The sequence below is a fragment of the Cannabis sativa genome, chromosome 6 (genome assembly GCF_029168945.1).
Source record: "Cannabis sativa cultivar Pink pepper isolate KNU-18-1 chromosome 6, ASM2916894v1, whole genome shotgun sequence".
Lineage (NCBI taxonomy): Eukaryota > Viridiplantae > Streptophyta > Magnoliopsida > Rosales > Cannabaceae > Cannabis > Cannabis sativa.
This window is the reverse complement of record NC_083606.1, coordinates 10433678-10505766: the sequence shown is the minus strand read 5'-3', so window position 1 is coordinate 10505766 and position 72089 is coordinate 10433678. Positions and strand designations below refer to the sequence as shown.

Below are 72089 nucleotides of genomic sequence, written 5' to 3'. Positions count from 1 at the left end.
ATTAAATGATATATTAAATTTTGCATCAAGATTTATAACTATGCATTAGAACACCCTTGTAAAAGTTGATGCAAATCACAAAAATATTTTTTGTGCAAAATATAGATCAACTTTTACATTTTCGGTGTTCATCAAACCGTTCAAACCGCTCGCACTGCAAAAAAAAATACAGTTTGAAATTCTTTACGGTGCGGTTGCGGTTTAAATTTTTCCTAAACCGCGCGGTGCGGTTTGCGGTTTTGAATTATTAATATGCGGTTCAAACCGTACTGCACCACACATTATAAAAATACTAATTTTTATATTTATTTAGGTTCAATATGTGAATGTCTAATTCAAAACCCACTAATTATTGTATTATTGAAACTTTTTTTTTTTCATATTTATTTTCAAGTCTTATGGTATTTTGACAAGTGTTGCTCAAGTTTTGTTGTATTTGTGATAGTTGGTGATAGTCCAAACCGTAGAAGCCGCAAAAATCGCACCGCACCACACCGCACCAATTTTTGCGGTGCAGTTTCTGCGTTTTTTAGTTTTGCGGTGCGGGTGTGATTTGGGAAATTGGAAAAAGGATTATTTCACAAAAACATAAAAAACAACAAAAAAAATACAAAAATACAGTTTCACGAAATTTTAAATATTTTGACAATTTTTTTGATTTTATTTACAGAAAATACGATATTTTTATGTTGTAATCTTGTTAATTTGTTGTTGATTTTTTGTTATCTGTATGTTATTTTTTGTTGTTATTTTCATGTTACTTTTATGTAGTTTTCTTGTAAATTTTATGTTGTTTTCGTGTTATTTTTTGGAAAACCGTAAAAATGTAAAAAAAACATTCCTTGAACGTAAAAATGTAATTATTTTATAAAAAATGGTGCATTATGTAATTATTCCATTAAAAAAACTGCATGTGTTTTTTTTTTTTTTTTTGATTTAAGCGTTTATATATTACAACCATGCATAATCTGGGACTGGTTCCCTATATATTCTTTGGCAGATAATAAGTATAACCCATTAAAGATAGGTTAATAAGTATAATGCAAACATTTGATTAGTACTTAGAACTGCTTCCCAATATATTCTCTGGCAGATAATAAGCGAGAGTGCTCCTTGTGCCTGACACATTTACTTTGGGAAAATTGATGAGGTAAGTTGGAAAATGCTTTTTTTATCAATCAATTAATTAAATTTACTTTTAATTTTTATTTAATTGAAATATACCTCTTTTTATATGTATTGTACCTAAAATACCCTGATATAAAGGACTCACATAGAGAATATCTTGAAATGACAGGGGCAAAATTAGTACAATGTTTAAAAAAAGAGGTCAAAATGATAGAGTTTAAAAAAGAGGGTAAAAATAAAAGAAAACAATATAAAAAAAGTATAGAGTCTAATTTCCTCAAAATTGATTATAACAGCAGAAGTTAGTGGGGCGCCCATAAGAATATTTACTTAAAAAATATTTGATGATATAGATATATTTTTCAAAAAAATTTAATGAAAAATATAAAAAGTTACTTTTATTACAATCTTACCCCCTCCCCCCAACAAAGCATGGACGATATTTATATTTTTCTTATAATTTTATTTACCAAAATACATTTTACACACAATTTGCATACTAATTTGCATACTATGATGATGTCATATGTTAATATTGACACTCAACACATAATTAACCCTCTCCTTTGTTTATATATTTTTTAATTTATTAAGTTTCATTTTCATTTCTCAGTTATGGAATCTATTTGATTTTATTCCCCACTATCAAAATCATATTTTCTCTTAAAAAAATTTCTCTCCCCATGATCTCCAACTTCCATTAAAGCTATTGCCCACAATTTTTTTTTTATTTGTATAAAATTTTATATAAATGGCCCTCACTCATTCTTCATTTTCACCATTATTTTCTGTGAAAAAAACCCTGATTAAGAAGCACGTTTCAAAAAGATTTAAAGCTAAAAAAAATGAGTGTGAAATATTAATGAAACTATAATGATCATCTGTACTTGTCTTTTGTAGGTGAAATGTAGGAAACAATCAGATCAATCCCCCATTTGACTTTATAGAAGATGAAGTAATGTCTAAAACCTAGTTTTATGATCTATCAACACTTGTAAAAGAATTAATGATTATGTAAGTATTATATATGTATTTCTTCATGTCTTATTGTTGGGTTTTGTGCCTAAAATAAAACTCATTTCAATAGAATCAGATTTACTAATTAATATAAGATAAGAAATTACTTATATTACATGGTTCACATGATTTATTTCATGATTATGTTTAATGTATAAATTCTATTAGTCCAAAACATATATATGTTGGAAATTATTTTACCAGGATCTTAGATCTACTCACAAGTATGTTGATTAACACCCTAAATATGAACTTTCTAAAACGATAAATTAAACACATATAAAGTTTAAGAAACCTTACATTGGGTGCAGCGGAATAATATGACTCCTTCCGTTCAGATATCTAGCCCTTGATTCCTTTCTGTAGCAGAGCATTATCAATATCTGAACCTGGATCTCTTTCTCTGAATCTTTGATGCTGAAACTCCTTTGCTGATGATCTTTCTTCACGATCTTCCTCACTATGATTGAGGTGTCACTTGCTGTGTGTGGGCACTACTCATACACTAAGGATTTCGAAATTCAAGAGGGAAGAGAAAGAAGAAGTGGCAGCTAAAGATAGGGAGAGAGAAAGGCTCAGGTTTTTCTCTGAAAGAAAAATAGAAAATTTAAGTGTAATTTTCCTGAAGCCTTATTTATAGCATTCCACTAGGGTTAGGTTTGAATTATTTGGCATTAAAATAATGAAAATATCAGTTTAAATTTCCTACAAAAGTGGCAGGCCCTATACTAGTGGATTTGGGCCTCACTTTTTGCAATTTTGCAGTTTTACCTTTTCTGCATCTGATTTTCTCAAAAAAACGCAAATTTTCTAATTCAACCATTTAAATGTCAATTCTAACTATTTAATAACTATAAATAATTATTAAATAATATTGTCATTTATCATATTTATTAATTGAACCATACAAAGTATCATAATTAACAAATATGCCCCTATAAACTCTTTCTTTACAATTTCGCCCTTACTTAGTGAAAAATTCACAAATAGACATAGTCTAATTTGAGAATTATAATTGATTAATCAAAACCAATTACATGAGTCTTACAAGCAATATTATCTCAACTAGTGGGGACCATGGGTCTATATAACCGAGCTTCCAATAAGTAGATCAAGAATTTAGCACTAAAATTCACTAACTTATTAATTCTTCGTTGAATCCACGCATAGAACTTAGAATTGCACTCTCAGTATATAGAATGCTCTATATGTTCCACCATATAGACACATCATTAGTTATCCATTGTTATAATCCTAATGTGATCAATGATCCTCTATATGAATGATCTACACTGTAAAGGGATTAAATTACCGTTACACCCTACAATGTATTTATTCCTTAAAACACTTGACCCCGTATAAATGATATTTCAGCTAATGTGAAATGAGTACTCCACCATTTATGTTCGTTTGGTCAAGCTCGAAGGAGATCATCCTTTGCTTACTATTCGCCAGATAGAAGCTATAGATTTCATGTTTATGATAGCGCTCCCACTCAATTGCACTACCGTGTTCCCAAAATGTACGTATCACCCTGACCTAAAAGTAGGCTTAACTAACAAATCAAAGAACACGAATAGCCTTTCAAGATTGAGCCTAATCATATCAGGATTAAGATCATTTGATCTAGGATCAACTAGGCGATATTGACTTGAATAGATATTACGGTAAGTTTAATAAATCTAAGTCAAAGTTCAATATCGGTCCCTTCCGATGCATACTCCATGCATCCAACCTGAGCTTTACTTTAACCAATGCTCTGGAAAGAACATAGTATTTCTCCAAATACAAGTAAACTCTTATTGTAGATTATCATATCAGTAAAACCCTGTGTCTGATAAATCTAGGAAACTTTATTCACATAGTCATGTTTACTTTCCAATGTGTTGACGGCACAATAAACAGGATCAAGTATGTGAAAAAGGGTTTCAGATGAATTTATACATTATGTACATATAATCATGAAATAAATCATGTGAACCATGCAACATTAAATGTTATTTCTGATCTATATTAATAAGTAAATCTGATTATATTGAAATGAGTTTTATTTAGGGCATAAAACCCAACAAACTCCCACTTGCACTAATATAAAACAAAAAGTGCGTTTCAAATAATCTCAACACCTTGATATACAAATCAAGTGTAGTAGTAGTAAACTCCTCGTAATAGGATCTGAAAGGTTGAATTAACCACAACCTTTTCTCCACTATTACTCTTCCTTAATCACAAAATCATTGATAATGTGAAATTCCTCTCTATATGTCTACTCTCTTGGGATACTGGATTCTATACCTTTGGCAACTACTTTTGGTTAATCAGGAAATTAACACTAGTAGTTTAAGGCAATTTGGAATGGTGCCAAAGATGTATAGAACTTTCCTTAGACTGAATAAGTACCTTTCCTGCCGGCTTTAACATTCGGTCTCTCTGCGGTAGACCTAGAGACTTCGTATAGGTTTTTACACTTCTCCAAAATCACTATTCCACCCCTGCAGTAACCACCATCTTATCAGAAAGATTTACTAGCACAAAGGCAAATTTCGAAATCTGATATGGTGTAGTCTAAGAGTTTTAAACACACCCTTATAGACTAACATATAGTTCCTCTTCTTAATCTTAAAATTTACTTGATTGTCTTCCAATGTTCTTCTCCTGGATTAATCTGATACCTACTCATTACTCCCACTCAACAGCAGGTGTCTGGTCTAAGGCATACAAAAGCATATCCAAGACCTCTCACTGTTGATATAAGAAATTCTTTCATGGCTTTATCTTTTTTGGAATAGTTGAAACTTTTCCTTAGATAAATAAAATCTATACCTTAGAAGTTGTGAAGCTTCTATAGATTGCCATTAGAAAGAAAATGCTTCAGCATCTTACTAAAGTAAGTTGCTTGCATTAGAGTAAGTGATTACCAGGTATACCACAAGCCATAGGTTTAGATAAACTCAAACCTATAATACTAGGAACAGGAAGTTTTGTTAAGTCCATTGAATGGACTTATAAACGAAAATTTCCTTTTATGTCCCTGTAATAGAAAACTTTAGGTTACTCCATGTGAATGGATTAAACCATAGTTCTATTGGCTTTCTTCTTAGTTTCTTATCTTGACAATCCATTACTTATTTAAACTCACAATGGATTTTAATCACTAGTATCTCCCAAGTCATAAGAAGGTGAGTTCCTAGAAACTCTCCCACTACGACAAGGTACCGTGAATTATGTCTAAGAAAACTAAATGGTATTGACCTCTTCGGTTGTGACAAGACAACAGAGGCAGTGGGATCATCATATGTTATATAAGATGATAGAACACTTTTGGAATCAAGAAATAAATATCTCCTTTATTTGCTACTTGTTTTTCAGACTTAGTCATTTTCTTAGACAAGTAGTATTTGTTTGAACAAACATTTTCTTATCTATTGACAATGGGATGGTCCACCCCTAATCACTTAGAATAGCTAACAAACCATGGTTAAGAGTTCTAGCTTTTCTTAAGATTTTGATTAGGTCATCCATGAATCTAGTAATGATTTACATTAAGTACCCAACCATTACATCATTCTGAAATTGTATTACCATAGAAGGATTTAGGCAACGACTAGTAACTAATCATCAACATGCAACTCGAAATTTCTGGGGAGGTAAGTTTGGATATAATTCAAAAATCAATTTAATGATCTTTGAACTGCATATCTACTAACTATTTCTCCACCCCCATCAGTTCGCAAGATCTTTAACCACTGACCTTAATGGTTTTAACCATTGCTAGAAATTAATGAAATTTTTCAAACATTTCAAATTTCTTTGCTAAAAGGTATAATCTAGAGTGATCGTTTTAAGAATACAACGAAAAACTCATATCCGCCCCTGAATGTACATCCATCTGCGAATGAGATGAACTACTTTCAGTGGATATAGGCATATTAACTCTTTGCAGAGATTGATCTTGTCAAAACCACTATGAACAAGATACAAATGCCATAGATTAAGAAAAAATGTGGTTGTGTCGTTTTGATGACTTAGGTATAGTTACATCAAAGAGTTCTTAGAATACTGCAAGTGGATCCTGGTCATAGAATACCTAACTCATATTCCATACAGTTTTAATCCATTAATAAATGATGGATATTAAACACTTGAGAAAGTGTAACTGTATTGTATTCTGGAATTAGAAATATAAGAAAATTTCTGTTTGGATTCTAAAATTAAAGTCAAAGACTTAAATTCAACCAAATATAATGAGTAATTCTTTCTTGGATCAGCACTACTAATATAACTCTAAGTCTGATTTGCCCATACAAGTAGGAGATTTCTAAGATTGAGGATTTATATCAATTGGGAATAGAATTTCGGGATTATAATCATAAGCATCATTTAATTTCTTACGAGAAAATATAATGACATGAAATGATTTATAGACCATTCATCCAATGATATATTATGGAGCTAATTCGAAATGAATAAGCGAAGAGGAATTAGGATAATTTCGATTATAAATAAGAATCCAACGATGCTTCGATTAGCGAAAGTCAAAGTAATCTTATTTATACAATCTTCTTGTTTCATATCGTAAAATACTAGTCTAAGGTGTCATCAATTGATGAACAGCTAGATGTCGCATGTACAATATTTATCTTTCGAGATCTTACACTATTATGTATGTCTAATGGTGAAAATCCATTAGGGATTTATCTCATTAGAAAAACAAACATGTTAGACCAACAATGAAGATTCGAAATTAAACTACAACTTAATAACAGAAAATAACATGGTTCAATATAAATTCATACATAATTCAGAAATTATAAGCATATAACAAGTAGGAATGACAAGTGAAAATACTAAAACATACAATCCTAAATAATTTCCAAGGTTTTTCAACAAACTGATACAGTGTCCCGTTTAGGCGAGAGTCAAAGCATCATCCATTGAATAGAGTTGTCAGCTCATCTAAAATGATAACCATTCTAGCAACCTTTTATTCGATCAAGATTGGAATTCAGCGTTGTCCCGTTTAGGCGAGAGTCAAGGCAATTCTATCTTATGAGCTTCCACCATTGTTTCATAATTTGCAAGTCAAGTATGGTCGCCACCATTAGGGTGATCCATACCATACAAAACACTTACAAACTACTTATCATGCGAGGTTAAACGGTGCGAAATTGCTAATGAACGTTCCTCCATTAGGGAGGATTACTCACTAAAACAAACGCGGTGTAAAACCCACAATGGAGATCGAATGTCTCTTGATAATAAAGCTCATTATTTAAAAAGAGTTGTATTTTCTTTTATTCTCTTTATTTATTCTATTTATTTTAAATATATATTTATTTAATTAAAATTTCCAATTTAGAATGAAAAATTCTAAATATAAATTTTAATTTAATATTTATAAATTTTACTTAGATGGATATGAAAATAACATGAATTATTTCCATCTTAGTAATAATTTCCAATAAATATTTAGAAGAAAAAATATTTAAGTTGTTACAAAATTAATTTAAATTAATTTACAACTCAAATTTAATTTTCTATAAATATATATTGCATTTCGAAAAATTAAAGTATATAAGAATACAATTTTCGAAAAATGCATATTAAAATAAAAAATAAATCCTGGAAAAATTATTCTAATTTAATGTTGGCCCAAAATTAATTAATAAAATTAATTTACAACAAAAAATATAATTTTCCTATTTAATTAAATATATAAGAAAAATTTCAAATATTTAAGTATGATGATGAAAATCAACTTAAATATTAATTCTCTATTTAATTAAATACACTAGAAAAATACTTCAAGCAAAAATATCACCTATCTAGATTTTCCTTTGACTAATTAATTCTATTTCTAATAATATACTTTAATTCAATTTATTTTAAATTAATCAATAAATGAAAAAATCATTGATTTAAGTTGATCCAAGAATTAATTAAAATAATTAATTTACAACTTAATCTATTTTTCAAGATAAAATTCGAAATTCTAGCATTTAAGAAATGCAATTTCGAAAATTGATTAATAAAATAAAGAAAAAATATATTTTGAAAATTATTTAAATTTAGTTGAAAAATTAAATTTCAACTAAAAATAATTTTCTATTTAATTAAATGTCATGAAAAAGAAATATTTAAGTATGATGATAAAAATCAACTTAGATATTTAATTTTTAAATTAATTAAATGTATTAAATTCTAGAAATAAATAATTAAGTGTAGAGAAGGCTTAATTATTAATCTCTAGTTTAATACTAGGAAAAAATATACTTAAAATAAATTGTACCAAAATTAATTATTTAAATAATTAATTTCACAATGTATAATATTTTCCTATTTAATATTAGAAATAATAAGTAGTCTAGAAATAACTATCTAGAAAATATCTTATTTGACTAAGTATCTTTTCCACAAAATTTTAAAAAATATCTAATTTAAGTTGTATTAGAAAAAATCTAGAACTTAAATATTTTTCAAATTTAAATTTAATTAAATATCAAAAATTAAGTTGTAACCACTTAATTTGAAAATATTCCATTTTAAGTTAATATTCGAAAAGATATTAACTTAAAAAATATCTAAAGAATCTTAATAACCAATGCCTAAAATTCCTCAACTTAATTTTGAAATTTTGAATTCAAAAGATATTCAGATTTAAGTTGGTTAGTTGAAGATAACTAAATATCAACTTAAATAGGAATATTTAATGAAAAATTTAAATTAAGTTCCAGAAAGAATCTAGATGGTTATAATTCTATATTTAATTAAATACAAGAAAATACATATAGTTTAGCTTAGAATAAAAAATAATTCTTTAAACTATATTTTTCTTAAATTAATTTCAAAATAAATGAAATTAATTATGTTGCTAATCAATTTTAATTAGGTTAAACTAGTGTAATTAACCTAGTACAGTCATTCAAATCAGGCAAATGGGCCTTCACAATTGGGGTGGTTTGTGTGAGGGGGTGCTGGGTTCAGTATGTCATACCCACTTTTATGGCTCCCAACTCTCACACAAGGCCCAAAAGAGAGGAATTTAACCTTAATGAGAACAACTGTTATTAATTGAATAGGCCCAAAAACTAAATGGGCCTAAATAAATTCTATCAAAAACTATGATAATTTATTTTAGCAACATTAACCTATATGCATCTATAATAAAATTAAACACATAGGCTCACACAGGCACACTTTGGATGGGTCCTATCATGTTGCTAGGTCATACACAGATGAAAGAAGATTGTAAATATACCTGTTACAAATTATTATCTTGACCAAGGGAGCCATCAGATCATTAGATCTGGCAAAAGGTAACCATGGCTATTTGCAATCAAGTAATAATAGGTTTTGAAAACTTACAAACAAGCTAAAACCACATACTCCTGCAACAAGGTTAGCTGGATAGTTGGATGTAGGATTTATTTAATTTTAAATTAAATAATTAATTTCGAAAATAATTAAAAAATTTCGAAAATTTTAAAAAAAATTTGAAAAAATTCAAAAATTAAAAAAAATAAAAAAAATTTAAAATTAAACCTACAATTTTTGAAAAATTAGGTTTCAACCAACCTAAATATCATTTCAAAAATTTGTTAACTACTTTTAAATTTTAAATGTTATTTTATAAATAAAATTAAATAAAAAATTAGAAAAGATAAATAAATATCTTTTTCAAATTTTAAATGTAATTTAAATAAATAAAATAACAAAATTTAAAAAATTAGCAAAATATCTTATATCTATTTAAAATTACATGATTATAAATATCTTATTTTAAATTTAAATATGGTCAAAATATCTAAAAAGATTTAATTAAAAAATCTTAAAAGATAAGATATTTTTAAAATATCTTAAAAGATAAGATATTTTTAAAATATCTTAAAAGATATTATAAATATCTTAAAAGATAAGATATTTTTAAATATCTTAAAAGATATTATAAATATCTTAAAAGATATTATAAGTATCTTAAAATATCTGACCTTAAATTTAAAAAAAATATAATCAAATTTAAAAATAAGATAGATTTTTTAAGCAAAAAGATAAATACTAATTCTATTCAAATTCAAATTACACTAATATCTTGAATTAAATTAAAAAAAATTTAAATTAATTCAAAATGATAATTAGAATTGAATTAGGAATAGTAATAGTATATATACAAAACCATACAAAAAATTGGAAGCTAATTCCATGAAAAAGTATGAAAAATTGAAGAAAAAAGGAAAAAAATCGAAACTGTACGGACAGTTCTGCGATCGCAGGAAACTATGAGCACAGCCCCGATTTTGTCAAATCTTCAAAAAATCATAACTAATTCAAATAAAATCCAAATTGAGTTCAATAAAAGGCTAACTTGTTTAATTTTTTCCATACTATCCAATAAAAATAATTCCAGAGATAAAATCACAATTATTTTTCACGAAAATTTCACAAACATCAATCAATCATCAAATAACACTCAATACAACATGATACCATCCAAAGAACATACAAACAATCGTTTTAAAGTCCAAATTTCTTGCAAGTAAATCAATTACCATGGCTCTGAGGCCAGTTGTTGGAAATTATTTTACCAGGATCTTAGATCTACTCACAAGTATGTTGATTAACACCCTAAATATGAACTTTCTAAAACGATAAATTAAACACATATAAAGTTTAAGAAACCTTACATTGGGTGCAGCGGAATAATATGACTCCTTCCGTTCAGATATCTAGCCTTTGATTCCTTTACGCGCAGAGCATTATCAATATACGAACTGGATCTCTTTCTCTGAATCTTTGATGCTGAAACTCCTTTGCTGATGATCTTTCTTCACGATCTTCCTCACTATGATTGAGGTATCACTTGCTGTGTGTGGGCACTACTCATACACTAAGGATTTCGAAATTCAAGAGGGAAGAGAAAGAAGAAGTGGCAGCTAAAGATAGGGAGAGAGAAAGGCTCAGGTTTTTCTCTGAAAGAAAAATAGAAAATTTAAGTGTAATTTTCCTGAAGCCTTCACTATCTATTTATAGCATTCCACTAGGGTTAGGTTTGAATTATTTGGCATTAAAATAATGAAAATATCAGTTTAAATTTCCTACAAAAGTGGTAGGCCCTATACTAGTGGATTTGGGCCTCACTTTTTGCAATTTTGCAGTTTTACCTTTTCTGCATCTGATTTTCTCAAAAAACGTCAATTTTCTAGTTCAACCATTTAAATGTCAATTCTAACTATTTAATAACTATAAATAATTATTAAATAATATTGTCATTTATCATATTTATTAATTGAACCATACAAAGTATCATAATTAACAAATATGCCACTATAAACTCTTTCTTTACAATTTCGCCCTTACTTAGTGAAAAATTCACAAATAGACATAGTCTAATTTGAGAATTATAATTGATTAATCAAAACCAATTACATGAGTCTTACAAGCAATATTATCTCAACTAGTGGGGGGACCATGGGTCTATATAACCGAGCTTCCAATAAGTAGATCAAGAATTTAGCACTAAAATTCACTAACTTATTAATTCTTCGTTGAATCCACGCATAGAACTTAGAATTGCACTCTCAGTATATAGAATGCTCTATATGTTCCACCATATAGACACATCATTAGTTATCCATTGTTATAATCCTAATGTGATCAATGATCCTCTATATGAATGATCTACACTGTAAAGGGATTAAATTACCGTTACACCCTACAATGTATTTATTCCTTAAAATACTTGACCCCGTATAAATGATATTTCAGCTAATGTGAAATGAGTACTCCACCATTTATGTTCGTTTGGTCAAGCTCGAAGGAGATCATCCTTTGCTTACTATTCGCCAGATAGAAGCTATAGATTTCATGTTTATGATAGCGCTCCCACTCAATTGCACTACCGTGTTCCCAAAATGTACGTATCACCCTGACCTAAAAGTAGGCTTAACTAACAAATCAAAGAACACGAATAGCCTTTCAAGATTGAGCCTAATCATATCAGGATTAAGATCATTTGATCTAGGATCAACTAGGCGATATTGACTTGAATAGATATTACGGTAAGTTTAATAAATCTAAGTCAAAGTTCAATATCGGTCTCTTGAGAAGATTTTCTTTGTCAGCTGGTGAATTTTTCCTGTAGTTCTTTTTCAAGAACTTTGCATAGTTTCTTGTTAACAGGGCAACAGTTTCATCTGTAATGCCATTTAAGTCTTCCAGAACAGGTTTCTTGTTTTCTTGGTGAATAAGTGCAATGCCAACATCTGATTTTTCTTTCACCATCTCCTTTTGTTTCTTGGTTTTCTTCCACCTAGACAGTGATAGCTCATAGTTTTGTAATGACCCGATGAGTTCGTCAAGATCGAGTTCCTCAATGTTTCTCATTTCTTCGATAGAGGTAACTTTGGACATGAATCTTCTGGGGAGGACACCAAGCACCTTTCGAACCAGTTTCGAGTTAGAGTAAGTTTTCCCCAGAGCATATGATTCATTAGAGATGTCACAAAGTTTTGCATGGAATTCAGCCACAGACTCATCCTCCTCCATGGTGAGATTTTCGAAAGCCTTTGCCAAGGCACGCAGCCTTGATTTCTTGACAGCATCAGTTCCCTCGTTCTTAATCTTTAGCTTCTCCCATGCTTCCTTAGCAATTTCACAATTGACTATAACCTTCAACTGGTTAGTGGAGACAGCATTAAACAAGGCATGAAGAGCCTTTGAGTTGAAATTCGCTATTTCCATTTCAACAGTGGTCCATTGACTCATGGGTTTGGGTATGACGATTTCATTCTCCATCATCGTTGGTTTCCACCACCCTTCTTCTATGGACATCCAAACTCTTTCATCAACAGCTCTCAAAAAGGCACGCATCTTGGTTTTCCAGTATGGATAATTGGCTCCTTCCAGCATAGGAGGTCTCGAGGTGGAACCTCCTTCTCTAAACATTTCCATCCTGCACACAGAAGTGGTAAACAGACACACAAATGTTCTGTAGTTCTTTGAGAGAGAACTCAGAGGAGGTTAGTTGCGACAGAATCGATCGTCAAGGTTGATTCAAGAATCAACGATCAAGAATTATACAGTAGTAGGATCTAACACAAATTTTTATAAAATTTCAAGCTCTGATACCAATTGAAAGTGCAACTAGTAGATTTTAATGATTCAAGTTACCAAGTTGTACATCTTTAGATTGATCGATTTCAAGATATGAGTTATGAACAAGAATTAAACTTTAAGCTGTAAATCACACATCAATTTACAAGCTTCATCTGCACTGAGAACACATCTCAGCCGACTAGTGCTTGGGTTCCCCGAACCAGGGTAAATTAATCCACTATTTATCAAAGGTTCATATTACAATTTCCAATTCTCTCTAAAGGAATCAAATACAACCTTTACAGCAAATAGTAATGAATTACCAACGACAATCAAGAACACTGATTGTTAATGCACAATCCTCAGGCAAAGAATCGAGCTCCTCTTCAACATGTCTTCAATCTGAAATCCCTTCAGATCTGATGATGAAGATGACACTGAAATCCCTTCAGTTTGAACTCAACAATTCCAGATTCAGATCATTCCGCCATTGATGAACACTCTCAAGCTCCAAGATCTAACCTGTAATCACAACCACAAGAAACAAGATACGACTATCTCTCTAAAAACAACCGAAATAAGCTACGAACGATTTAATGGATAACCCTTTACTAACAGAAACTGACTATATATATATCCACAAAATAAGTCCAGCTGGCACTAACTAACACTTAAATGAGACTCTCGTAAACAAACGTTAGTGCAGATATAACAGACTAAAAGTCCAGATACGACTAGACATTGAACAGAACAAACACTGTCACAAAATAATAACACTAACATTCTCCCCCTTGACAGGTTATGTTCAATGACTAACACACAAAACTAAAGACCAGAAAATATTAATAAACCAGATATAAAAGTTTTTAGGAATATAAACAAAGCCACTACAAAAGCAAAACGAATTACATATATCTCCCCCTTCATTGAATATGATCCGTAGGTTCTGTCGTGCCGGACTCCCACAGGGAAGGTGGTCCTGTCGACACAAAGGGTGTTGCAGTGTCAGCTGGAGGATCTAGATCGAGTTGTCGAACTAGTGACGGGATCCAAGGGCGAAGGCTCCCCCTGCATATGTGCATTATTCCCAGATGTGTCTGATGATGCGCCAAACGAATCACGATGAAACTCAGGCAGAGAGATGTCAGGCAGAGAATCCCCAGGAAAATGGTGCAAAAGAGTGGACTTGATAGAGCAAACCATTTGATACATTGAGGCCTCAAAGGCAAGCTGACGCTTTTGATCCTTCTTATAGCGTTTGGCAAAAGATTGAAACTCAGTAAACATTTGTACCTGCCAGCTGGAATCCGAGAGTCCTTTGAACATAGGAGACTTGCCTTTACTCACTGTGGTTCTTGAGGGAGTGGTTGAAGAAGGCTTCCTGTTGACCACCGAGAGAAAGCTCTTACTGAGAACCGGATTCTGAACTTCATAATCATGCGTTGTGAGTGGAGGGTGAGCATCCATAAGAACTCGTTGTACTAAACTTGGAAATGGGAGCTTGTTACGAGTGCCAGTGGATTCAGAGGCTTCCAGTACCCGTTCAAAAATGAGCGAGGGCAGATCAATGGACACATTAGTGCCTACATCATACAAGAACTTGCCAATCTCAAGTGTAACAGCAGACAAATGAGAATTAGGAAACCAATTGTACAAGGCTACTCGATGAAGAACCCTATAGAATGGAGTCAAGTGAGTGACCAGAATTTCCTGTTTGTCCCAAGTATAGTCATCCCTGCCAGTTAGCACTCGACCCATCAAAGATTGATCTGGATTGAAGTGTTTCCCATATGATGGATTCCTGATGGACTCAACTTGCAATAAGGACGCAATAGTGGAAGGACCAAAAGGAACTCTATGACCCCTAACAAAGGCACTCACACACCCTGGATGACCCTCAACAATAACAGTTCTATCTAGATTGGCATAGAATTCTCGAACTAATATGGGATGGGGAGCAGACAAGTTAGTGACCGTGTTGACCCATTTCCTAAGTTTTAAAAACTCATGCAGTTCAGGGAAAATCATCTAATATGACCACTTGTTCGAACCAAAGCTCACGACTGCCAAACCACCGTTGATAGACAGAGGCTTTAGAGGCATCAACAAAGCATTGTACTGTTGCTGGGTCGACAGTTGAGATAGGTACTTTGGGAAGTTTGGACTTTTTAGAACCTCTAGACGACCGTTTGGGAGATGACTCTGTAGAGGCAACTGGAGTGGGTTTTTTCTTGGATTTCTTTTCAGGTGGATGATACGTGGTGTCAGCAGAGGATTTTCTTTTGGGTTGAACACGTTCACTGGTTCGGGTAGGAATAGAGACCTTAGATGGAGGACGAGGAGGGCCTATAGGTTTCGAGGGAGACTGGTGACTCGACGAAGAACGAGTGACTCGTTTGGACACAGGTGGGGAAGGAGATGAAAGTGAAGGACGAACCTTTTTAGAGATAGGAGGAGCCTTACCTAGAAACGTACGAGGTTTCTGACTGACCGGAGGTGAGGGATGAGACAGGGTTGACTCTGAACTCGGGAAATGTGCAGAACCACCAACCTCCGACTGGTAGAGGACAATGTCACGACAGGGATTAGGCAATCCAGACGCGACTGTAGGAGTCACTGGAGGATCATCAGTCGACTCCATGGATGGAACAACCATAGCAACAGGGGTTACTGCAATGGGTGTGATATTCTCCATGATAGAGAGGAAAGAATTTGGATGAGGCAGAGCTTAGGGTTTCGGAGAGGAAAGTGAAGAAGTGAGACTGATCACTTTCCGTAGGCCTTAAGTATAGGCACCCTGACACAACTGACCAGGCAAAAAAATGATGATGATTTTTTTTAAAATTTGATTTTTGCCAAAGAAACCGTACGCGCCCAAATTGAATATTTACTACCACATCATACGGCACACTAAACGAAACAAACCAACGTCATCAGGCAATGAGTGTATCAAAGAAACCAGAATTGTGACAAATATACCAACAATATTTGCATTTAGCCCACACTTAGACAAAACAGAAAAATAACAAAAAAAAACTTCAAGATACTCAACTTTTAAGAAAAAAAAAATTATATCAGCTGATCAATGAAAAGTGTTTCTGAGAACACACGTACTGCACATCTTGAGCAACAGATCATTCCCCTTCCCCAACGACAATGGAACTTACGAGAGCACTACACATAGAATCTCCATTCGTGTGTGAACAGTGATCTCATGTGGTCCAAGAAGAGTGAAATTCAGCTGGACCACTCTCGCAACAAAGCAACAACTGATAGTAGGAGAATAACAATTTTTGTATTGTTTGTTTTTATGAAGCCTTTTTTTTTTTATATCACTCTGGCTTTTGCTTTAGTACCCAGACATGGCTTTCACTCTCTTCCAGAGATGTAGCCGTCCTTTTTGAGTACCAAGAACTAATAGAGAAGGAGCATACTACTTATTAGAACAACGTGTATGAGAGCTCTTCCCATTGCATCTGAAAGAGGTAGCCTTTTTGACTGGGGAAGATTCAAGTGTAGTAACAATCAAAGTAGTATATAGTAGATGGGGAAGGACAGAAGAACCATTGCTGAAGAACTGTGACATACACGCATACTCATAGGCAAAATAGATTGATCAGATGACACTAAGAACAGTTTAGATTGTACAGAGACCAATACATGTTCTTAAATGAGTAAAAGTTTGAGTATCTAAAGCTTTAGTGAACAAATCTGCTAATTGATTTGTTGTGGGCACATGAGATATTGACACCATATTTGACTCAACTAGTTCTCGGATAAAGTGGTACCTGATGTCGATATGTTTGGTCCGAGAGTGCTGCACAGGGTTTTTAGAGATGTTTATGGCGCTTGTACTGTCACAAAAGATGGTCAGTGTGTGTTGAGGATACCCATAATCAGTAAGCATTTTATTCAGCCATATCAATTGAGTGCACGTGCCGCAATATATTCTGCTTCTGCAGTGGAAAGGGAGATGGACTGCTGTTTTTTGCTATACCACGAGACTAGGTTATTCCCAATGTAAAAGCAACCCCCTGAAGTGCTTTTCCGGTTGCTTTTCCTATCATCTATACATCCTGCCCAATCAGAGTCACTATATCCGACCAAAGAGGTATTCGTGTCACAACTATACCAAAGACCATAGTTAACTGTCCCAGCTAGATATTTGAAAATTCTTTTGACTGCAGAGAGATGAGACTGTTTAGGATTAGCTTGATACCTGGCACATAAACCTACACTAAAGGATATATCAGGACGACTTGCTGTGAGATACAGTAAGCCACCTATCATACTTCTGTATAGAGTGGGGTCTACAGGGTCACCAGACTCATCTCGTGACAATTTGGACGTGGTGCCTATTGGTGTGTGTGCATGCTTGACCTGAGAGAATCCAAACTTATCTAACATAGACTTGACATATTTAGACTGTGAAATGAATGTGCCATGATCTAGTTGTTTTATTTGGAGTCCTAGAAAGAAAGTAAGGTCACCTATTAAACTCATTTCAAACTCATTAGTCATTAAAGTGACAAATGTTTGGACTTCATTATCACAAGTTGAGCCAAAAATGATATCATCCACATATATTTGGGCAACAAAAATTCCTTTGTCAATATGTTTAATGAATAGAGTGCTATCTGCAGTACCTCGAGTGAAGCCATGAGAGATGAGAAATGAGGTGAGTCTATCATACCACTCACGTGGGGCCTGTTTCAGTCAGGCTTTATTAAGCTTGTACACATGGTGTGGATGATGTGGATCTTCAAACCCCTGTGGTTGTTTGACATAGACTTCCTCTTGAATTACCCCATTGAGAAATGCAGTCTTGACGTCCATTTGAAAGAGTTTGATCTTCAAAAAGCATGCAATGATAAGAAGTAGCCGAATGGATTCTAATCGAGCCACGGGTGCAAATGTTTCATCAAAGTCGATGCCTTCGACCTGACTATATCCTTGAGCCACAAGTCGTGCTTTATTTCGAGTCACTGTCCCAAATTCATCAGACTTGTTTTTAAACAACCATTTTGTCCCTATAACATTTGCACCATCTGGTCGAGGGACCATTATCCAGACACCCAGTCTCTTGAAATTTCCCATTTCATCCTGCATGGCAGCCAACCAGAACTCATCTAACAATGCATCTCGAACACTTTTCGGCTCAATCTGTGACAGATAGCAGGCAAAGGCTAACAAATTCTGCAGTTTACGTCTAGTGACCATGGTATCATTCAGATTTCCTATGACAGTGGCCTGAGGATGAGCTTTCTCAACCTAGGATGGGGGCCCGTTTTTATGGACTTTGACTTGTTGGGGTTCGTTGGTCAGGGCACTATCAACTTCATTTCCTCTTCCTGGACCACTGGCACTGGCTCGATTGTCACCTGATATGCCTGATGCTGTATTTAGAGACTCTGTAGAAGTGTCAGGGTACACTTGAGGCTGTCTAGTGAGGACTGGTCTAGAGCCTGAGAGAACAGGAGAGTCATCTTCGATCCACACTTCTTCATGTCCTTCTAAATCATCAAATTTCACATTCATTGATTCAACTACAGAGAGAGTCCGTTTGTTGAATACTCTGTAAGCCCGACTGTTGGTGGAGTACCCCAGAAATGTTCCTTCATCACTCCTGGGATCAAACTTGGTCAAGTGATCCCGATCGTTCAGGACATAACACGTACATCCGAAAATATGCATGTGGCTCACGTTAGGTGGTCTTCCTTTCCATAGCTCATAGGCAGTTTGAGAGGTACCAGTGCGAAGATGAACTCTATTGCACACGTAGCAGGCAGTATTGACAGCTTCAGCCCAAAATCGTTTTGAAATATCTTTGGCCTGCATCATGACCCGAGCCATTTCCTGTAGAGTTCTGTTTTTTCGTTCAACAACTCCATTCTGCTGAGGAGTTTTTGGGGCTGAAAACTCGTGGTGAATTCCCATGCCATTACAGAACTCTGAGAATATGGAATTTTCGAACTCTTTTCCATGGTCACTTCTTAGTCGAAAAACTTTTCCAACTTTGGAGTCTTTCTCAGTTTGCAATCTCAGTATCAAGGCAGAGAATGATCCAAATGTGTCAGACTTGTCTCTAAGAAATTCAACCCAGGTAAACCGAGAGTAGTCATCCACCAAGACCATTACATATCTTTTCCCACTGATACTTTCATTCTGCATTGGCCCCATTAAGTCAACATGCATTAGTTCCAACACACGAGAGGTGAGAAGTCTATTAATTGTGGGATGAGATGCCTTATGCTGTTTTCCAAGCTGACATGGACCACATACTCTCTCCTTGGAAACTTTCATGTCAGGAATTCCCTTTACAGCTTGAAGCTTCACCAATCTTTGGAGATCTCTGTAGTTCAAGTGTCCCAGCCTGTAGTGCCATAAGTCAGGTTTGTCCAAGAAGATCCTGTTGCACACTATGGTATTGCATACAACATAGCACTGGTCTACAGTTCTGTTTCCTGTTAAGACAACACACCCATCAGATGAAACTAAACATTGAGTTTTAGTGAAACTTACAGAGAGATTGTCGTCACACAATTGACCGATGCTGATGAGATTTGCTTTGAGTCCTCTCACATATAAGACATTAGTCAGTTGAGCTGCTCCATTCACATTTACATCACCTCTCCCAGCAATCTGTCCTTTGTTGCCATCCCCAAAAGTGACAGATCCCCCTTTTTCATCTTTGAAGTTAACTAGCAATTTCTTATTTCCAGTCATGTGACGCGAACATCCACTGTCGAAGTACCACTGACCTTCAACAAAGGCAGACAGAGATAGCTTTGCAACCAAACCAACATCAGGATTTAGTTTGGACTTTATTTTCCATTCTCGACGAGGTTTGCGTCCATGTGACTTATTTGGTGGAGGGAAACTATTTGGTCGATTGATCATGGCTTTCAAGTAGTTCTGCAATTTGTAACACTTAGGTCGAATGTGACCTCTCCTATTACAAAAATGACATGTAGGAATGAAATTGTCATTCTGTGGGAGGTTGTCAGCATCAGTCCTCCTTCCTTCAAATTTGAGTTTGATGGGTCCAGTTGGAACCTGTCTCCTCTCAGACGAGTCAGATTCGTTAATGGTGATTGAGGTGTCAGGAGACCCATCTTCCTTCTTTGATGAATTGACATTGGAGGGTAAGGAATGCTCAACAGACAAGTCATTCCCTTGCTTATATAGCATCTTATATCCTAATGAAGTTCGATCACCATAGGGCTTCTGAAGCTGTAGGGTTTGATTGATGGCAGCAGTGCCTGGGGGAATGAACTGTAAAGCTTGCTTGGTTCGGATTAGATCAGCTGTGAGTTTGTAGATCTCATTCTCCTTTTCATCAAGAAGTCGGTTGAGATTTTTGACAGAGTCTTCTAACTTTCCTTTTTCAGTCTCCACTTGCTCTAGGGAGTTCTTTAGGGCACGAATCTGTTTAGTCATGTACTCCCATTGTGCAAACATTTCCTCATAAGCATGTTGACGACTGTCTTTGTACGCTTCGATGAGGTGGAGGCCGCATCATCTTCGCATTCAAGCTGGATTACGACTTTGGGCCATGAATGCAAGTACCTGCTTTTCCTCATCTGATCCTTCACTGGCTGTGGAGTTCTTTTCCTCATCACTATCACTCCAAGTTGCTGCAAGGGCCTTTTTCTTTTTTAGTGTGTTGGCACACTCGGCCTGAATATGACCATATCCATCACATTCTCTGCACTTAATCCCTCGCCCCTTTTGATCAGTTGAGGCTTGTCCTGGTTTGAAATTTACTCCTTTGTTTCTCTTGAGAAGATTTTCTTTGTCAGTTGGTGAATTTTTCCTGTAGTTCTTTTTCAAGAACTTTGCATAGTTTCTTGTTAACAGGGCAACAATTTCATCTGTAATGCCATTTAAGTCTTCCAGAACAGGTTTCTTGTTTTCTTGGTGAATAAGTGCAATGCCAACATCTGATTTTTCTTTCACCACCTCCTTTTGTTTCTTGGTTTTCTTCCACCTAGACAGTGATAGCTCATAGTTTTGTAATGACCCGATGAGTTCGTCAAGATCGAGTTCCTCAATGTTTCTCATTTCTTCGATAGAGGTAACTTTGGACATGAATCTTCTGGGGAGGACACCAAGCACTTTTCGAACCAGTTTCGAGTTAGAGTAAGTTTTCCCCAGAGTATATGATTCATTAGAGATGTCACAAAGTTTTGCATGGAATTCAGCCACAGACTCATCCTCCTCCATGGTGAGATTTTCGAAAGCCTTTGCCAAGGCACGCAGCCTTGATTTCTTGACAGCATCAGTTCCCTCGTTCTTAATCTTTAGCTTCTCCCATGCTTCCTTAGCAATTTCACAATTGGCTATAACCTTCAACTGGTTAGTGGAGACAGCATTAAACAAGGCATGAAGAGCCTTTGAGTTGAAATTCGCTCTTTCCATTTCAACAGTGGTCCATTGACTCATGGGTTTGGGTATGACGATTTCATTCTCCATCATCGTTGGTTTCCACCACCCTTCTTCTATGGACATCCAAACTCTTTCATCAACAGCTCTCAAGAAGGCACGCATCTTGGTTTTCCAGTATGGATAATTGGCTCCTTCCAGCATAGGAGGTCTCGAGGTGGAACCTCCTTCTCTAAACATTTCCATCCTGCACACAGAAGTGGTAAACAAACACACAAATGTTCTGTAGTTCTTTGAGAGAGAACTCAGAGGAGGTTAGTTGCGACAAAATCGATCGTCAAGGTTGATTCAAGAATCAACGATCAAGAATTATACAGTAGTAGGATCTAACACAAATTTTTATAAAATTTCAAGCTCTGATACCAATTGAAAGTGCAACTAGTAGATTTTAATGATTCAAGTTACCAAGTTGTACATCTTTAGATTGATCGATTTCAAGATATGAGTTATGAACAAGAATTAAACTTTAAGCTGTAAATCACACATCAATTTACAAGCTTCATCTGCACTGAGAACACATCTCAGCCGACTAGTGCTTGGGTTCCCCGAACCAGGGTAAATTCATCCACTATTTATCAAAGGTTCATATTACAATTTCCAATTCTCTCTAAAGGAATCAAATACAACCTTTACAGCAAATAGTAATGAATTACCAACGACAATCAAGAACACTGATTGTTAATGCACAATCCCTTGTGCAGCAACTGAGCTCCTCTTCAACATGTCTTCAATCTGAAATCCCTTCAGATCTGATGATGAAGATGACACTGAAATCCCTTCAGTTTGAACTCAACAATTCCAGATTCAGATCATTCCGCCATTGATGAACACTCTCAAGCTCCAAGATCTAACCTGTAATCACAACCACAAGAAACAAGATACGACTATCTCTCTAAAAACAACCGAAATAACTGTCTGAACGATTTAATGGATAACCCTTTACTAACAGAAACTGACTATATATATATCCACAAAATAAGTCCAGCTGGCACTAACTAACACTTAAATGAGACTCTCGTAAACAAACGTTAGTGCAGATATAACAGACTAAAAGTCCAGATACGACTAGACATTGAACAGAACAAACACTGTCACAAAATAATAACACTAACAAGGGCAATCTCTTATCATAATTTGTACTCACCCATGATAGGATAACCTGCAAGTAAACCCATACAAGCAACAAAAAAAAAATATATCCTGCAGTGCTATGCTCACACCAGCGGCAACCTATTTTATAAGTGTTATTCTCACACAAACAGTCAAAAGGCTTATCACTATCACACACTAATAACATTAGCATAAAACAACAATCCACCATAGAATAAAACATGTAAATACAATCCCATAATACAATTGTACATGATGGAAAATTAACTAAATAATGCTTTTACTATTTCCTTAACCTTGTTCTTATATGGTATTTGAGTATATGTTGCAAAATTAAGTTAAGAAAAGGCTTTTATTATTACCTTAATGTTGTTCTTATTATGCTAGTTTAATGTTACATGAAAGGGTATAGGGAATAATTAGTAATTGTTAGTATTGTCTAGTTAGTATAAATATGTAATACTATTACACAAATGGGTAATGAATGAATGAATGAAATGAGAGAAAATTAGGATTATTCCTATTGGAGTTTGGCACTGATTTGAAGAGTGCAATTCGATACAATTGGTAATTATCATTGGTGCTTTCATTGAGAGAATCTCAGAGAGAGATTTCAGTGAGAGATCAGCACTATGACTGATGAAGAGCTTGTTGAATTCGTTAGATCCATGATGAGTTCTATGGAACTGCGTATGGAGCAACGTTTCAAGGCTCAATTAAAGGAATTAGATGCCATATTTGAACGCCACTGCCCATCGACAAAGGCACTATTGGATTCCTCATCTCAACCCGATTCTCCAGAGGTCGATAACCACATTGATGCCCCTATTGAATCAATGAGAAGCAAGATGGATTTGGATGATCCTAAGGAAGCTTTAGACATCGCTGTCGATATGGATATCATTCGAGATGGCAGCAAAGCACAACCAAAGTTGAATCGCAGTTCGCCGGAGGTAGAGGAAAAGTTCTCTGCTCGAATGGAGATTGAGGATTCAAGAATCTCGCCAGCTCTTGATCGGGCGATCCGATCATCTTGCGTGTACGTAGAAGAAGGTGATGCTAGTGGAGTGTTTGCAGATCGTAAAATGGAGCTACGTGAGATTGTGTTTGGTGTTAATGGTGATTCACCATGGGAATCGATTCACACGCCGCTGAAAGATCAGAGGAGGATCTTTGATCGAGGACGACGAGCAAAGTTGATCGACGATGGACTGAGCAGGGCAGTTACTGGCGGGCGGAGAGAGGCATGTTCGTGCCGGATTGCAAAATTACATTAGAGAGAGTGTGGATGAAGCTTCAAATTGTTGAGAATACATGGAGGTCACGACTCCAAGGATAGTGGTTGTTGTTTTAAAAAAAAAAACAAAAGAAGACGAAGGAGAAGTAGAAGAGCAGCGCGTAATTAGTGACATGAGACTCTCTTTGCCCTATGAATCTTGGGCTTGGACTGGGGCTGAGAATTTAGTAGAAAATTAGAAAGAAATGGGCTGAATATTAAAAGAATATTTGGGCTGTAATTAGTTTTTAATTTTTATATTTGTGCTTGTTTTTAGTTGTTTTTTTTTCTACCACCTTGCGGACAAGGTGATTTTGAATGGTTGGGGAGTGTTACATGAAAGGGTATAGGGACTAATTAGTAATTGTCAGTATTGTCTAGTTAGTATAAATATGTAATACTATTACACAAATGGGTAATGAATGAATGAAATGAGAGAAAATTAGGATTATTCCTACTGAAGTTTGGCACTGACTCAGTGCAATTGGATACAATTGGTAATTGTATCATTTAAATTGTACGAGTGTTATTTTTTTATAAAAGGTGAAAACGATTCTCTACTTATTGGTGGAAAATTTCTTAATCCAGGGGAATCTTGAGACCAGCAGTTAGCATGAATGTAATATTAGAGGAATACAAGGGAGTCATAATATGTCTAGGCGCCAAAGCAGACATGCTTCCTGAGCTTGTTGGAAGGATTCCTCTAAGGACATGTAGAGGTGTTGCGCACTTGAAGCTGTCTATGATATTGGGTAAAATTATTTTATGCTTTTCTATCATTCAATATTGTTAGATATTAGATGTATATTACCTGTAAAAGAATTAGATATTTAGTAGATATTTAGTAGATATTTAGTCTCCTAGCTTTGTATATAAATATGTATTATTCTATGAAATCGATACACAATTTGAATCACTATTTTCTACATGGTATCAGAGCATTGTGATTCAAAATTCGAAATTCGAAATTAGGGTTCTTAAAAAAAAAAAAAAATTAGGGTTTGAGTTTAGGGTTGTTTTTCGGAAACCCTATTTGGAGTGCGAATTTATTCTCACCGCCCACTCAGCCGTGTTGCCCAGCCGCCAATCTACGAAACCCCAAAGTCCGGTCGCCAGATTCCTCGCGCGTGGGGCTCACGTGCCGCCTGAAGTTTCTGCACGTCTTCCCACGCACCGACGCGTGGAGGCGCGTGTGACGGCGCCTTCGACGGCGTTCTTTTGCCGATTCTTTACTGGGTTCTTCTAAGCCCACTCGCATCTGTTCTAGGTTGTAATTCGGTATTTGTTTGTCTTCTTCGTGTTTGGGTGTTCATTCTTTGGTGTTCTTTTGTTCTTTTTCCCTGTCCTTTGTTTTTGCTTTTGAGATTATGGCAAAGATAAGATTAGATTCAAAATCAGTTGTTGTTTCTGATGTTGTTCCCGTGATGTCTAAAATCACGGACCATAAGTTGATTGGTTCGAATTATTTGGAATGGAGTAAGACGATTCGACTGTATTTGAGGAGTATTGACAAAGATGATCACTTGACTGACGATCCTCCTGAAGAAACAAACGATTCAAGGAAAATATGGCTCCGTGAGGATGCTCGCTTGTTCCTTCAAATTCGAAATTCTATCGATAATGAGGTAATTAGTTTGATTAATCATTGTGAATTGGTTAAAGAAATAATCGATTGCTTGGAGTTTTTGTATTCTGGCAAAGATAACATATCTCGCATATATGATGTTTGCAAAGCTTTTTATCGCGCGGAGAAACAAGATAAGTCTCTTATGAATTATTTTATGGCTTTCAAGAAAACGTATGAAGAACTTAATGTGCTATTACCCTTTAGTCCTGATGTAAAAGTTCAACAGCGCCAATGAGAACAGATGGCTATTATGAGTTTTCTTGCAGGACTCTCATCTGAATTTGACTCTGCAAAGTCACAAGTTCTCTCTGGTTCTGATGTCTCCTCTTTACAAGATGTGTTTACTCGTGTTCTTCGCACAGAGACTACCTCTTCAACTCCTCTTAATAGCGCCTTGGTGAGTCGTAATAATTCTGCACCGGAAAGAAACTCTACTCCAAGTGGATTTAAAGGAGGTAATTCACAAGGACCTGATAACCGCACACCAAATTCTGGGAGCATCATGTGCAATTATTGTAAGAAACCAGGCCACACCAAGTTTGACTGTAGGAAGTTACAGTTTAAGAATCGACAAAAACACTCTGCCAATATTGCAAGCATTAGTGATGCATTTGACAAATCGGTCCTTATTTCTGCTGATGAATTCGCCAAGTTCTCAAGGTATCAGGAAACACTTAAGTCTTCATCTTCTTCTGTCACTGCAATTGCTGATTCAGGTAACTCTAATGCATGCCTTCTTTCCAAATCCTCAAAATGGGTCATTGATTCTGGTGCCACAGATCATATGACAGGTAATTCCCGTCTCTTTTCCACTTTTCAGTCTCACAGTCCCACTTCTGTTGTCACCTTAGCTGATGGGTCAACAGCTTCTGTTCTTGGATCTGGCACTATTGTTCCTACACCTACGCTATCTTTGTCATCAGTCTTACACTTACCAGATTTGTCCTTTAATTTGCTTTCTGTTAGTCAACTCACTCGTAATTTAAATTGTTGCATCTCATTCTTTCCTGATCATTGTTTGTTTCAGGATCTTATGACGAAGAAGATTATTGGTAAAGGACATGAATCTGGTGGCTTGTATGTTCTTGACCCACTTCCGCCAACCTCTATTACTTGTTCGAGTGTTGCTTCCGCTTTTGAGGGTCATTGTTGTTTAGGTCATCCATCCCTTCCTTTGCTTAAGAAACTCTGTCCCCAATATAGTAGTTTATCTTCATTAGATTGCGAGTCATGTCAGTTTGCCAAACATCATCGTGTTAGTTTGAGTCCTCGCGTCAATAAACGTGCTAGTATTCCCTTTGAGTTAGTTCATTCTAATGTTTGGGGTCTTTCTCCTATTTTGTCTCAACCTGGATTCAGGTATTTTGTTACTTTTGTGGATGATTATTCTCGTGTAACTTGGTTATATTTAATGAAAAATCGTTCTGAGTTGTTTTCTATATTCTGTGCTTTTTGTGCTGAGATTCAAACTCAATTTAATGTATCTATTCGTACTTTGAGAAGTGATAATGCCAAAGAGTACACGTCTGCTCAATTTCAATCTTATATGACCTCTAATGGCATGCTTCATGAAACTTCTTGTGTTGATACGACACCTCAAAATGGTGTTGCAGAACGTAAAAACAGACATCTTCTTGAAACTGCACGTGCTCTCTTGTTTCAAATGAAAGTGCCTAAACCTTTTTGGGTCGATGCAGTTTCCACGGCATGCTTTCTTATTAATCGCATGCCATCCTCTGTTCTTAATGGTGAAATTCCATTTAAAGTTCTTTTTCCTAATAAGTCATTATTTCCAGTTGCTCCGCGAGTATTTGGCAGTGTTTGTTTTGCTCGCGTTGTCCGCCCATCTGTCACCAAATTAGACCATAAGGCACTAAAGTGTGTCTTTCTTGGTTATTCTCGTCTTCAGAAAGGGTATAAGTGTTATTGTCCTGATCTCAACAAATATCTTGTTTCTATTGATGTTACCTTTGTAAAAAATACACCTTATTTTTCATCTTCCACTACTTCTACTAGTCAGGAGGAGGATGATGATTTGTTGGTTTATTCTGTCACATCCTCTGCGCCTGATACATGTTCTGGCGGGTCTCTTGTTCCTTCACCTGCCTCGGTCGTCACCCCCACAATGTCTACACCTCCACCACCTCCACCACCTCTACCACCTCCACCACTCCCTCGGCCTCCTATAGTGTACACCAGGCGCCCCCCTCCTCCACCTCCTGTTTCATGTCCTGCACCTGCATCTTCGTCATCAGATCCGGAAATCCCAAATGATCTTCCCATTGCACTACGTAAAGGTAAACGCCAATGTACTTTTCCTATTTCTTCTTTTGTGTCTTATAATCATCTCTCCTCTTCTTCTTGCTCTTTTATTGTTTCTCTTGATTCTATCACTATTCCTAAAACTGTTTGTGAAGCGATGTCTCATCCTGGTTGGCTTGCTGCAATGATAGAAGATATGAATGCTTTGGTTGCGAATGGTACTTGGGTCTTGGTTGATTTACCTTCCGTAAAACAGGCCATCGGGTGCAAATGGGTGTTTACGGTTAAATGCAATCCAGACGGCACAATTGCTCGCTTAAAGGCCCGTCTTGTTGCCAAGGGTTATGCTCAAACCTATGGAGTGGACTATTGTGATACTTTTTCTCCTGTTGCTAAACTCACATCTGTTCGACTGTTCATTTCCCTGGCAGCTATTCATCATTGGCCTTTGCATCAGCTTAATATTAAAAATGCTTTTCTTCATGGAGATCTTGAGGAAGAAGTATATATGGAGCAACCTCCTGGGTTTGTTGCTCAGGGGGAGTTAGGGCGAGTTTGTCATCTTCGCAAATGTTTATATGGATTGAAACAAAGCCCTCGTGCTTGGTTTGGTAAATTTAGTCAGGCTGTTGAGAAGTTTGGTTTATTGAAAAGTAAGTCAGATCATTCTGTGTTTTATAAAAGATCAACTGCTGGTATCATTTTGTTAGTGGTGTACGTTGATGACATCGTTATTACTGGAAACGATACTGAAGGTGTCTCATCCCTTAAGTCTTTCATTCACACCCAGTTCAACACGAAAGATTTAGGGGAGCTCAAGTATTTCTTGGGGATTGAAGTTACTCGGAGTAAACAAGGTATTTTTCTGTCTCAAGGAAAGTATGTACTTGATTTGCTAACTGAGACAGGAAAATTGGGAGCAAAACCTTGTAATGCTCCAATGAATCCAGCTGTGCATCTTACACGTGATGGGAAACCATTTGAAGATCCTGAGAAATATCGCAGGTTAGTTGGAAAGTTGAATTATTTAACTGTGACTCGTCCAGATATTGCATTCCTGGTTAGTGTTATCAGTCAGTTCATGTCTTCTCCAACAATTCATCATTGGACAGCATTAGAGAAAATTTTATGTTACTTGAAAGGAGCACCAGGACGAGGTATAGTTTACAAGGATCATGGACATACCCAGATTGAGTGTTTTTCTGATGCAGATTGGGCAGGCTCCAAAGTAGATAGACGATCCACTTCAGGATATTGTGTATTTGTTGGGGGCAATCTGGTCTCTTGGAAGAGTACGAAACAAAATGTTGTATCTAGATCCAATGCTGAATCAGAATATAGAGCTATGGCCCAGTCTGTGTGTGAGGTAATATGGATTTATCAGCTTTTGAATGAATTCGGGTTTAAGACTTCTATTCCAGCAAAATTATGGTGTGATAATCAAGCTGCTCTTCATATTGCCTCAAATCCCGTATTCCACGAGCGAACTAAGCACATTGAGATTGATTGTCATTTTGTTCGTGAGAAGATTCAACAAGGTCTGATCTCCACAGGATATGTGAAGACCGAAGAACACTAGGAGATATTTTTACAAAGGCTTTGAATGGGGTGCGGGTTGATTATCTTTGTAACAAGCTGGGCATGATTAACATCTATGCTCCAGCTTGAGGGGGAGTGTTAGATATTAGATGTATATTAGCTGTAAAATAATTAGATATTTAGTAGATATTTAGTCTCCTAGCTTTGTATATAAATATATATTATTTTATGAAATCGATACACAATTTGAATCACTATTTTCTACAGATATCAAGTTATCTGATAGATTGTCTTTCCCCTTTCCATTTTCTACACCCAAACTTGACTGCTTGGACTGCATAGAGGGTGTAGTGTTAATGATTGTACTTCCCAAGTGTTTGAGATCAATTCAAGCACTCGGACTTTTCTTATGTTTATCATGTTACCACGGTTTACCTCCACCTTAAGTGGGGCTCCCTAATAAACTTGGGAAGAGGTCAGTCTAAACAATTGACCTTTGTTGTCCTTTTCAAAAAAATAAAAATTCAAGCACTCGAACTTAAAAGCTTAAAATCTTATACTGTAACATAGATGGCATTTGGTATGTCAATACTTCCAATTCTTAAGTGTTTATTTCCCCAAAAATTTCACCTTTCAGAGAAGAGTATCCAGAGGCTGGCCCTTCCATACTTTCAGATGCTTGGCTAGCTATCCAGGGGCCTCGAAGTTTGTACATGGGCTCTACATGGGAATGGAAATCAAGAAACTCTTCTCCAAATGTCTCTGCATCAGAATCCTCTCAAGCCTTGGATGAACTTTTGCCCAAGGCATGTGCCATTTATCCAGATTTAAATAAGTGGAGTTTCGCTGGAGCTCGGGCTGGTCTGAGGGCAATGCCACCACTCACTGCCCATGGCTCACTTCCACTTCTGGGTTGTGTCGATGACATTGTCGGTGAGAGTAAGGGCTGCAAATATTGGCTGTTTGCAGGGCTTGGTGCCAGGGGATTGCTGTACCATGCTTGGCTTGGGAAACTGATGGCACAGGCTGTGCTTGCATGTAATGAACAATTAATCCCATCTGAATTAACCTCATGGCGTAAGGGAACTCAATAATTAGTTAATGTAGTTCTATTTTTCAATATAAAAGTTATTATTATTTTCAGAGCAGACTTAACACTTAAAATTTTATTGAGATGAAGGTAATAACACCCAATATGAAGACCAGTATTATTCTCTTTCATCATGCTAATATTATTTAGTTATTGTTTGTGCCATGTTAATATGGTAACATTACGATGGCACTTTGATAATAATAAGAATTATCCATTACAATAAATTGTTATCAAACGTAAGAGAAGTAGAAGAAAAGGAGAAGAGAGAGAAAAATATGAATTAACTCTGGAAATGTATTCTTGTAAAAAAAAAATAATCTGAAGTGACATGCTTATCAAATGTGTATTTTTTTTTTTTGGGCCAATTAGGTTTTTTTGTTCATTTGGACTTTGTCATGTACCAAATCATGTCTTCTGAATTTTTCTGGCAGTTAAAAATTCTCCATAAACTATTGAGATTATTGGATTTAAGGATTTTTGTCCAATTTTATTCAATTAAACTAATTCGGTGATTGTTCATGAATTAAATCATGCTCTTCGGACTTTGATATCTACTAAATTATGCTTCTCGAAATTTTGACACGTGCCAAATCATGCCTCCTGAATTTTTATCCATGTTAGCTTTTTCTTAGTAAAATTAGATAAAAGTCCTTAAATCCAACAATCTCAATAGTTTAGGGGCAATTTTTAACGGTCTTCAAAGTTCAGGGAGCATGATTTGGTACATGTCAAAGTTCGGAGAACAAAAATCCTAAGGGAAATTTTAGTAATTATGCATTTATTGGACCAATTTTTTTTTTTTTTTTTTTTTTTTTTTTTTTTTCTAAACCTAAACTATTCAATATTGATAGAATATGTCATTTTTTCCTAAAACCCCAATCTACCCCTCTCATTTGAACAACTCTCTCTCTCTCTCTCTCTCTCTCTCACACACACACACACACACACACACACACACACACTCTCTCTCTCTTTCCCCCTTCTCATTCTCTCGCTCTCTGTAAACACGCACACAGAGGAGTACACAATCGATCGACCCACAACCCACCACCTACAACCTTGAAACCTTCTCTCCACAACCATCATGACCACATACCCAAGGACCCACGAACCCAATGACCACCGCGGACCGAACGACTTCTTCATCAACCACGATTTCACCATCGACAATGTTGTCAAAAGAATAAATTATATGATTAATGTTTATTATTTATGAGTAGATGTTAGATTTAGGATCAAAAATGGCCAGATTTGAGTTTTGGACAAAAAACTAGTTTTTTTGTTTGGCCCGATGGTGGTCCGATAGTGGTCTGATGTCATCTTGTTGTTAAAATGAGTAAAGGTTGAAGACGAAGGTCCGATGGTAGTCCGATGATATGGTCCGATGGGGTCTGATGGTGGTCGATGGTGGCCCGATGCCTTCCTGACGAGCTTAATAAATGGAGCTTAACATCTATAAATGTAGATATGGTCTGATGGTGGTCCGATAGTGGTTCGATGGTAGTCCGATGGTGCTCCGATGGTCACTTGATGCTATTTTTTTTTTTTTTTTTTTTTTTATGTACAAAAACATAAAAAAAATAAAAAAAAATAAGTCGGGCCACTATTGGACCCCATCGAACTACCATCAATATAGAAGAAAAGAGAGAAGTATATAATGGGTATGAATATAAAGTGTCTATTTTTTTTAATTTTAGTAAGCTTGTGTTCAAAGATTTAATATACACCGAATGTATGTATATAAATTCAAATTTCCCTAAAAAGCTTTTTTTTTTTCTTTCTAAACTCACCCTTTTATTTATCTTTTTATAATTTATCTTTGGGAATATACTTATTTAGTACCTTGTGTTTTTATGAAAAACATATTTGGTACTCTGTGGTTTTAATAATACTTAATTAGTACCTAATATTTTTAAATTGTATATATTTGGTACCCTAAAGTAAAGTTTAATCAATACAATTTTATCAATTTAACCAAACAATTCTCAGTTATATGTAATCAAATAATTAAATTTTAATTCGGTATTAATGAAATTTTAAATTGTTGATTGTATTGATAAAATTTTATTAAAAAAATTTGAATTTAGGGTACCAAATAGGTATGATTTTAAAATAAAAGATACTAAATAAGTATTATTAAAAATACATGATACCAAACTTGTATTTAAATAAAACACAGAGTACCAAATGTGTAGACACCCTTTATCTTTTATATAAAAAGAGTAATAGATATTTGTTTTCTTTCTTCAGCTTAAAGTCAATTGTGAAGATCATTTTTCCACAAACTAGTCTTTACAAAGCCTACATTTGGTTTAATTTGCCAAGTTTTTATTTTCTTAGAGTAATTTGCCCATCTATTTACATTGTTTCCAACAAAAATTATTTCAACTTGATTCCCTATTCAAATTATTTCCAATAATGATAACTAACTCGTTTGTCTTTGTTATTTTTTACTGTTATACAATACCACTTCATACGTGTATGATAGTCAATTTATTTATTTTAATTTTATTCACTTTCATTACTTAACCAATTAGAATACAATAAAATAAGAAGAACCCTATAAATATATACATCATAAGTTTTAATATTTTTTTTTAAAAAAAAAACTAATTAATTAAAATTATTTTTATATTTAATCAATATATTAAAATTATAAATTATTTTAATTTTGGTTAAAAAAATAATAATTATCTGATTCTGAACTTCTTTTAAAAGTTTTAAAACAGATATATAAATTAAAAAGATATATTTTATTACTTCAAAAAAAAAATCTATATTTTAAATTCAGAAAAGTTAATATTTTGATATTTATACAACGAAAAAATAATATTTATTTAAAAATATATATCTATTGATTTTAAATTTTAAATATATGAAATAATTTCAATTATTATTTCTTTCCCATATAATATCTTGTTTACAAATTGGTGATAAGTGTATATGTGCGGATAATGTGTACAAGTGTAGCCCCATTATATATGGTTCAATATTTGAGTTATCCTACGTTTAGTTGCATGTGGGACATTATCCCACAATATTGATTACTGTATTAATTCTAAATTGGTTTTGTTTGAATCAATCAACCACTTTAAAATCGTTCAATAAGATCAAATATTTAGATAAGAAAAGGACAAGAGAAAAAACCAAGCTTACCTTTGTTTTCTTTTCCATACCTAACCTTTGGAGATCCTTCATCTTCTTTACTATCTTAGTTATGTTCTTACATCTGCCAAGTTTGACAAGCTACAGCTTTCTTTCTCATTTCAAGTTATTTCTTCAATATTCACTGAAAAAGCTCTCTGCTTATTTTACAGGTACCTTTTACTTCTTCCCTATATATACACACACATATATTTCTTTTTAATAATTTTGTACTGAAATAATTTGTTGATAAGTAGGGGAATTATATTGTAAAGCCAAGAAGAAAAATGGCTGAGTCGTTCTTAACACCAGTTATTCAGAGTTTGATTTGTCTACTTAAAGAAGAAGTTAGATCCTTGAAGGGTGTCCATAATGAAGTCGAAAGCCTTAAGAAAGAACTAGAGATCATTCAGTCTCTTTTCAAAGACACAGATGAGAGGGAGTTAACCAGTAATGCTGTGAAAATCTGGATGAAACAGCTCAGAGAACAAGCTGATCATATAGAGGATGTTGTTGATGAATATCGATGGCATCTAGCACAAGGTGCAACTGACAAGAGTGGATTCATTGGATTTTTCTGCAAAATAGGTGGTCGAATCAAAGCTTTGAAGTCCCGTTATCCTTTAGCTTCGCATATTAAAGACATTAACCGATCTTTACGAAGAATCAAAGATGCGGGCCAAGGATTCGCCTTGGGTCATTCTCTACAGAGAGTACAAGGTTCAACTAGCGAAAATTCGTGCACAGAAGAGCAAGACACACGACTTGGTTCTCATTTTGTTGAGCAAGATGACGAATACTTGGATGTTCCTTTGGCTCAGAAGAAACTGAAAAGCTCTTTGGTGGAAGGAATGTCTGCACGTATGATTATATCAGTGGTTGGCCAAGGAGGAATTGGCAAGACTACTCTTGTTAAGAAAGTCTATGATGAGGTGAAACACAAATTTGATTGCCGTGCTTGGATCACTGTGTCCAAATCGTATGACTTGATGATTTCATTGAAGAACACGATGAAACAGATTGGCCTAAGAGCTGAATCCACATCTTTAGATTATGATACAATGATCCAAGAATTAATTACACCGCTCCGGCAACATCTGGAGACAAAAAGGTATGTAATTATTTTTGATGATGTTTGGGATAGAGGTTTTTGGGAAAAGATGAAACATGCTTTGCCTAGTAGTGATAATGGAAGTAGGGTTATTATCACAACACGAAATGAAAATGTTTCCCCAAGTGATGATGCTATTCAAAGGTTGGAAACTTGGTCTCATAATATGGCTTTTGAGCTATTTTGTAAAAAGGCATTTAGACAGGAGTTTAAGGGTTGTTGCCCTGAAGAGTTAGTGAAATTATCTCATGTGATTCTCAAAAAATGTCAAGGCTTGCCCCTTGCAATAGGGGCCATAGCTGGTTTACTATCGAGAAAAAAGAAAATCCAATCTGAATGGAAAAAAGTTCTTCATGATATTGATTTTGAGCTCAATACAAATCCTCAACTCGTAAGAATTTTTGAAATTCTCTCTCTTAGTTATCTTGATTTGCCTTACCACCTCAAATCTTGCTTAATGTATTTTGCCATTTTTCCCGAAGATTATTTGATTCAGAAACTCAAATTGTGTCAATTATGGATTTCTGAGGGTTTTGTTCAAGCAAGGGAAGGAAAATCATTAGAGGAAGAAGCCGAAGGATACTTGAATGAGCTTGCGGAGAGAAGTTTAGTTTCGATTGAGATGATGGGTGGAAGAGTGAGAGGGTGCAAGGTTCATGATTTGATGCACGAGTTCATCCTATTAAAGGTAAAGGATTTATGTTTTTGTCAAATTTTGACAACTAAGAAATCGGAATTTGAGGAAAACAAACCTCGTCGCTTGTCAATCCATGGAAGCATACCAAAATCTGTTATAAAAACAATTCAACAATGCACAACCATTCGCTCAATCTTTCTTCAGAACTTTAATGACGATGACCAATGGAGTGGTAAAGATTTTTTGGTTGCTTTGTTTAAAAGTTTAAAGCTTTTGAAAGTGTTGGCCATAAACGATGAAACTCTTGATTATGTTCCCAAGGAAGTGGGTACATTGTTCCACCTGAGGTTGTTAGATTTGAGCTTTTCAAAAATTAAAGCTCTTCCTGAGTCCATTGGTAAGCTACATAATCTACAACACTTGAATCTCAAGGATACCCAGGTTGATAAGCTTCCAAAATCCTTAGGCAAGCTTCACAATCTACTTACTTTGAATCTCCACAATACCCTCTTACATGAGCTACCAAAGGAGATAAATAAGCTTTGCAATCTTAAAAGTCTTTTTGCTTCGCGTATGAAGGACTTACCTGGGAGGTCAGGTGATTTGTTTGGGGTGAAGATACAAGAAGGATTTGGTAATTTGGAGAATTTAGAAGAGCTAAAAGTTGTTGAATTGCATCAAGACGTGGTTGGTTTCACAAAGGAATTGGAGAATTTGAGCAAGTTGAAGAGTTTGGGTGTGACGAATGTGACTAAAGAATCTTCTAGAGCTGTTTGTGGTGTTGTAGCCAAGAAGTTGAGTCACCTTAAATATTTGAATTTGGATACTAATGATGCTGAGGAGTTCCTAGATTTGGAACCAATTTCATCATCTCCTCCTCCTTTGTTGGAGGTGCTTCAGTTGTCTGGTCTATTAAACAAGTTTCCTCATTGGGTTTCACATCTCACTAATTTAGAGGCATTCATTTTATATGGCTCAAAATCGACAGTGAATCCACTTAAATATCTGAAAGACTTGCCTAATCTAATAAGTCTTCGATTGCGTGACAATTCATATGAAGGAGACCAACTACACTTTGAAGAAGGATGTTTTCCAAAGCTCAACGAGTTGCACTTAATATGTTTGCCAAATTTGAAGTTGATGAAGATAGATAGAGGAGCATTGCCTCTTCTTACAACATTGTACATAAATTCTTGCCCATTAATGGAGGGGCTTCCCTCTGGTATTCAATATCTACCAAAGCTAAAAGAATTTATTAGCCGGAGCATGTCAATGGATTTTATGGATCAAATGAAGCCAAGTGAAGGTCCTGATTACTCCAAAATTCAGCATTTGCCAATATTGAACATTAAATGAATAATTTAATTGTGCCATTAGAGGAGATATATAGTACCACTAGGTTTTTGCGGCAAAGTGTTTGTTGTAATGAACAGAATGATGAAACAAATATCTCCCTTAATTTTTATGTTATTCTCTCTGTAACTATTATTGTTTGTAAGGTTTCTTTAAAAGGTCAAAAGAATTTTCAACTCATTGAAAGGAAGTTTCTGAATTCAGGAGAATCTTGAGACCAGCCAGCCAGCAGTCAGTATGAAAAAACTTGGTTTTTGATGCTATTATGTTTAGGGTATGAATCATAAATCTCATGCCGTTACTTAAATTGAACATTCTCTCTTTGCTTTGCATGACAATTAGAGACACTTTTCTTAGCATCTTAAAATTTAGCAAAAGAATTATATTTGACTCGCTGATTTAGAAGGTAATTTCTCTCTTTTGTTATTATAAATTATAATTCATGATACAAAAAAAGAGTTTTGATAGAGCTGGGGATGATTGACCATTCACAAGTGAATTGTTTACTAAGTTATTTTTATTACCTCTAAAGTTTTGATTAACTCTATTTATGTTGGAAAAAGCTAATCTAAAGGCGATATGGGGTAGTGAGATTCAAATTTGAAGGAGACATGGTTTTGGCAGATAGTGTTGTTGTATGTATTGATGAGTTTGACAAAATGAGACCAGACTAGAGGACATAGATATAGGTTAGCAATTCTCCATATTATTCAAATGTTTACCCTACAATAACGAAAATTGTACACTACAATTATTATAGCTAGCTAGTTGTTTATGTCATCTAGCTGTTACACACTCAGCTAGTTGTTTCTTTGCCCACCAACTCTTAAAAAACGTTGACTGTGGGATCAACTTTAGAAAAGAAAAAAGAGAAAAATCCAAGCCTTCATTTCCTTTTCTCCTTCTGGATATCCATAATCTTCTTTACTATCTTATTTTTCTTTTCTTTGCCAAGTTTGAGTTATTTCTTCAATATTCACTGATAAAGGACTATTCACTCTGCTTATTCTACAGGTAACTATTTTCTTTTTCTTCAAATAGTTCTTTCATTTATTTAATTTTCACAATTTTGTGCTGAAATAATTCTTTAATAATAAGAGGAATTATTTTTCTGCTGCTCTTTCAAAGGGGAGTTATGTTATAAATCAAAGAAGAAAATGGCTGAGACGTTCTTGACTCCAGTTATCGAGAGCTTGATTCAGCTACTTAAAGACGAAGTTAAGTCCTTAAAGAGTGTCCATAAAGAAGTAGAAAGCTTAAAGAAAGAACTAGAGATCATTCAATCTCTTTTCAAAGACACAGATGAAAGGGAACTAACCAGTAATGCTGTGAAAGTCTGGTTGAAACAGCTCAGAGAACAAGCTGATCGTATAGAGGATGTTGTTGATGAATACAGATGGCATTTGGCGCAGGGCACTGCTGACAAGAGTGGTTTCATTGGCTTTTTTTACAACATAGGTGGCCGAATCAAAGCTTTGAAGTCCCGTTATCCTTTGTCTTCACATATTCAAGACATTAACTTATCTTTACGGAGAATCAAAGATACAGGCCAAGGATTCGCCTTGGGTCACTCTCTACAGAGAGTACAAGGGTCAACTAGTGAAAATTCGTGCATAAAAGAGCAAGACACACGACTTGGTTCTCATTTTGTTGGGCAATATGATGAATACTTGGATGTTCCTTTGGCTCAGAAGAAACTGAAAAGCTCTTTGGTGGAAGGAATGTCTGCACGTATGATTATATCAGTGGTAGGCCAAGGAGGAATTGGCAAGACTACTCTTGTTAAGAAAGTCTATGATGAGGTGAAACACAAATTTGATTGCCATGCTTGGATCACTGTGTCTAAATCGTATGACTTGATGATTTCATTGAAGAACACGATGAAACAGATTGGCCTAACAGTTGAATCTACATCTTTAGACTATGATACGATGATCCAAGATTTAATTACACCGCTATGGCAAAATTTGGAGACAAAAAGGTATGTGATTATTTTTGATGATGTTTGGGATAGAGGTTTTTGGGAAAAGATGAAATATGCTTTGCCTAGTAATGATAATGGAAGTAGGGTTATTATCACAACACGAAATGAAACAGTAGCCCCCTGCGACGATATCCAAAGGTTGGAAATTTGGTCTCATAAAATGGCTTTTGAGCTATTTTCTAAAAAAGCATTTAGACACGAGTTTAATGGTTGTTGTCCTGAAGAGTTAGTAAAATTATCTTACGAGATTCTCAAAAAATGTCAAGGCTTGCCACTTGCAATAGGGGCCATAGCTGGTTTACTATCGAGAAAAAAGAAGGTTCAATCTGAATGGAAAAAAGTTCTTGATGATATTAATTTTGAGTTCAAAACGAATCCTCAACTCGTAGGAATTTTTGAAATTCTCTCTCTCAGCTATGTTGATTTGCCTTTCCACCTCAAATCTTGCTTATTGTATTTTGGAATTTTTCCAGAAGATTATTCACTTCCGAAAGGAAGATTATGTCACCTATGGATTTCTGAGGGTTTTGTTAAAGTAAGAGAAGGAAAATCATTAAAAGAAGAAGCTGAAAGATACTTGAATGAGCTTGCCGAGAGAAGTTTAGTTTCGATTGAGATGAGGCGTGGAAGAGGGAAAGGGTGCAAAGTTCATGATTTGATGCATGAGTTCATCCTATTAAAGGTAAAGGATTTATGTTTTTGTCAAATTTTGAACAAAAACAAATTGGAATTTGAGGAAAACAAACCTCGCCGCTTGTCAATCCACAGAAGCATACCAAAAACTGTTATAAAAACAATTCAACAATGCACAACCGTTCGCTCGATCTTTCTTAAGAACTTCAATGACGATGAGCAGTGGAATGGTAAGTATTTTTTGATGGCTTTGTTTCAAAATCTAAAGCTTCTGAAAGTGTTGGTCATTGACGATGCAACTCTTGATTATCTTCCCAAGGAAATAGAAAAATTGTTCCACCTGAGGTTGTTGGATTTGAGCTTTTCAAAAATTAAAGTTCTTCCAGAGTCCATTGGTAAGCTACATAATCTACAATGCTTGAATCTCAAGGGTACCCAAATAGATAAGCTTCCGAAATCCATCGGTAAGCTTCAGTATCTACGTACTTTGAATCTCTGGAATACCCTCGTGCATGAGCTGCCAATGGAGATAAATAAGCTTTGCAATCTTCATAATCTTTTTGTTTGTCGTATGAAGGACTTACCTGAGAGGCCAGGTGATTTGTTTGGGGTGAAGATACAAGAAGGATTTGGTAATTTGGAGAATCTAGAAATGCTAGAATTTGTTGAATTGCAACATGACATAGTTGGTTTCACAAAGGAATTGGAGAATTTGAGCAAGTTGAAGAATTTGGGTGTGACTAATGTGACTAAAGAATCTTCTAAAGCTATTTGTGCTGTTGTAGCGAAGAAGTTGAGTCACCTTGAATATTTGTATTTGTATACTAAAGATGCTGATGAGTTTCTAGATTTGGAACCAATTTCATCATCTCCTCCTCTTTTGTTGGAGTCAATTGAATTGTCTGGTCGATTAAACAAGTTCCCGCATTGGGTGTCAGATCTCACCAATTTAGAGTCGTTCATTTTATGTAGTTCAAAATTGACAGTGAATCCACTTAAATATCTGAAAGACTTGCCCAATCTAATGTGGCTTCGATTGTATGATAATTCATATGAAGGAGAGGAACTACACTTTGAGGAAGGTGGTTTTCCAAAGCTCAATGAGCTCTGCTTAATAAATTTGCCAGAGTTGAAGATGATGAAGATAGATAGAGGAACATTGCCTCTTCTTACAGCACTGATCATTAGTTCTTGCCCACTAATGGAGCAGCTTCCATCTGGTGTTCAATATCTAACAAAGCTAAAAAGCTTTTCTAGCAGGAACATGTCTGTGGATTTTATAAATGGAGTGCATCGAAATGAGGGCCCAGATTACTACAAAATTCAGAATTTGTCAATATTGGATATTAAATGAAATTTGTTCATTAAACTGAGCATTTTTGTTGTTTTCTTTTATGCGTCCTGGGTGTTAATTTTGTTTTGTAATTTTTGGTTTTCCATGTATTTTAATAATATATACTAAATAAGGTTTGAATTTGATTGTTTTAGATTTGGGTGACATTTGCATAAATAAATTATTTGTATATTTTTCTTGCCTTCCCATAAGCAAGAAAGAGATATCAAAGTATACTAACATTTTCCTGCAAAAAAAGAACAAAATTACAGTAACATTTGAAGAGTCAAAACATATGGGTTTTATTTATTATTTACTATTATTAGATCTATGTTTTGAGATTCCCATTTACTAGTTTTATTTTAGGTTAGGTTATAGTTATTTTAGGTTGTAGTGACATTAGTTTTGTTCCCATACTATAGAGATATTTTTTTTATGACTTATGAGTGCACAAATTACCTATTATGTAGGTGTCTATATCAAATTAAGTCTTCCTTCTTTAAATTACTTTTTTTTTTATTAAAAAATAAATAAATAAATAAAATATTGACAAAAAAAACTAAAATAAAAGTGAGACTTGAATGTTGCTTTTATTGCTTCCTTAATTGTTCCATCACCGTATGTAATCAGGGGCGGACCCACATAAAGGCGAGGTGGGACAGTCGCTTATCCTGAAAAAAAAAATTGAAAAAAAAATATACATGCATTTTAATTAGTTACAACATATATTTATAAATAAAAGTGATATTTATACACATAAAATAAGTGTAAAGTCATTTCATACATGTAAAGGAGGTTATGAGTTCTAATCCCAATAAAATCATGTTTACTTTAATATTTTTATTTTACTATTTAATACTAAAATATAAATTTCTATTAATTTTTAACATGTTATGCAAGGTAGAAAAAAAAAAAAAAATACACCCCTCACTTATAAAAAAAAAGTGTGGCCCCACCTCAATTTAAATTTTGGGTCCGCCACTGTCTGCAATCACAGTCTTCGGTGCCACACTCGCCATTGCTGTGATGAAAGCTTTTTTTGCCCAAATGTAGTATTGTTTTTATAATTCTTTTATGCCTATGCTAAAATTCTTTTGTTATAGTAAGCAAAGTCTTCAAGTGGCAGTAAAACAATCTCAAATCACTTTTTCCAATTAGATAACTTCAAAAATTAGATTATTGTTTTTTAATATGTCTCATCTAATAATTTATTAGAAATATAAAATAATAATATTGTGAATATAAATATAAAATTTAATAATAAATTAAGAATAATATGTAAATCATTTAATACAAATAATCAAGCTAACTAAAATTAAATAATAAAATAAGTAATTTTTTTATAAAATAAACTATATTTTATTTTTACATCACTATCACTTATTTGCATGAGTAGGGATACTTGCTATAAGAGAAATGTTAAAGGGCACCAGTAGTGTCTAGCACCTCCTATGTTAATATTATTATTGGTCTAATTAAGTATTAGGTCCTACATAATTTAATATAATAGTTTTTAGCGAGTATAGCTAGCCAATCGCAACGCAACATGTCAAGAAAGTGCTAAGCACGACTGATACCTATTAGCAATGCTCTTGTTATCACTATCAAGTAATAATTGTTTTGAAGTAGTTAATGTAAACGGCTGAAACTTGTGGATACGGGATACATCATTTTTCTTGGCATCTTTAATATCCACGAAAGAAAAAGTGATAAAGCTTATTCTTCCACAACCAAGTCTTCATTGACTTACAACACTTATCTAATCTTCCTTATTTTCTTCTCTGATTCTTCATCATCTTTTCTTTGATCAACCAACTTCTCATTTTCTAAACCCGAAAATTTTGGGTGCAACTATGTCACTCTTTCTTCAATAATCACTGCCAGACATAGTGTTTCCTCTGCATATTCTCCAAGTATTAATTCTTTCCCAAATATTCTTTCATAAGTAATTCTTGTATATTCAGCAAAAATAAAATAATCTCTGTATGCCATAACAATTGGTTATTAGGAGTCATTTTGTATTTGTCTTTCGAAGGGAGCTATATTGAAAAGCGAGGAAGAAAAATGGCTGAGACGTTCTTGACTCCGATCATTCATAGCTTGATTGATCTACTTAAAGACGAAATTGGATCCATAAAGGGTATCCGTAAAAAAGTTGAAAGCCTAAAGAGAGAACTGGATATCATCCAGGCTCTTCTCAAAGATGCAGATGCAAAGACAAACAGAGAAGATTTGATCAGTGATGCTATGAAAGTTTGGATGAAGCAACTAAGAGAAGAAGCTGATCATATAAACGATGTCATTGATGAATACCGGTGGCATGTGGCGCAGAGTACCACCAAGAAGTGTGGATTCAATGGTTTTTTATGCCCAATCAAAGCTTTGAAGTCACGTTATACTATATCTTCTCAGATTGAAGACATCATCCAATCTTTGCGACAAATCAAAGATGTGGGTCAAGGATTTGGTTTGAGTCAATCTCTACAGGGTTTGCAAGGTTCAGGTGACAAAACTTCGTGGACAGAAGAGCATGGTGATCGATTTGGTGCTCATTTTGTTGAGGAAGATGAAGAATATGTGGATATTCCTTTGTTTCAGGGACAACTAAAAAGCTTTTTGTTGGAAGGAGAGTCTCAGCGGATGATTATTTCACTGGTAGGACAAGGAGGGATTGGCAAAACTACTCTTGCTAAGAAAGTGTACAATGAGGTGAAGCACAAATTTGAGTTCCATGCTTGGATCACTGTGTCACAATCCTATGATATGAAGATTTTATTGAAGGACATGATGGGGCAGTTTGGACTAAAAGCTGAATGCAGTATTTTAGGTCATGATATGATGATCCAAGGGCTAATTACACCACTCAGGCAACATTTGGAGACAAAAAGGTATGTAGTTATTTTTGATGATGTTTGGGATACAAACTTTTGGGAAAAGATGAAATATGCTTTGCCTGGTAATGATAATGGAAGCAGGGTTATTATCACAACTCGCAATGAAGTAGTAGCCCCATGTGATTTTGTCCAAAAGTTGGAAACTTGGTCTCATGATATGGCTTATGAGTTGTTTTGTAAAAAGACACTTTGTCCTGTAGAGCTGGAGAAATTATCTCATAAGATTATCCAAAAATGTCAAGGCTTGCCACTTGCAATAAGGGCTATTGCTGGTTTATTATCAAGAAAAAATGTCCAATTTGAGTGGCAAAAAGTTCTTGATAATATCGATTTTGAATTCAAAACAAATCCTCAACTCACAAGAATTTTTAAAATTCTTTCCCTTAGTTATCATGATTTGCCTTACCACCTTAAACCTTGCTTATTGTATTTTGGTATTTTTCCCGAAGATTATTTGATTGAGAAAGAAAGACTGTGTGGATTATGGATTTATGAGGGTTTTGTTCAAGCAAGAGAAGGCAAAACAGTTGAGGAAGAAGCTGAAGGATACTTGAATGAGCTTGTTGAAAGAAATTTAGTTTCGCTTGAGTTTTTATATGGAACAGTGAAAGGTTGCAAGGTGCATGATTTGATGCATGAGTTCATCATATCAAAGGTCAATGATTTATGCTTTTGTCAAATTCTGAGCCAAAAAACTTCAGAATTTGATGAATACAAACATCGTCGCTTGTCAATCCATGGAACCATACCAACATCTATAACTAGAAAAATCCAACATTACACAACTATTCGCTCGATTTTACTTTTAAACGTCAATGAGATTGAGTGTATTGACAAGTCCTTTATGGTTGCTTTGTTTCAAAATTTAAAGCTATTGAAAGTTTTGGACTTTGAAAATGCACCTCTTGATTATCTTCCAAAAGAAGTGGGGAATTTGTTTCAATTGAGGTACTTGAATTTGAAAGATACAAATATCAAAGCTCTTCCTGAGTCTATATGTAACCTTCATGATCTACACTATTTGAGTCTTGAGAATACTCAAGTGGATAAGCTTCCAAAATCCATTGGCAAGCTTCATAATCTGCGTGTTTTGAATATTTTGCAAGCTTTTGTACGGGAGCTTCCAAAGGAGATTAATAAGCTTTCCAATCTCCAACAAATTTTTGCTTCACGTAAAGAGGATTCTCTAGCCAATTTGTCTGCGGTAAAGATACAAGAAGGATTTAGTTTTTTAAAGAATTTAGAAATTCTTTTGCATGTGGAAGTGTATCAAGATGTGGTTGGTTTCACAAATGAGTTGAAGAATTTGAGCAATTTGAAGATGTTGGGTGTTTCAAATTTGACTAAAGAAACTTCCAAAGCTATATGTGATGTCTCTAAGAGGTTGAATCATCTCCACACTTTGCTTCTGAGTGTTGGTGATGTTGATGAGATTCTAGATTTGGAACCGATTTCATCATCTCCTCCTCCATTGTTGCATGCACTTTACTTGTCAGGTCGATTAAACAAGTTCCCTCATTGGTTATTAGATATTAATAATTTGGTGGTGTTGATTCTACGCCATTCAAAATTGACAGAGAATCCACTGAAATATCTAAAGGACTTGCCCAATCTGACATGCCTTCTTTTGATGGACAACTCATATGAAGGAGTGCAACTACACTTTGAGGAAGGCAGTTTTCCGAAACTCAACGAGATTCGCTTAAAATATTTGCCTGAGTTGAAGTTTATGAAGATAGATAAAGGGGCGTTGCCACTCCTTAAAGTGTTGATCATCGAATCATGTCCACTTATTGAGGAGGTTCCTTCTGGCATTCAGTATCTAACAAAGTTGAAGAAATTTGGTATTTGGAACATGCCCAAGAATTTTGTGGATCGAGTGCAGTCGAATGAGGGCCCCGACTATTCCAAAATTCAACATTTACCAATAGTGGACATTATGTAAATTCAACTATAACAAAACAGATCACAGATTTGAGGTCTTTCCGTTTTCTTCTTTGTATTGTTCTTTGAAATTTTGTTCTTGTTTTATTGTAGGTGTATCTTCTCTTATGATAATTCTTGATTCTAATTAGATACAACCATTTATATATTGATCAAGAACAATGCTAACAGTTTTATTTGCAACTCAAATTGATTCAAAAACCAGAGAACAACAATGTATAAACCAGCAACAATAAGCCAGAAATGAACAATTGTAGACAAGAATGTAGGAAGAAAAAAATCAAACACAACCAGAATTACGAGGTTCGTACAAGTGATGATGAATCACTTGCCTACTCCTCGGCCAGAACAGCCCCAAAGGCTTGAATCTTTATTGAGCTTGAAGAGAGAATTGAAGAGAGAATTACAAAGTTGATATTCAATGTGTTCTTGACACAATCTGTAACGCCCTAACTATTTTAGGCGTATTACGTGATTTTTAAACGTACTGTGCAGCTCGTTGCTAATCAACGAGGTTTATGGAAAAACGTGATTAATTAAAATTTTGCTTTTTAATTAAACTTATAAACCATTTTATAAAAAATCTCGGGATCCCGATTTATAAAAATATTTACAAACGTTTTTACTGTTCAACTTTTACATCAAAAAGAAGTCGTCTAACGACAGTTACAAAATCTCAGCCCTGCTGTCCCGAGGATCGTACGCTCCAGGCCTAACCGCCCCGACATGTACAATCCCATAAGCTCGCTCACGGTCCATCAACAACTGCCTTGCCTTTACCTACACATGAACGTAAACTGTGAGTCGACAGACTCAGTAAGAAAAGCATACTAATATCATACATAAAACTGACTGCCGTGTCCAACACGATACTGAGTCCCGCTACTGCCATGTCCAACATGGTACTGAGCACTGCTGCCATGTCCAACATGGTACTGAGTTTTGAACGTTCAGGGGACGGTACTATTGACAAGTATCCTCCTGATCGGTCGAACCGGTCATACTCATTCTTGGTCATACTCCGGCTGTACCGACGGGATAGGTCAATAGCACCGAACCACCAACCGGTGTCGGCTGATCGGTCGAGCCGGTCATACTCATTCTTGGTCATACTCCGGCTGTACCGACGTGACGGGGTTGGGTGGTTCGAAGCCTAAATACATGTCTAATGTAATCTAACGGGCTTCCTACATGCACGCTAAACATGTAATCTACATATGCATCTTGTTATACTAATCTTACCCGGATTCCGATTTCGGGTGTCTTGGTCAACTTTATTTGGGCCCGAAGCCGAACGGCGGACATCGGCTCCTAAACCATAAAAATCACAACGCTATAAGTGACACGCTAAATCACTTCCCGGGGACTAAAACTTGAAACTAAAAGTTTCCCTATCGATAAAAAGCATGGCAATACCCCTAAAAACCCAAAAACGAGGAAAACTAGGGTTACGAAAAATCCCCAATAGGAAGACCGGTTGCCCAATGGAATTCCGGTTACGGGAAAATACGAACCCCCATCCGAATTCCGGATGCTCAACCGAATTCGGTTCCTCGCGACGACAACCAAAAAATTCACATATCTTGACCAATTCGAACCCAATTGATCCCAAACTTTCCAGACCTGCTCTATAGGTCCCAAATGACCATTCCAAGGCCTCAAACCTACCCAGAAACCTCACAAGCAAATTTCACCATTGAAGACCAAGCTTTGAGTTCAAGAACTCAAACTTGGTTAAACCCACTAGCATGCACCCTAGCCTAGTTAATTCTACTTAACTAAGCATTAAAACACCTCATCAAACTAACAATAACATCCAGTAATAACACAGAAACTAAACAAAGCATTTTTCTCACAAAATCACCTATTTTCACATATAATTTAAAAGCTTGAACAACCTAACTAATATGCTTTCAACACAGCTCATTTAACATCAAAAATCATGCTTTAAACAACTTAAATCAACAACAAAACACAGCAGAAACATCTCTCAAAAATCACATGCATTATCATCCAATTTCATCATTTTTCTTCAAGAATTTAAGGAGAAAGGGACTAGGAAACACATACCACACAAGAGATCAATAAAGTTTGCAAACCAAAGCTTGAATCACCACAAAATCCAGCTCTTGAACCCCAAAGTTCTCGGTAGAAAAAGAGAGAGAAAAGAGAGAAAAAGCTTCCAATTTTTCTATTTTTTCCAAACTTTGAAATTTTGAAAAATAAACTAATAAATCATTTAACATATATTAACCTTATTTCAGCAAAGTAATAAGCATTTAACAAATCCTTTTCAAATAAATAAAATCACTAAAAGACAAAACACTAATGGGGCAAAAAGACCATTTTGCCCCTCCACCATAAAATCACTAAAATCATACTAAAGGGGTATTTTTGGGACATTCTAAATTCCCGGCCATTCCCGACATTCCCAATGTCTAAAACCCGTCCCCAAAATACTAACATACTAGGTTGTGATTTCTACTGAGCCAAACGCCGCGTTCCAAATACCGGACACCGGAAATGCGAAACATAAAAGCTACCGATAACATACTCATGCATATTTGAATTCCATAAATATCCATAATAAATTATTTAAATAGCTATAAATAATTTCATGATTAACATAAATAACCGCTAATTTCCAAATTAACTAAGCGGGCTTTACAACTATTCCCCCCTTAAAAGGATTTCGTCCCCGAAATCTAACCTGAATAACTCTGGATATTGAGCTCGCATATCTGATTCTAGCTCCCAGGTGGCTTCTTCCACCTTACTGTTTCTCCAGAGAACCTTGACCAACGCTATGGTCTTATTCCGAAGGACTTTATCCTTTCTATCCAGGATGCACCGTTGTTCCTCATAAGACATATCCGACGAGCCGAAGGCTCTCATAACTGAGTATATGAGAGGGGTCTGAAACGTATTTTCTCAACATTGAGACATGAAATACGTTGTGCACTGCTGATAAAGCTGGAGGCAATGCTAACCGATATGCCACTTGACCTATCTTCTCGAGAATCTCGAAAGGTCCTGTAAACCTAGGGCATAACTTGCCTCTTTTCCCGAAACGTTTGATCCCCTTCATCGGAGATACTCGCAAAAACACATGGTCCCCTACTCGGAACTCAACATCCCTACGTTTCGGATCTGCGTAACTCTTGCATGCCTTTCTGTGAGGCAAGCATTCTAGCTTTAATCTTTTCTATTGCCTCATTGGTCCGCTGAACTGACTCCGGACCTAGGTATTTCCTCTCCCCTGTCTCATCCCAGTGGATAGGGGATCTACACTTCCTACCGTACAACAGTTCATAGGGTGCCATCCCTATCGTACTCTGGTAACTGTTGTTGTATGAAAACTCTATTAACGGTAGGTATTTATTCCACGAGCCCTCAAAGTCCATAACACAGGCTCTCAGCATGTCCTCCAATATCTGAATTGTCCTTTCGGACTGACCATCTGTCTGAGGATGGAATGCTGTACTGAATTTTAGCTTCGTACCCATTGCCCGTTGCAAACTTTGCCAAAATTTGGAGGTGAATTTCGGATCCCTGTCCGAAACTATAGACTTCGGTACCCCGTGAAGTCTCACTATCTCCACGACATATAACTACGCCAACCGATCCACCGTAAACGTTGTTCGGCCGTGAGAAAATGAGCAGATTTCGTAAATCGAACCACCACTACCCAGATGGAGTCGTACATACCCGTGGTCCTAGGTAACCCGACCACAAAATCCATCGTAATATCCTCCCATTTCCATTACGGTAGGGTTAGAGGCTGCAACAACCCTGCTTGGTCTACGATGTTCAGCCTTGATCTGCTGACACGTGAGGCATCTCGAAACGAATTCTACCAAATTCTTCTTCATACCGCTCCACCAGAAGTACGGTTTCAAATCTTGGTACATCTTGGTGGTGCCGGGATGTAGAGAATATGGAGTAGAATGAGCCTCCTCAAAGATCTCGTTCCTCAAGTCCACCTTTGTTCGGGACACAAACCACGGCTTTATACAAAAGCATCCCACCGTCCGTCTTGAAAAGTCTTTGGCTTGACCGGCCAATACCTCATCTCGGATCTTCACTAACTTTCCGGATACATTGTACGAGCAACCTTTATTCTTTCTAACGGATCGGATTGCGGCGTTAAGTTGTGAAGCCGACCTACTACAAACTCAATGTTGGATCTAACCATATCCTCTCGCTGGGCGAGGTGAGATCTGAACCATGCTAGCCACTTGCCCGGGACCCTTTCTACTCAGGGCATCGGCCACTACATGGGCTTTCCCGGGATGGTAAAGGATCTCACAATCAGAGTCCTTCACTAACTCCAACCAACGCCTTTGTCTCATGTTCAAATCTTTACGAGTAAAGAAATACTTGAGACTTTTATGGTCGGTATAGATCTCGCACTTCTCCCCATACAAGTAATGCCGCCAAATCTTCGGTGCAAAAACCACTTTGCGGCCAATTCTAAATCATGAGTCGGGTATCGCCGTTCATAATCCTTTAGCCGACGGGAGGCATAAGCGATAACCCGATCGGCTTGCATCAATACGCACCCCAAACCCTGCTTGGATGCGTCACAATAGACCACGAACTTCTCCTCGTTCGAAGGCAAAGCTAGTACCGGAGCAGTAATCAATCTCTGTTTCAGCTCCTGAAAACTAGCTTCGCATTTATCTGTCCAGATAAATCGGCGATTCTTCTTTGTAAGCTCGGTTAGGGGCATTGACATTTTGGAGAACCCCTCCACGAACCTACGGTCATACCCAGCTAATCCCAAAAAGCTTCTGATCTCTGTCCCTGTCTTCGGTCTCGGCCAAGCCCTGACGGATTCGATCTTCCCGGGATCCACCTTGATCCCGTCCTTACCCACAATGTGTCCTAGGAAGGACACACGAGACAACGAACTCACATTTCTTGAACTTGGCGTAGAGTCTATGTTCTCGAAGTCGTTGCAGCACCATCCGAAGATGTAACTCATGCTCCTCTTCTGACTGAGAGTACACGAGGATGTCGTCGATAAACACAATCACACAGATATCGAGGAAATCCTTGAATACTCTATTCATCAGGTCCATGAATGCTGCAGGAGCATTGGTTAGTCCGAATGACATAACCAGGAACTCGTAGTGTCCATACCTAGTGCGGAAAGCCGTCTTTGGAATGTCCTCCTCTCGGATCCTCAGGCGATGATAACCCGAACGGAGATCAATCTTAGAAAAGACCGTCTTCCCCGAAGGCCGATCGAACAAGTCATCGATCCTAGGTAATGGATATTTATTCTTCACCGTCGGCCTTGTTCAACTCTACGTAGTCGATGCACATCCTCATAGATCCATCCTTCTTCTTCACGAACAAAACCGGGGCTCCCCGGGGTGACACACCGGGCCGAATGAACCCTATGTCAAGCAACCCTTGGAGCTGAATCTTTAACTCCTTAAGTTCAGGCGGAGCCATCCTATACGGGGCTTTAGAAACCGGATCCACCCACAGTGCCAAGTCAATCACGAAGTCAATCTCCGTTGAGGTGGTAACCACGGAAGTTCTTCGGGAAACACGTCCAAAAATTCCCGAACCACACCGATGTCCTACGGCCGAATGGTGTACGGCCGAGTGGTGTCCACCACCACGGCCGAAACCCTAAGCAACCACCGTTCAATAATTCTCTCGCTGACATAGCCGAGATCACCGGGATCCGAGATCCCTGAACCGAACCCACAAACACGAACGGTTCTTCACTTTCCGGTTGGAAGACCACCATCTTCCTCTTGCAATCAATGCTCGCCGAATATTTAGATAGGAAATCCATTCCTAAAATAATATCAAATTCGACTAAGCTCATCTCTATCAGATCAGCGCTCAACTCTCTACCATCTATCCTGATCGGCATAGACCTAATCCACCTATTGGAGATAACCAATTCTCCGCCAGGTAACAGGGTTCCAAACCCTGACTCATATCTATCAAAGGGTCTACCCAACTTACTAAAGATTCTGGCCGCCACATAAGAACGTGTAGCCCCAGAATCAAACAACACTGAATAAAATGAGTTGTTAATAAATAGCTGACCTGTAACAACTGATGGGCTGGCATCTGCATCAGCCTGCGTGATCGCGAATACCCTGGCTGGAGTGGGTATCGCTGGAGCTCTCGGTGCCTCTGGCCGGAGCTGGGGACATTCCCTCTTGAAGTGCCGGGCATGCCACAATGAAAGCATCCTGCCCCTTGCACTCTCCCCGATGGTGCCTCTTGCGGCTAGGGCACTCGGGATAGGAGAAGCGAGTCTCATTACCACCGGGACGACTCCCTGCGTTGCAGTTCCCCCGAACCTCTTGTTCTGACTCGAGCCGCCGGAAGCAGTGGGTGCCCTCTTCCTCTGATCAATGGCCGAACCACTACTCCCCCTGCTAAATCCTGATGCAGGAGGGGTAGGAGCTCCGCCACTAATCGGAGTACTAGCTGACTCTGACATGCACCCCACTGCGTCCTCAGCTCGCAGTGCCTTCTCCACCATCTGAGCATAGGTGGTGCTGTCGTCTGTGGTAATCATCAGGTCATGCCTGATCTTGGGATTCAACCCGTCCAGGTACTTCTCCTTCCTGCTGAAGTCGGTCGGCACAATTCCCGAGGCTAACCTCGCCAACCGGTCAAACTGAGTAGTATACTCAGTGACACTCATGTTCTCCCGCTGGGTCAGGTGAACGAACTCTTTCCTCTTGGCGCTTCTAACCGCCTCATTGTAGTACTTCACGTTGAAGAGTTCCTGGAACCTTTCCCAGGTCATGGTGGTGACATCGTGAATCTGAGACACCATGTCCCACCATACCAGGGCATCCTCACAGGCCCCGGAATGTGGCGCACACCACTCTGTCGTTGCCGGTGACACCCATAAAGTTCAAGATTCTGGTGATCACCGTAAGCCACTGCTCGGCTTTCGACACATCTGGACCTCCCAGGAATACCAGAGGTGCTTGTTTCCGGAACCTCTCATACAACGGTTCCAATCTATGGGCCGCCACCACTATCTCGGCACAGGCGGCGGGGGCGGTGCCTCTGGAACTGCGGCCTGGGCTGCAGGAGCACCCTGCTGTCTCAACCTCTGAATCTCGAGGTCTTGCTCTTCGATTCTGGCTTGCATCTCCGCAAACCGTAACTCCCAGTTCGGGGCTCCCTGATCGGCTGGGGGAGCCTGGGCAGCCTGTGGTGGGTTCTCATCACCCCGACCACGAGCCCTGCCTCGGGGACCTCTACCTCGGCCCCTAGCAGGTGGGGGAAACCGAGCTCCCTCTCCCTGATTCGACCCCACGGAGTTGCCTCGACTCCTGGTAGTCCGCCTGGCGTCCATCTAGTTAGATCCGCCTACGAAACCAAGAGTTGGCATATCAGGTCGTATTCAAGGCGAGCTTACTAATGCCGCTTAATTTGGAAATTAGAAATGAAACATGCGCCTATTCTACTATCAGGCTACTAACATGCTTCCTAACAGGCTTTTCTTTTCATAACTGAATAAAATAAACTACTAAAGCAATAAAGGCTTACTGAACCGTGAACCGAGCTAGCTGGCGATGATGATTGTACATGTCGTGACGATCTTCGGAAGACAACACAGCGGCTACGATACCAAATTGTAACACCCTAACTATTTTAGGCGTATTACGTGATTTTTAAACGTACTGTGCAGCTCGTTGCTAATCAACGAGGTTTATGGAAAAACGTGATTAATTAAAATTTTGCTTTTTAATTAAACTTATAAACCATTTTATAAAAAATCTCGGGATCCCGATTTATAAAAATATTTACAAACGTTTTTACTGTTCAACTTTTACATCAAAAAGAAGTCGTCTAACGACAGTTACAAAATCTCAGCCCTGCTGTCCCGAGGATCGTACGCTCCAGGCCTAACCGCCCCGACATGTACAATCCCATAAGCTCGCTCACGGTCCATCAGCAACTGCCTTGCCTTTACCTACACATGAACGTAAGCGCGAGTCGACGGACTCGGTAAGAAAAGCATACTAATATCATACATAAAGCTCTGCCGTGTCCAACACGATGCCGAGTCCCGCTGCGCCATGTCCAACATGGTGCCGAGCCTTCTTGCCATGTCCAACATGGTGCCGAGTTTTGAACGTTCGGGGGACGGTACTATTGACAAGTATCCTCTGATCGGTCGAGCCGGTCATACTCCGGCTTGGTCATACTCCGGCTGTCGTACCGACGGGATAGGTCAATAGCACTGAACCACCAACCAGTGTCAGCCTGATCGGTCGAACCGGTCATACTCCGGCTGCTGGTCATACTCCAGCCTGTACCGACGTGACAGGGTTGGGTGGTTCGAAGCCTAAATACATGTCTAATGTAATCTAACAGGCTTCCTACATGCACGCTAAACATGTAATCTACATATGCATACTGTTATACTAATCTTACACGGATTAGATTTCGGGTGTGCGGTCAACTGACTGGAACTGAAGCTGAACGGCGGATTACTGGCTCCTAAACCATAAAAATCACAACGCTATAAGTGACACGCTAAATCACTTCCCGGGGACTAAAACTTGAAACTAAAAGTTTCCCTATCGATAAAAAGCATGGCAATACCCCTAAAAACCCAAAAACGAGGAAAACTAGGGTTCTGAAAAATCCCCAATAGGAAGGCAGGTTGCCCAACCGGAATTCGGTTACGGAAAATACGAACCCCCATCCGGAATTCGGATGCTCAACGGAATTCCGGTTCCTCGCGAGCGACAACCAAAAATTCACATATCTTGACCAATTCGAACCCAATTGATCCCAAACTTTCCCGGACACCGCTATAGGTCCCAAATGACCATTCCAAGGCCTCAAACCTACCCAGAAACCTCACAAGCAAATTTCACCATTGAAGACCAAGCTTTGAGTTCAAGAACTCAAACTTGGTTAAACCCACTAGCATGCACCCTAGCCTAGTTAATTCTACTTAACTAAGCATTAAAACACCTCAGCAAACTAACAATAACATCCAGTAATAACACAGAAACTAAACAAAGCATTTTTCTCACAAAATCACCTATTTTCACATATAATTTAAAAGCTTGAACAACCTAACTAATATGCTTTCAACACAGCTCATTTAACATCAAAAATCATGCTTTAAACAACTTAAATCAACAACAAAACACAGCAGAAACATCTCTCAAAAATCACATGCATTATCATCCAATTTCATCATTTTTCTTCAAGAATTTAAGGAGAAAGGGACTAGGAAACACATACCACACAAGAGATCAATAAAGTTTGCAAACCAAAGCTTGAATCACCACAAAATCCAGCTCTTGAACCCCAAAGTTCTCAGCCGAAAAAGAGAGAGAGAAAAGAGAGAAAAAGCTTCCAATTTTTCTATTTTTTCCAAACTTTGAAATTTTGAAAAATAAACTAATAAATCATTTAACATATATTAACCTTATTTCAGCAAAGTAATAAGCATTTAACAAATCCTTTTCAAATAAATAAAATCACTAAAAGACAAAACACTAATGGGGCAAAAAGACCATTTTGCCCCTCTACCATAAAATCACTAAAATCATACTAAAGGGGTATTTTTGGGACATTCTAAATTCCCGGCCATTCCCGACATTCCCAATGTCTAAAACCCGTCCCCAAAATACTAACATACTAGGTTGTGATTTCTACTGAGCCAAACGCCGCGTTCCAAATACCGGACACCGGAAATGCGAAACATAAAAGCTACCGATAACATACTCATGCATATTTGAATTCCATAAATATCCATAATAAATTATTTAAATAGCTATAAATAATTTCATGATTAACATAAATAACCGCTAATTTCCAAATTAACTAAGCGGGCTTTACACAATCACTCAAGAAGCATAGCTTCAATTACAAAACAACTCTACTCACAAACTCTCTTTCCTTTTGCACCTGAACTAGCTCTCAGGGACTACTAAAAACTTCCCAAGATTGCTCATGTAATGCTGCAGCAGTTGGCTATTTATAGCCTTGATATTTTGAACCCGATCCTAACTGTCATAACTGACAGTTAGGTAAAACCGTCGGAGGTTAGATGGATTTAGCCAATGATGTCTATTTCCTCTATTAGTGACCAATCACAACAATATATATATATATATGTATATATATATATTTCTATATAATATTACCTTATTATTCTTTGTTAGCTGATGCTAGTTTTTCTTTTTTTAATTAAATGTAGTCGCCAGACACTTTTTACTCTAGGGATGAAAAATAAGCATATATGCATCGATCATTAATTAAATTGGAGCAGTTTAAAAAATGTTGGATTTTCTTAAAATGAAATAAATGGAATTATAATATAAACAGGGTAGGATACTTGGTTAGCTAGCTGATGGCCTAGGCTCATGGCATATAACTAAATTAGAGTAAATCTTTTGTGTAAGCAGATTGTGCTTCAAGAATCAAGTTTCATATATAGGCTGTTGTCATTTTTCTGTCTGGTTAATCTCAATACCAGGTGGGCACTGAAATTGATCTGTTTATTATATTTAAGGGTCAGTCGTTCACTGGATTATAATAAAAATGTTTCGTTAAATTAAATTACAGAGTGGAGTTTGATAGGATTTAGTTAATTTACGAGTAACAAGTGAATTGTTTATTGGTAAATTTTGATATGGATGACTCAATAATGTTTTCTTTAACAAGTAACAAGTCAATAGCCTGATTATGTCATTGGTAGGTCAAGGAATAATTGGCAAAACCAACTTTAGACTATGATACGATGATCCAAGAGTTAATTACACCACTCTGGCAGCTTTTTTTTTTTTTTAAAAAACCAAAAATTAAAATAAAATTAGTAATCTATATATTCACACAAAACTCAATTACAACCAAATGAAAAAGCCAAAAACAATTAATTACACACTCTAATAAGCTCCCCTACCCATCATTGTCTACTCTATTGAACTTCTTAAAGTTGATGAATTGAATTATATTACTTACAATATGCATTATATTTTTTTTTTACTGTAACATGTATCATAGGAAGCTTTTGCTCCCCAAAAATAGAATTTCTACAATGACGTATACCATAAACCAGGCAGCAATAATAGACAGTAGCACACTTCACTTTTTTGACAACTTCTTTTTCTGCAGTCAATGGATCATTTTCTGTAGCTCTACACCTCTGTAGGAGATACCACACCACTTAGCAATTTCCCCAAAAACTTACTTAGTGTAGTAACACACAACAAAACAAAAAAAAAAAAAACAAATGATGGTCAGTTTTGTTAGAATTTAGGATAAGATGAATGAGATTTTATCTTAAAACTAATTGATAATGGGTGGAGTAGCTCATTTATCTTATATATGACAATTTATTTCCACACATTAGTAATGTGAGACTAACTCTAATACACCTTCCTCATGTTTGGATCTAGAAAATGTGGGTATAACGAACAACCTTTAAGAGACCATATGACCGAATGTAATATTTGAAAGAATCCGACAATACCAAATTTCGAGAAATTTGTGAATTTTGAAATAGGTCAAAGACCCTAATACTGAAAACTGGCACACATTGGTCGAAAGGTCCCAAATGAAGGTTAAAGGGGAGACAACGAAAGTTTTTAAGTTTGGCTTGTATTTTTGGACCGGCGGCACTTTGGGCTCACAACGGATCACAAACGGTTCTTTTTGGACCAACGGTATGGCTCACAACGGATCATAAACGGCTCTAAAACCATGATAGAATTTAGGATAAGATGAATGCGGTTCCATCTCAAAACTAATTGGCAATGGGAAGAGTAGCCCATTCATTTATACATGACAATTTATTTCCACACATTAGCAAATGAGAGACTAACTCTAATAATTTTCAACAGCCGTATTACACAACAGACAACAATCCTGTATTCTACCAAAACGGAGCAGCCTGTTTCTTGTTAGAAGTCTTCCAAGCAAGGTCAGTCACAAAATGAATCTGTCCCAAGTCAAATGATACCTCCATTTCCCCTTGATCAGCTACTGCCACTTCTTACACTAAGCAAAAATGGAAAAATTAAATTACTAAAACTCAGTCTGAGAGAAGTTAGCCTTTATTTTATCTTTCGTTTGCACTATCTCTTTTAATACCAGCTTGAATCTTATGGAACCTCACAGTTCCACCAAGCACCGCCCCACCTCCAACCCCTTAAGAAGAACCTGTAATTCTCCATAAATAGAAAGAAAGAAGCATTTGGCAGCAAACATAGCTTGAATCTCCGCATGAAAATCTCAAACAACCACTCTAATAGCACCAATGTCGTCCCCGTTTGCAAAGTTAACATATACCCAAGTTCTTCCAGGTCTTGGAAGGATCCATTTGTTGAAATCCTCATAGATTTTCTTCTTCATCTCTTCAAATCTCCAGTGACCACTATTATGAAAGTTAGAATTCTTGAAAAAGCCAAAGATCATGTTAAAGCACAGCAGCAAAGGTTACAATTTCAGCTTTGTCAAGCAGAGAAATATTTCCAAGAAAAATCGAAGGAAACATCCACTTAACCACCTTTGCACCTGAATGCAGAAGGAAATTGTCAATTTGAATACCCCATTTGCTGGAGAACCAAAGGCCAATAGTGATAGGGAATTGACAGCAGCAGTATCACTGTCAGAATTGCCACAAAGAAAATAGTGTCCAACCTGATTCTCGAAAATTCTTCCCAACCTCGAGCCAAACGGGAGGCAATATTTTATTAATTTCCACAGGAAAAGCTTCTTTCTTTCATGAATACCCGACCTCCATAAAGAGGAACAAGTCTCATCCTTTTTAAAAGTCCTCTTATGCAAGTGAAAGTAGCCAACCTTGAGAGAGAAACAACCTTCAAAACTTCACATCCACACCAGCGAGTCACAACTTTGAACATCAACAAGATTACATGACAGAATATTCTTAGCAGCCTCTGGACAAAAGGATCTCGCAATCAGCGCCTCATCCCAAGAAACCCCTTCATCAACCAAAAGTTTCCCCACTTTCAAATCAGTGGTGATGCCATGGTTCAAATCCTTAGGCCCCAAAAGAATCCCATCAGAACACGATCAATTACAATACCAGACCTCCACCTGCGAATGCCTTCTAACCAGCCAAGCACTATTGTCCATAACGAATTCATGAGTTTCCTAGATCCCTCTAGCAACAAGAGAGGCATGAGGAGGGAGAACACATCTTTAAAAGTTAGAATCATGACAATATTTATCCAGGAGAAGTTGGAACCAGAGAGAATTGTGTCTTTTATCCATGAGCAATCCAAGTTTTGTCATCAAGCATAAATTAATGTCGTGGAAACTGCGGATGCCAAGGCCTCCACAACCTTTAGGCTTCCAGATAGACTCCCAATTCAACAAAGAAAGAAACCTTCCACCCTCCGTACTTCCTATCCACCAAAAACGTCTAACTAGGCAATCCAGAACATTGGTAATCTTTACAGGTAACAAAAAACTGACATGGTGTAAATCAGAATAGAAGAGATGACATTTTTAATAAGAATAGTTCTAGTTGCCTAAGAAAGAAGCTTAGCCCTCCAACCTCTCATTTTACTTCTGACCTTATCAATGATGAAATTAAAGTCACTACATCTGTTGCCTTTGATAAAAAGAGGATTTCCAAGAAAGAACTCTGCTAAGCCCAAATTTAAGTTGCAGTTTTTTGAGAGGAGAACCTTGGACTTGCTGACATTATCTCGTTTTCCTGACCATAAGCAATATTTTTGTAAGACTTCCTGCAGATGGTCAACCCCCTGCATATTCGCCTCAATGAAAAAAATAGTGTCATCCGCATACATAAGATGCCAAATGGATTGAGTCTCGAGACCTGATAACCATTGATGTACCCCAAATCTTCCTTATCCAACATCTGCCTAGACAAAACTTCTAAACACAAAATGAAAAGGTAAGGTGACAAGGAATCTCCTTGCCTAAGACCCCTTTGAGGAATAACAAATTTGGTTAGGCCTCCGTTCAGTAACACCTGGAAGCTGACAGTGGAGATGCAATGCATAATAAGACCACGAAACCGATCATGGAAACCAAAGGCCTTGAGAGCATTGTTCACAAAAGACCATTCCAACTTATCATACGTTTTCGACATATCACACTTAATCCCAACAAAAGCTTTCTTCTCGTGCTTCCTTTCCATATTATGAATAATCTCCTGGGCAATAATCAAGTTCTCAGCTATCCATCTTCCTTTAACAAAGGTAGATTGGAAATGAGATATAATTTTATTGGAGACAACGCGAAGTTTATCAACTAATATTTATAGTTAAATTTATTTAGTAACAATGAATGAGTAGTATACATTGAGAAGTGTTCCATATATATATATGGGTGACTATTTAATGGTTACATTTTTTTTAATCTGTAATAGCAGGTTACTAATAGGTAAACTTTCTTTTTTTAGATTTAATTAATTATAATTAACTATTTTTATAAAATAATTAATTAAATAGTAGACATTCCTTTTTTAGAATTATTTAATTATAATTAACTATTTTCTTAAAATAATTAATTAAATATTTAACAAGACCTCTTTTAGCAATTAATATTTATATTTAAATCCTTACTTGAATTATTTTAATAATTAAGCCATTTAATTATAATATTTACAATAAAATTTATTTTTTTACAAAGATTAAACTTCTTTTGACACAAATTAAAATTCTCCTTATAATAAATTTTCACATGATTAATTATTTTTAAATGATATTTAATTATTTTGTAGCTATTATATGAACTAAGTATGAGGCCTCAAGCTAATCAATCGATAACAAGCGCAACCATTTTTTTTTCTAAAAAATCCTTCAACTTATTTCATTTTTTACTTTTTAAATATTTAAATAAAAAAGTAAATAATTAAGTGTAATAATTTAAAATTAAGATTACAAGTATAATAAAATTTAAATTATGAAATTATATGTATATAATTTTAAATTATAAAAAGTTTTGCTATAAAATTTTAAATAATTTAAGTATAAAAAAATAAATTGCTAAAAGATCCTTATATAGTAATAAATTGCAAAAAATTAATTAATAATTATAATTAATTTAATTTTAAAATATAATTAATCTTAATTAAAGTTTTATAAGAAAATAAATGATTAGGTCACTTTCAGGTTACAAGTTATTTATTATTTATTTTTATTTAATTTCCAAATTAATCACAACCATTTAATAGTAATCCAATGGCTTAAAAAAATGTAACCATGATGGTTACAATAAAAATGTAACCATTGAAATCTCTTCCATATATATATATTGTGTTTTTATTTGTTGCTTAAAGTTTCGAGTTGTACTTTTTTTTTTATTTTCATATTTATCATTTTATATGTTTGTTTTGCTTAGAGTTGTAATATTATGTAATTGTTTGTATTAGTATTTTTGGTTTGTAATTCTATTGAAGCACATCTTATTCCAACTATCTTTTTTCTGTCTGGTTAATCTCAATACCAAGTGGGCACTGAGATCGATCTGTTTGTTATATTTAAGTGTCATTTGTTCAATGTATTATAATATAAATGTTTCATTTACTAAACACTAAAATCGAGTTTGATGTATGGGGTTTAGTGAATTACGAGTAACAAGTGAATGGTCGATTGGTAAAATTTGATATTTTAATTAATCAAACTCAATTGGATAATTTGGATTGGCTTTAGCGCCAATTTTGGAATATTGAATGTACCACTCCACGTGTAGACTTTTTTTTTTTTTTTTTTTTTTTTTTTTTTTTTTGAGGTAAAATGGTGACATTTTATTAGCAAATTGAATCAACCATTACAATGTTTAAAAGATCATCCGGAGCAGTACTCTCGGTAAACATACGAACTGAGTGAAAACAAGAGCTGCGAGCCATATAATGGGCAGCCTTGTTAGCAGAACGTTTAACAAATTGAATCTGAACAGATTTTAAAGAATCAAGCAACTCTTTGCACTCTTGAATCACCACGCCAAAGGGGGAACGTAGAAGAACTGAAGAGTGTACAGCTTGGACAACCACAAGACAATCGGTTTCCAGCTGAACATCATGCCACTGCTTGTCTTTGATCCAGCTAAGCGCTTCCTTGATGCCTATCGCTTCCACCACAGCAGCCTCTAAGTGTCCCGGTTTACTACTTGAAAGAGCTTCAAGGAGTTGGCCATGGCAATTACGAGCCACTAAACCAGTCCCATACCATCCTTCAGCCTCAAAGATAGCTCCGTCTACGTTGACCTTAATCGTATTAGTACCCGGTTTAGACCAATGCTCACTTCCTTCATTTTCACCCGAAGCCAAAAATAAAGGACCCTTCTTTTTCAATTGAGCATTTTTCCATTGATTAAGGTTGACTCTAGCAGACAAAATTACATCTGATGCTGAGGTGCTCTTACCTTTCCAAGTGAACGCATTACGGGCATTCCAGATGGCCCAACAAATCATGACAGCTTCCTCTCTTACATCAGAACTAGAGGGCATGACAAACGATTCAAACCAGGTTGAGAACTTTCCATCCAATAAGGCCGCCGCATTTAAAGATGATCTATGCCAACAGCTTTGGGCAAAGGAGCATTGTATCAACAGGTGCACAATAGATTCATCCTCAAAATTACACATGGGACATTGCAGATCCAAGGGAACATGTCTTGAGACCAGCTGAACCTTCGTGGGAAGAGTTTCAGAAAGGGAGCGCCACAAAAAATGAAGTACCTTTGGTGGGACATTGATGTTCCAAGCTATCTTCCAAAGTCTCCTTTCATCAGCTGAGAGGAGTAAACCATCTTCCTTGTGTAACAAGTTATAGGCATCTTTCACTTTATACACACCAGAAGGATTAAGAGACCAATACCAGAAATCAGAAGGAGCCGAAGAAATAGGGGACTTACATATCAAATCCCGATCACGGTTATTAAACAAATCATTCAGCAGTTCCAAGTCCCAGCTTCTATCATGATTATCCATTAGGCTAGCCACTTGACAGTCATCTAACCCCACCAGTTGGGTTGTTACAAAGGGATTGGATGCGTCAGGGAGCCAGGGATCCCGTTGAATATTAATGGAAGTTCCAGGCCCAATATTACAACGCACCCCTGATAAGACAAGCTTCTGGGTATCAAAGATGCTCTTCCAAATGAAACTTGGATTGTGACCAAGTTCAGCAGTAAAGAAATAGCCTCGGGGAAAGTACCTAGCCTTGTATAAACGACTGACAAGAGAAGACTCATTAATAATCAATCGCCAAGCTTGCTTACCCAGCATGGAGAGATTAAAATCTCTTAAGTCTCTAAAACCCAGACCACCAAAATGCTTATGCTTTGTCAGATGTTGCCAACTCTTCCAATGAACTCCATGTGACTTTGAACTATCAGACCGCCACCAAAACTTGGCCATCATCCCCTCAAGTTTGTTACAAGTATCAACAGGAAGAAGAAAAACCGACATAGCATATGAAGGGAGAGCCTGGGCCACTGTCTTCACAAGAACCTCTTTTCCAGCTTTAGATAAAAGACGACCCTCCCAACTTAGAATTCTCTTTCCCATCTTATCCTTAAGGAAACCAAGGATAGCATTTTTGTTCCGACCCATAGTACAAGGAAGACCCAAATAAAGACTATTTGGCGGGGCCTCAATCATACCCAAAAGAGAACACATTCTAGCTTTGACAGATTCTGTCGTATTCGAACTAAAAAAGATGGTGGATTTGGCTAAGTTCACCTGTTGACCAGAGGCTTGTTCAAATAACTGCAGCAATCTAATGACATTCAAAGCTTCCTTTTCAATAGCTTTACAATACAAGTAGCTATCATCCGCAAAGAGCATGTGTGATATAACCGGAGCTCCATTACACACCCTACAACCATGCAACTCACCCCGAGCCTCAAAAGACTTAATAAGAGATGAAAATCCTTCAGCACAAATCAGGAATAAGTAAGGCGAGAGAGGGTCACATTGTCTAATACCTCGGGAAGGAGTGAAAGGATCCAACTCATGACCACCATGAGTGACCGAATAGGTGACTGTGGAAATACATTGATAGATGAGATTAGTCACACGGCTATCAAAACCCATCTTAAGCATCATATCACACAGAAAAGACCACTGAACTCGATCATATGCCTTGCTCATATCAAGCTTTATAGCCATGTACCCTTCCTTTCCAAGCCTTTTCCTTTTCAAGTAATGCATCACTTCAAAGGAAATCATGATGTTATCAGTGATGAGCCTTCCAGGAATAAAAGCACTCTGATTGTCAGAAATGACCAGAGGAAGAGCAACTTTTAACCAGTTAGCTAACACCTTAGAGCACACCTTATACAGGACATTACATAAGGCAATCGGTCTTAGATCAGACATATGAGAGGGATTCTTCTTCTTAGGAATAAGCACAATATTAGTATGATTCAATCCCTCAGGTAAGGAGCCAAACAAAAAGAAAGAACGAACTTGTTTAATTACATCCTTACCCACAATATGCCAGCACTTTTGGTAGAAAGCAGGAGTCATCCCATCAGGACCTGGGGACTTGTCAGGGTGCATTTGAAAGAGAGCATCTTTGACTTCTTCATCAGTAATTGGCGCAAGCAGAGCAGTATTATGATCTTTAGAAATCGTAGGACTAATTCCAGTAGTAACATTCAGAGAGTTGCACGTCCCACTAGAAAAGAGAGTCTTGAAATAATCAGCTATTACATCTGGAAGACCATTGTCCCAATCTGCCCAAGAACCATCATCTCTCTGAAGCTTATGAATGAAGTTAGAGCGACGGCGCGAGGTAGCAGTAGCATGAAAATATTTCGTATTCTGATCACCCTCCTGAAGCCACAACTGTTTGGATCTTTGACGCCAGAAAATTTCTTTTTGATTGAGGACTTCGAAGAGATTATTCTCAGCATCTTTAAACCGTCTCAAAGACAAATCATCACGCCCAGCTTTAAACTTTCTTGCTTCACTCTTCCAATGTTTCAACCGAGAGTGAAATTTCCCCAAATAATCACTATTCCACGCTGTAAGCTTTGTACCACATAGCTGAATCTTCTCCTGAATCCCACTCAAAGCAGACTCCACCCAACAATCATTGATAACTTGGAAACACATGGGCTCTCGGAGCCAAAAGTTCTCAAATCGAAACTGCTTATGACGAGAGATATGAGACTGACTAACCATATTAAGTAACAAAGGACTATGGTCAGAGGAACTCAATTCCAGGTTCAACAAGGCGAGCGAAGAGAAATAGACCAACCATTGCTTAGAAACAAGAGCCCGATCAAGGCGAGATTCAATCCAAGTATCCGAACCACGACTCTTTTCCCAAGTAAATTGATGGCCAATAAGCTCTAAATCACTCAATTCACACTCTTGAATTGTTTTCTGAAAACCCTCAATAAGCCAGTTAGGATAAGGAGCACCTCCACGCTTGTCTTCATGAGACAATATGTTATTGAGGTCCCCAATAACACACCAAGGCAAAGAAGAAGCAGTAGCCAATGTTTTCAGTTGATCCCAAGTAGTCACCCTTGCATTACGGTTAGGCTCCCCATAAAAACCAGTTAACCGCCACACACCTTGATCAAAAGAAGTAACCTCCACATCAATGTAATTATGAGCAAAATGGAGAAGGTTAATGTCCCCATTATTTCGCCAAAGCAGAGCTCCACCACCACTACGCCCAATAGCATCCACCGCAAATAAGCCATCAAAACCAATAGCAACTCGAATTCTTTCCACAACTTCCTTTCGACACAAAGTTTCACACAGAAAAATAAAATTAGGCTTCTTTTGGATTACAAGATCCTTAAGGAATTGAACGGTCCGAGGGTTCCCAAGCCCACGGCAATTCCAACTAAGAACACTCATAATGTTTGGTGGGCCTGGACACCAGAACCCACCAAAAGCCCATTTTTTGAAAGAGTAGCATTATTTGAAGACATAATCAAATCATCTTCCATAGCATCATTCGGCCCATTTGAAATTTCCACATCATTAGGCCCACTTTCCATAAAAACTACCTCATTTGACCTCCTCCTTTTGTGGTCCGAAATTTCATTGGCCAAAAATAAAGTAGTGGTATTTGGTACAATCAAAGTATTCTGACCAAAATTCTCAATAAATGAATTTTTATTAAAAGAATGAGGAAATAAAGGAGATTGATTACCTCCCATAAAGTTAGGAGAAATCGGTTTGGGGTGTAAATTGCCGTGATTCTCTCCATCAGTTAAAAAAGGCAACTTCTCTTTGCCTCTGGTAATCGCATCAACGGACTGCGTCTTCTCCTTCCCCGTGTAGACTGTGTTTTTACTACTCGAGAAAGTAGAAATTAACATAGGATTCTCTTTATCTATGTAATATTTATTAATTAACATCACGAGAACAACGAATATAATCACTGAGTGGTCGATTTAGTATGGATTTTAATAAGATTTATCCATATTAAATTACAACTAACAAAAAGTAATATAAAGTCATATTCTCCACAGATAAAAAAATGAATATCATACTTATAAACTCCACTAATTTGTCTTGTAGATAAAAAAAAAATGAATATGATACTAACTCCACTTCAAAAAAGAAAAAGAAGCCCAGTTTTGAAAAGCAAGTCTTCTTTCACTTTGTAACAATAGCCATACCTTTGTTTTCTTTTCCTTTCCTTTCCTCTACATATCCTTTCATCTTGTAAACTATCTTATTTTCTTTGATCTGCCAAGCTACAACTCCCTCATGTCCAGTTATTTCTTCAATATTCACTGAAAAAGACTATCTCTTCTTATTCTACAGGTAACTTCTTATCCCAAAATATATTTCTTTCATTTATTTATTTTCAATGGTTTTGTGCTGAAATAACTTGTTATTAACTAGTGGAATTATATTGTAATAAAGCAGCGGAGACGAAAATGGCTGAGACGTTCTTAACTCCAGTCATTGAGAGCTTGATTCAGCTACTTAAAGACGAAGTTAGATCCTTCAAAGGTGTCCATAAAGAAGTTGAAAGCTTAAAGAAAGAACTCGAGATCATTCAGTCTCTTTTCAAAGACACAGATGAGAGGGAGTTAGCCAGTAATGCTGTGAAAATCTGGATGAAACAGCTCAGAGAACAAGCTGATCACATAGAGGATGTTGTTGATGAATACCGATGGCATCTCGCGCAGGGTGCTACTGACAAGAGTGGATTCATTGGCTTTTTCAGCAAAATAGGTGCTCGAATCAAAGCTTTAAAGTCCCGTTATCCTTTATCTTCACATATTAAAGACATTAACCAATCTTTACGAAGAATCAAAGAGACAGGCCAAGGATTCGCCTTGGGTCATTCCCTACAGAGAGTACAAGGGTCAACTAGCAAAAATTCATGCATAGAAGAGCAAGACTTACGACTTGGTTCTCATTTTGTTGAGCAAGATGACGAATACTTGGATGTTCCTTTGGCTCACAATAAATTGAAAAACTCTTTGGTGGAAGGAATGTCTGCACGTATGATTGTATCATTGGTAGGTGAAGGAGGAATTGGCAAGACTACTCTTGTTAAGAAAGTCTATGATGAGGTGAAACACAAATTTGATTGTCATGCTTGGATCACTGTATCTAAATCGTATGATGTGATAGCTTCATTGAAGGGCACGATGAAACAGATTGGTTTAACAGCTGAATGCACATCTTTTGATTATGATACGATGATCCAAGAATTAATTACACCGCTCCGTCAACACTTGGAGACCAAAAAGTATGTAATTATTCTTGATGATGTTTGGGATGCAGGGTTTTGGGAAAAGATGAAATATGCTTTGCCTAGTAATGATAATGGAAGTAGGGTTATTATCACAACAAGAAATGAAACAGTAGCCCCTTGCGATGATGCTATCCAAAGGTTGGAAATTTGGTCTCATAGTATGGCTTTTGAGCTATTCTGTAAAAAGGCATTTAAACATGACTTTAAGGGTTGCTGCCCTGAGGAGTTGGTGAAATTATCTCATGAGATTCTGAAAAAATGTCAAGGCTTGCCACTTGCAATAGGGGCTATAGCTGGTTTACTATCGAGAAAGAAGAAGGTCCAATCTGAATGGAGAAAAGTTCTTAATGATATCGATTTCGAGTTCAGAACAAATCCTCAACTTGTAAGAATTTCTGAAATCCTCTCTCTGAGCTATCTTGATTTGCCTTACCACCTCAAATTTGTTTATTATATTTTGGTATTTTCCCAGAAGATTATTTAATTAAGAAAGAAAGATTATATCAGTTATGGATTTCAGAGGGTCTTGTTCAAGCAAGGGAAACAAAGTCATTACAGGAAGAAGCTAAAGGATACTTGAATGAGCTTGTTGAAAGAAGTTTAGTTTCAATTGAGCTAATGTATGGAAGAGGGAAGGGGTGTAAAGTGCATGATTTGATGCATGAGTTCATTCTATCAAGAGTAAAAGATTTAGGATTTTGCCAAATTTTGGCAAAAAATAAATTTGAATTTGGAGAATACAAACATCGCCGCTTGTCAATCCACGGAAGCATACCACAAACTATTATAAAAACAATTCAACAATGCACAACTGTTCGCTCTATCTTTCTCCAAAACTTCAATGACGATGACCAGTGGAATGGTAAATACTTTTTGATTGCTTTGTTCAAAAATTTAAAGCTTTTAAAAGTGTTGGACATTGACGATGGAACTCTTGATTATCTTCCCAAAGAAGTGGGAAAATTGTTCCACTTAAGGTTATTGGATTTGAGCTTTTCAAAAATTAAAGTTCTTCCAGAGTCCATTGGCCAGCTACATAATCTACAACACTTGAATCTCGAACGTACCGGTGTGGACAAGCTTCCCAAATCTATTGGCAAGCTTCACAATCTACTTATTTTGGATCTTTGGAATACCTTTGTACGTGAGCTACCAAAGGAGATAAATAAGCTTCGCAATCTTCACAGTCTTTTTGCTTCTCATATGAAATACTTTATTGAGATGGAAGAAGATTTGTTTGGAGTGAAGATACAAGAAGGATTTGGTAATTTGGAGAATTTAGAAATGCTAGAATTTGTTGAATTGCATGAGGACGTGGGCGGGTTCACAAAGGAATTGGAGAATTTAAGCAAGTTGAAGACTTTGGGTGTGACTAATGTGACTAAAGAATCTTCCAGAGCTATTTGTGCTGTTGCAGCGAAAAAGTTGAGTCACCTTGAATATTTGTGTTTGGATACTAAAGATGCTGATGAGTTTCTAGATTTGGAACCCATTTCGTCATCTCCTCCTCCTTTTATGCAATCGCTTGAATTGTCTGGTCGATTAAGCAAGTTTCCTCACTGGGTTTCAGGTCTCTCTAATTTAGAGTCGTTCATTTTATGTAGTTCAAAATTGGCAGTGAATCCACTTAAATATTTGAAAGACTTGCCCAATCTAATATGTTGTCGATTGTATGATAATTCATATGAAGGAGAGGAGCTGCACTTCGAGGAAGGTGGTTTTCCAAAGCTCAACGAGCTCCGCTTAATAAATTTATCAGAGTTGAAGTTAATGAAGATAGATAAAGGAGCATTGCCTCTTCTTACTACACTCTTTATATGTTCTTGCCCACAAATGGAGAGGCTTCCCTATGGTATCCAATATCTACCAAAGCTAAAAGAATTTTGTAGCTGGAACATGTCAGAAGATTTTATGGATCAAGTGAAAGAAAATGAGGGTCCTGATTACTCCAAAATTCAGCATTTGCCAATATTGAATATTAAATGAACTTTGTTCATTAAATTTAATTGAGCTCAGTTGTCGCTTTCTGTTATTTATGCGTTATGGGTGTTAATTTTTCCTTTTGTATTTGTTTGTAATTTTACAGTTTCTGTTTCTTTTAACTATTTATATTGATTAAGGTTTGAAATTGATTATAAGATTTTTGGTTGTTTTTTTTTTTAATAAATATATTATTTATGCTTTGTACATATATAACATTGATGTGTGCTAATTACAACCTCTTATTATAACATTTTAGTCAATCTTCACGTCCGAAATGACATGTCAAAATATTTTTTTTTTCAAATTTTTTTTCATATAAGTATTCGTTATAGTTATAGTATCATCTCTGTAAATTTTTAAAAAATTCCGAATAGTTTACAGTACTAAAAACAGAGTTCTTGATATTCTAGTTTACCACGAGTGTTCAAAAAATTTCAAACGTATTTTCGGTTCGGTAAACTATTTGAAATTTTTTAAAAATTTGCAAAGATGATGTTGTAAGCATAAGGAACACCACCGTAAAAAAATTTGAAAAAAAATATTCTAATGCGTATTTTCGGGCGTAGAGATTGTAATAGAATGTTGACAATAGCACTCCTCTATAACATTTCTAGAGTTTAGTTTTTATTTATTATTTATTAAAATAATGTTTTGAGATTCTAATTTACAATATATTAACACATAACCACTATAATAGCTTCTTAACAAAGACAACACAATAGAATATATGAAAATCAAATAGACAATTTACGTTAAGAGAAATTTATATTTTTCATTATATTTATTTTTAATATTAATTACGGTATTAATACTATATTTTAATATAGAAAAATTATTTCATATATTATTTTTTAATTTTTTTTAGGTTTACGGTTTGGGTTTCTAGTGGATTGTTATACGGATTTTAGTTGCGATTTAAGTTAGTAAAAATTACACTAAATATGGGATTTTACAAAAAAATTTGATAAATAGCTTTTTTAACTTTTCCACCCTTATATGGCATTTATCCAAATTTAAAGTTATATATGGTATTTCCTTTGCCAAATTTTTGTAAATTAAATTATCCCATATTGTGTATTCAGCCCAATTTTAAAGGGTATATTTGTAATTTCCTATTTTTTGCCAACCGTTTTTTTTTCATGGGCTTTTCTTTTTTTTTTTCTTAAAAAAAAAAAAGAAAATTACCCAAAATATGAAAAAATTTTAAGAGTTTACTTTTTTTTATGGCATAAATAAATAAAGCTAAGTGGTTATAGTTTTTTTTTTTTTTTTTTTTTTTTTTTTTTACATTTATATGGATATTTTTTATGCCACATTTTTGTAAAAAAGGATGGAAATCCCATATTTGTAAACAATAATAAGTTTTGCCGGAAAAGCCACCAGCGCCGGAGAAGTCGTCGGAAAAGTCACAGTCGCCGGAAAAAGTCACCAGAAGTAGATGTCTTAAATATAAACAAAAATAGAACCGGTTATAATTGAAATATAACCGGTTCTGTAATACAAGGAATAAAAATAAATAAAATAAAATAACTCAAACTAATTATAATTAAACTATAACCGATTATAACCAAAATAGAACCAGTTATATAATATAATGAATACAAATAAATAACACACAATAATTCAAACCGATTACAATTAAAAAATAAAGGAAAAATCAGTTCCTAAAACACTAAAACATAAATTAAAAACAAAACTAGTTCTACAATAAAAAACCTCATAACACATAATACCTCATAAAACCGATTATAATTTTTTTTTTTTAAAAAAAATGGAGATTAATTTCAAAAAATATTGAGGTATAAATATAAAAAGAACCAGTTCCATAACAAAATAAATAAACACAAATAATAACATACAATAACTCAAATATAATATAAAGAAACCGTATATTTATCAACTAGTTAAAAATTTAAGACAAAAAAATTGGTTCCGTAAAACAACTAAGATAAAAACTCACACACAAAAACCAGTTATATAAAATAGCTTAAACAAAAATATCCATTCAACATGCTCCAACCCACCAAATAAGGGAAATTTGATTTTCTATGCTTAGAAAATCAAAAAATTTGATTTTTAAACCAAAAATTTAAAACCTAAAAAAACTATTCCTTTTTTTTCAAAACCCCAAAAATACCCCCCTCATTATTCTCAACCATCTCTCTCTCTTCCTCCTTTCTCTCTCAAAGCAATCCCACCCGAAACCCAACTAAGAAAGCACCAAATCCAACCGATCCACCTCCGGCGTTCCACCCAAAACGCCGATCGACCACCACCCACGGTGAACCACCGCACCCACGGTAGACCGCACCCACCCACCGACGGTAGACCGCACCCACCCACCCTAGATCGCACCACCGCCCCCACCCACTTCCTGCGATTTTCTCTGAAACTTTTTTTTTTTCCTGCGATTTGAGAGAGGGAAGAAGACAAAGGTCCGATGGTCGGACCTTGGGGGTCCGATGGTCGGACCCATCGGACCCCCAAGGTCCGACCATCGGACCTTTGAAATTTTTTTTTTTTTTTTTTTTTTTTTTTTGCGATTACGGAGAGAGAGGAAGAAAGGGTCCGATGGTCGGACCTTCGGGTCCGATGGGTCCGATGGTCGGACCCATCGGACCAGAAGGTCCGACCGGCTTTAATTTTTTTTTTTTTCCTGCGATTTGAGAGAGAGGGGAAGAGAGAGGTCCGATGGTCGGACCTTGGGGTCCGATGGGTCCGATTGGTCGGACCCCATCGGACCCCATGGTCCGACCATCGGACCTGGGGTGTGGG

The 72089-nt window shown here is 36.2% G+C and overlaps 6 protein-coding genes across 9 annotated transcripts; 5 read left to right on the top strand and 1 right to left on the bottom strand.

Moving 5' to 3' along the window:
• Positions 1-20766: 20766 nt before the first annotated feature.
• LOC133039144 (uncharacterized) lies at positions 20767-21867 on the bottom strand. The gene has a single exon (XM_061117973.1). It carries the CDS (start codon positions 21865-21867, stop codon positions 20767-20769), a length of 1101 nt encoding a protein of 366 aa, XP_060973956.1.
• A 7946-nt stretch (positions 21868-29813) lies between these two features.
• On the top strand, positions 29814-30716 carry LOC115724806 (uncharacterized). The gene is made up of 2 exons (XM_030654159.2): positions 29814-29970; positions 30133-30716. The coding sequence occupies exon 2, from the start codon at positions 30209-30211 to the stop codon at positions 30587-30589; it is 381 nt and encodes a 126-aa protein (XP_030510019.1). The 5' UTR covers positions 29814-29970; positions 30133-30208; the 3' UTR covers positions 30590-30716.
• Positions 30717-33614: 2898 nt separating this feature from the next.
• LOC115695048 (disease resistance protein RPM1) lies at positions 33615-37092 on the top strand. Its single transcript, XM_061117039.1, has 2 exons — positions 33615-33905; positions 33990-37092. The coding sequence occupies exon 2, from the start codon at positions 34020-34022 to the stop codon at positions 36834-36836; it is 2817 nt and encodes a 938-aa protein (XP_060973022.1). The 5' UTR covers positions 33615-33905; positions 33990-34019; the 3' UTR covers positions 36837-37092.
• Positions 37093-37198: 106 nt separating this feature from the next.
• Positions 37199-41075, top strand: LOC115725391 (disease resistance protein RPM1). Of its 2 annotated transcripts, none has more exons than XM_030654902.2 (2): positions 37199-37847; positions 37962-41075. In XM_030654902.2, exon 2 carries the CDS (start codon positions 37991-37993, stop codon positions 40802-40804), a length of 2814 nt encoding a protein of 937 aa, XP_030510762.1. In that variant the 5' UTR covers positions 37199-37847; positions 37962-37990; the 3' UTR covers positions 40805-41075. The 2 variants fall into 2 exon arrangements, with proteins under 2 accessions (XP_030510762.1, XP_030510763.1); XM_030654903.2 differs by having other exon boundaries at positions 37934-41075.
• Positions 41076-42847: 1772 nt separating this feature from the next.
• Positions 42848-45622, top strand: LOC115695842 (disease resistance protein RPM1). Its single transcript, XM_030622930.2, has one exon. It carries the CDS (start codon positions 42848-42850, stop codon positions 45620-45622), a length of 2775 nt encoding a protein of 924 aa, XP_030478790.1.
• A 20288-nt stretch (positions 45623-65910) lies between these two features.
• Positions 65911-69468, top strand: LOC115695046 (disease resistance protein RPM1). 3 transcript variants are annotated; one of them, XM_061117038.1, is made up of 3 exons: positions 65911-66385; positions 66491-67716; positions 67839-69468. In XM_061117038.1, exons 2-3 carry the CDS (start codon positions 66502-66504, stop codon positions 69315-69317), a joined length of 2694 nt encoding a protein of 897 aa, XP_060973021.1. In that variant the 5' UTR covers positions 65911-66385; positions 66491-66501; the 3' UTR covers positions 69318-69468. The 3 variants fall into 3 exon arrangements, with proteins under 3 accessions (XP_060973021.1, XP_060973020.1, XP_060973019.1); XM_061117037.1 differs by having other exon boundaries at positions 66488-67716; XM_061117036.1 differs by having other exon boundaries at positions 66467-67716.
• The last annotated feature ends 2621 nt before the right edge of the window (positions 69469-72089 follow it).

Excerpts from the sequence above, each read along its gene's own strand:
- LOC133039144 (XM_061117973.1), bottom strand. The coding sequence starts at position 21,867 with ATGGAAATGTTTAGAGAAGGAGGTTCCACCTCGAGACCTCCTATGCTG.
- LOC115724806 (XM_030654159.2), top strand. The coding sequence starts at position 30,209 with ATGGGCTCTACATGGGAATGGAAATCAAGAAACTCTTCTCCAAATGTC.
- LOC115695048 (XM_061117039.1), top strand. The coding sequence starts at position 34,020 with ATGGCTGAGTCGTTCTTAACACCAGTTATTCAGAGTTTGATTTGTCTA.
- LOC115725391 (XM_030654902.2), top strand. The coding sequence starts at position 37,991 with ATGGCTGAGACGTTCTTGACTCCAGTTATCGAGAGCTTGATTCAGCTA.
- LOC115695842 (XM_030622930.2), top strand. The coding sequence starts at position 42,848 with ATGGCTGAGACGTTCTTGACTCCGATCATTCATAGCTTGATTGATCTA.
- LOC115695046 (XM_061117038.1), top strand. The coding sequence starts at position 66,502 with ATGGCTGAGACGTTCTTAACTCCAGTCATTGAGAGCTTGATTCAGCTA. Across the intron at positions 67,717-67,838 it reads TCAGAACAAATCCTCAACTT|TTATGGATTTCAGAGGGTCT; the intron begins GTAAGAATTTCT and ends AGATTATATCAG.